Here is a 72,089-nt window from a genome sequence, read left to right as displayed (position 1 = left end):
AATCAGGTCCCGGCTAAAAAGTCGTGAAACAAACACCTCCTTTGAAGTACCACGTATATTTTTTTATAGAAAAAACGGACCCAAAAACCTAACATATTCGACTAATCAGGAAAAATCAAACGAAGACCCCCCAAAAAAACGAGAAAAAGATGAACTAAAACTTAGGGTAGCGACAAGACAATTTCGACATCACAGACATCGTCGGAACCAGACACCAGATCGCTTAGGTCCAAAACAGTTAAGCGAAGCTCAAGGGCAACCAAAGTGACCGCCACTTGTCGATGAGAAACCGTCAATCGAATGACGGTTCTGCCTCCGCCTCAAAGGATCATGTGTCAACAATCTCTTGGGAAACATCCTCGGAGGTTTCACTCTGATTTCAAGGGACATCATCGGAGCCAGACACCATAAAGGTTCCACTCCGACTACCATGCCACGACAGCACGCTCACGGTGCAGATGCTCCGTCGCATCCTCCACCGTCTTGCACCATATGTCTTTAATGGTGTCGGCGGATTGGATGAAGCTGGCACGCTCGGACTTCGCCAACCCCACTTTGAGGAGTTGGTTGCTAAGCCGGTGCCGGTGGCTATCGTCCAACTAGACGGTGGTCTTGGGTCGACGAGTCAAATCCCTATGAGCACCCAAGCTAGTGTGACCTGACTCTTTGCAAACGCATGAGAGAAGGCGACAATCGTCATGGTTTCACCTCTCCACTCAGTGCGATTTCTTGCGTTGCCTCTGAGTTGCTTTGTTGTAGTGATAGGATTTCTATTGTGGGTAGTAGCTAGTAACCATACTTTCTAGTGGCAACATGAGTAGGATTTTCATCATGATAGGCCTGAATGAATTGTGATGCATCTATTGATTCTGGAAGGAACTGGACCTCAATGTGCTTGTGCTGATCACTAGCAACTGAATGAATGCTTAGCTAGTGACAAGATACTATAGTACTAGTTTCTTCCATGCTAGAGTACCTTTGAAGATACAATCTTATTCTCTCATCTTTTTAATTACTCTGTGCGGGAGTTTCTGAAAATCCGACTAGGTTCTACTTACCCAACCTCAATATGTTCTTTCATAAGATATTTTCCTTTTTGGTCGGATTTTGCATCCAGGGCTAAGATTTAACCAAATCCACATGTTTGTAAAAGCAACTCTTAACTTATTCTTAATTAATGAATGAGGTAAAACTTTTGCCTCCGCTTTTGAAAAAAGATCGAAACCGGCTAATTTTTGTTTAGTACAGTTGAATTAAAAACACGGTCGAATCTTTGCCTTGGCTGCGATTTCAGATAATAAATCCAACTGAATTCCTACATAGCTGAATTATTCTTACAAAAGCCTAACTGAATTCACACACAGATAAAAAATAGACATGAGAAAGCTGAATTAGAAGAAGAAGAAAAAAACTATGCAATTTGTACATGAACGAAACCAGCAGTTTGACGACTTCCTTTCTTCGGCAGTTTGGCTCGGCCCGATCCGTTTTAGTTCTCGCCATCGTCACTCCCAACTCCCATGGTCGAAGCCCTCATCAAGGTTGTCTCCCCCAATGGCGGAGGCAGGATCGATCAATGCCCACGCAAGCCTTATGCTACAATTTTTCAAATACACATAGACTTTTTTCATACAAGTTGTACATTTTTGGCATACACACGAAACATTTTTCTGATACATGTTCAACATTTTTTAAATACATGATGAACATTTGTTCAAATACACGTTTGAGCATTTTTTGAATGCATGTTAATTTTTTTCCAAATGCAGGTTGACATTTTCTGGATACACATTGAACACCTTTTGCATACATGTGAAACATTTTTCATATACACATTGAATATTTTTTCAGTGCACGTTGAACATTTTACGAATAGATGGTATTTTTCTCATAAATGGCATATACTTGTTTTTCAAACGCACAAAACATTTGCTAAGTGCTAGAAAATGTTTTTTCAAATGTCATAAACATTTGTTGAACGGTAAGAAACAATTTTTTAAAATTACATGAAACTTTTTTTACATTGTATAATCATTTTTTTAAAATGTCAGAAACATATTTTTGAAAGCATGAACATTTTTTTCAAACATTTCGTTATTTTAAATTACATGATTATTTTATGCTACATAAAAAATGTTTAAAACATATTTTTGGAAAGTGTTATCATTGTATTAATGTCACGAACATTTTTTTAAATATGCACGAACTAATTTCTCACACTACATGATTTTTTTGTAAATGCGATGAACATTTATAAAGACTTAGATAAATCAATTTATTGAAATATATGTATTTAGATGATTTTAAAGCACTCCCTCCGTCCGGAAATGATTTTAAAGAACGAACGAATGAACGTCAGGAAAACCGAACGAACAAAGAAAGAATCAAACGGCGTAAACGAACGAAGGAAGCAAACTCCCCCAAACCCTGCTAGCCGGCAAACTCCGGCGATCCGTCGGCCGCCACGCCCCTCGCCGGCGGCGCCACCTACCACTCTTGGCCTCGAGACGGGAGCCCAGCCCCAAGGCAGGCTGCGTCAGTTCCCCAGCCCCTGCCCCTCCTTCCTCCCGACAGATTCAGCACCCCAATCGCTCGCTCCCCATCAATCAAGGAGCAGGGGGCAGAGATGGCGGCCATGGGCGACGACCTGCCGCTGGACTTCGACAAGCTCCCCATCAAGCGCCTCGAGGCCATCGACGAGGCCGGCAACGAGCACTACCCGCCGTAAGCCCCACCTCTCCTCCCCCCTCCCCTTCACTTCCTTCGATCCAAATCGCCCGCTCACCGGTGAGCACGCGGCCGGAGGGGCAACGGCAGCGAGGAGCAGCGGCTGGCGGCGATCCGCCGCGTCGACTTCTCCAGGGTCGTCGAGCGGGACGCCAAGAAGGCCAAGAAGGCGGCGGCCGAGGACGCCGCCCACAAGGCCTGGCAATGGCAGGGCCTCCACGAGAGCCTGCAGCTGGCGCATCAGGAGCTCACCGTCGTCCTCGACCTCATCTCCACGGTCTGCCCACATCTCCGTCCGTCCGCATCTTGGCCCCGACGACGCCCTCCGATGTTAAGGCGATGATGTCCCTGGTTATTATGGATGGATAACAATGCAGGTCGAGGCGAACGATACCGTGACCGTCGCGACCTTCTCCAAGCCCAAGAAGCGGCTGGACAAAGTCCTCGTCAACATGGCCGTCTCCGCCGCCACCAAGCTCCAGCGCCTTCGGGTATGCCCTTGTTAACCTGCAGTAGAAACTAATAGAGCATTTATATACAGTTAGCACTAGCACAAGGCAGACAAAATGGGAATAGAAGTAAGCTGCAAACACACCATAGACCCTAATTATCATGCTCCCTTCCGCAATCTCAGCATCTGGGACGGTACTTCAAGCAATCTGCCAAAACGATGGAGCAGCAGTTCCAGAAGGAGGCTAGGTTCTACGGCTCATTGATCAGGTTCATCTTGTTTCAGGAATTGTGAATTTCAGCTATCACCCAAGTAGTGATGTTTGTACCATAATCAGTGTTGTTGGAACTTGGAAGTGCAGGTTGCAGCAGAACTGGAAAGTTAACAGGCAGTGTGGGAATGCTCCAGGAAGCAACAGCTTCATGTTTGATGTAGTTGACACTTCTCACTTGGACACGGCAGTGATGCCCCGTTCGTCGTCATTGTCTTTGGTTCCAATCGATCAGGACTCGTCCGGTACTTTGTCTGTACATGTCCCACAAAAGTCGTGCCGTTTCTTGAGCCTTCAGTTTTGTGGGGACAGCACCAGCGGCACGGAAAGCTACGCTTGCAACACGAAAGGTGTCTCAAGCACCACTTCTTCTGCAGTGGAAGATGATGTGCCGGAGAATGATGATGTGAATAAGTCTGTCAAACAGGCGCATTCCATTCTTCGCAATATCCACAGGTCAATATTTGAGGAGCAGGTTGTCTAAATGCTTTTGAATTATTGGATACCTGTCTTTTTGACCAGCTAGAGTTCCATGAAATGTTATAGCTGTGGCAAATTTTGCCCTCTCTGTTCGTCATTCTTTATGTACTATACAACCTTATGCTTAGCTTAGTGTATTCCTTTGTAGGTATTTGATATGGTGACCTGTGAGACATTTGTCCAAACTAAAGGCGTAAACGTAACTGGAATGTGGGAGGACTTTCTCCAAATAGCCATTGACCAGGAGATTTTGTTGTGCCTTTCACTTGTGAATTCTGGACAGGATAGTGACTCAGAAATGGCGGGACATGAAGAGCACAATAATTCAGAGGCGAATCTTGTGTTAGCCACCACCAATGGGAAGCAGGAGCCTTTAAAAAGCGACGCCTCAGGGTTTCTTAACCCGAAAAGTCTGGAGATTTACCTGCTACATATGTTCCATGACAACATTCTTAGGAAAGTCAGGGAGAAATATCGTAATATTGTTCGCTACCAGAGTCCTGGTCAGACCGCAGAGCCTGCAGGTGATGAGTGTGGCTTGCTCGGTCATTTCTGCATGACAGTTGCTCATAAAATATTTTCAAATAAAGTGCAGCTGGAGCTGGAGAGTGTGGTATAACTTCTATTTTATCTGTCAATCAGTGCAGCACTATATATTCCATGAGTATAGATTGGGGTATCTAACTTCCATTTTACTGGTGCAGCTTAGCAGGGTTCCATATCTCCATCTGCAGTCCCTTCCTACGTGGCATTCTCGAACTTCTTCCTGGTCTCTCTGCCTAAGAATCCCGCCGCCTATTTTGGCTGCTGACAAGCCTTCGGACAATGGTGAGCCCAAGTACAAATCTTCCAGGACACAGTTCAACACGAAGATTGTCTTGAAGGACGTCCAGATAAGTTTGTTTGGCGAAGGTTCTCCGAGCATTGCTGGATCATTGACTAGGAAGCCCTCGGATGGGTATCTGATAAACAATTACAACTGTGACTTGGAGGACCTCCCAACGATGGTTCTGCAGCAGGTAAACTTGTGATGGAACCTTCTGAGTTATTATCCTTCTATCGCAGCTAGATTAGTTTATAAATGTTACTACTGTTGGTAGTATTTATGATTCAGAAGGGTGAAGCGCCATTTGTGCCTGGATAGCGCATGAACCACTCGACCATACCATGATCAAAATTTAGTAAATGCATGTGTTCTGTGATTGACTGCAATGTTCATAGTTCAGTCCCTGCACTCCATGTAAGTTTGTCTTACCAGTAGAAAGTGTTAAGTTCCAGTATGGTTTAATTTTAGGATATTTGCCATGCTTCCATTTTACAGTAGAGATGTTGCTTCAAGATCTACTTCATGATAGTGTGCTGAGCACATATATATGTATATACCTGCAGGTGGCAAGCCAGGTGATAAACTGGCTTCACGAGGAGACACAGGTCCTGGGGATGAGCGTGACGAGGGACTTTTTAGGCCTCTACTTTGACCTGGACCACGGCGACACGATGCTGGGCCTGGTGGCGCACGTGGACCCGGACGATGCGTATGGGTGCGTGTCATGGTACCTGACTGTGGACCACCCGGCGGAGGAGGACGGGATGACGCCGGCTGCGAACGGCCCTTGGGCGGAGGAAGAGAAGTGCAGATTCCTGGGGTACCTGTCCCTGGAGGTGCTCTACTCCACCCTCATGGACCTCATCAACCTGTGTGGCACCGGGCACCGGCCCACCCGCTGAGATGATGATGCAAGTATAGTAGTGCTGGATTCATTTCTTACTGTGTGCATTGACTGACTGATGCTGGATCTGGAGTTGTATCAAGGAAAGCACGTTCGACTAGTAGGTAGCGTCATTGAGATATTAGACAGAAGGTTCTGATATTTTTACCTTTTTTTTTGGCTTCTCCAACTCCAAGGGAAGTTTGTGCGCAAGTCAATCTGTTACAAAGTTGCAACTTACGCTAGAGTTGATCTTAGATTCAGAAAACACAAGCTAGCACTGTATTTCTCATACAGTTGATGTACATTGGCTTCAGGTTGGACTACAGATAACAGTTGAAGGCACCTTGCTTATAAGAAAAAATATTTCCGTTCGGCTTGCTGAAAACTTTGGACGTGTTCGATCAGGCGGGATAATTGCACAAGCTTCCTTTGCGCTGCGTTTGGATGTCTGAATTAGGGTGCTTGATTTGGATTTCGTACTCCATAGCAGCATTTCGTATTACCACTCTTTTTCCTCTAGCGGTACTGAAACCTCCCGTTGATTTCACCTGAATTGCTGTCCTACGGTAAAACGTAGAGGATAGCGCCTTCGCTCCCGTTATCCACCTCTGTTGTCCCCTTGCCCCCTAACAAGCTACGTGGTTTGCCTCGCATCCCAGCAATGATGAACCCGCCGAGTGAAATCGACCCGCAACCCCCTCCTGTCCCCATCTACCTCGGTCGGCCCTGCATCATGTTCCTATCCACCTTTGACACATTGTATTTTGTATACGCATCATCTTCATGAAATTAATAAATGACACTATGTTTCTCAAACTTAATATTGTGCTTGTTGTTTCTATCATGTACAAAATTTATTTCAATGAACTATAAAGAGGAGGAATTACTTAATGTGGGATGATGAGATGGATACTGCATTGCTTGAGAGCATCTCCAACAGCCGCGCTATACAAGCGCCGCGTCGTAAAAAATGCTGTATTTAGCGCGCGCGCGACGCGGGGGCAGCTCCAGCGGGCGCGCAAAAACGGCGCGCGCCATTTCCAATTGAGCGCGCTGGCCGAAACGCAATCCCGCGCCCATTATTTGCTGCGCCGGCCCGCGCTCGCTCCTTCTTTCTTCTGCGCTCTCTCTTGCTCTCTCCCGCGCTGGCTGTGCACTCTCTGCGCTCGCTCTGCACTCTCGCGACCGCCCCCATCCGACCGCGCCGCCACCGCCGCTCGCGCCACTGTTCGGCGCTGCCCCGGCCTATCCCCGAGCCGCCGTCGCCGCCCGCACCCGCCGGCGCTTCCCCGGCCTGTCTCCGCTGCGGCCGCCGCCCGCGCCCCCCGTTCAGGCGCTTCCCCGGCCTCCCCGCGCCGCCGCGCTTCCGCCCCACCCCTCCTAGTCCGTCCGGCCCTCACGCGCCTCCGACGTCCGAGGAACAACGCCCCACAGCTCGCTGCCGCGCCGCGCCCGCAAGGTGTTCGACAAAATGCCTACAAGGTATGTATTGCTTCAAGTTTATGAATTTGGTGCATGTTTTGAATTGTAGTTTTTTATAGTATAGTATTGAACATTGTAGATGAGTTCGTCGTATGATTCTTCCGAAGAAGAATTTGATATGGAAGAGGAGGAGGATCTTGCAATGATCATAGCTATGCATATCAATAAAAAACCGAAGCACGGTGGTTCGGTTATGGGTCGGGAATTTTTTTGGAGAGATAGGATTGATGCCCATAACAGATTGATGAATAACTATTCGTGGAGAATCCCACATACCCGGAGTCGTATTTTCGTCGCCGGTTTAGGATGAGCACAGACTTGTTCAAGCGCATTGCAGAGAAACTTGCGAGCCATGACCGGTTTTTCCAGCAAAGGAGGAATGCCGCCGGAGAGCTCGTGCATAGCACCTTTCTGAAGGTGACAACCGCTTTGCGTATGTTCGCATACGGTATCCCGGCTGATTTAGTTGATGATCACTTGGCTATGGGTGAGAGCCAAGCCATCATGTGTGTCAAGCGCTTTATAGTGGGAATTGTGCAAGTGTTTGGTGAGGAGTATTTGAGATCTCCCACTGCTGAAGACGCCGCAAGGCTATTGGCGATGAACAAATCTCGCGGCTTTCCTGGCATGCTTGGCTCAATAGATTGCATGCATTGGAGTTGGGAAAATTGTTAAAAGGCATGGCATGGGCAATTCCACGGCCAAAAAAAGGGTTCCACTATAATCCTTGAAGCGGTGGCCGATCATGAGACTTGGATTTGGCATGCATTCTTTGGAATGCCTGGATCTTTGAATGACATCAATGTTGTCAACCGGTCACCACTGATGAATAAGATTGCGAATGGTGAGTTGCCACCGGTGCAGTTTGTAGCAAATGGCCGTACGTACAACTATGGCTATTATCTAGCGGATGGCATCTATCCAAAGTGGCAAACCTTCGTGAAGCCGTTGAAAAAGCCAGAAGGTAAGAAAAATCTTGATTTTCACAATGCTCGGGCGGCTGCTAGAAAAGATGTGAAGAGAGCATTTGGGATTTTACAAGCCCAATTTGCTATTGTGAGAGGACCGGCTAGATTTTGGGATCAAAAAATGCTTTGGTACATCATGCACGCTTGTGTGATCATGCACAACATGATCATCGAGAATGAGCGTGGCCAAGATGTAGACTACTCACAGTATGAGCTCTTGGGACATCCCGTGCGAGTGCGACGGAGGGTTGAAAGGGTTGCCCGTTTTGTTGCCTCGTATCATGCCATTCGGCGTCCCGCAACACACAATGATCTTCAGAAGGATCTGATTGAAGAGTGGTGGGCATGACATGAACGGCAAAGAGCATGATTTGATTGCATTATTTGTATTGTATTGTTCATGAACTATTGGTTGTGTTTATTGCATTATTTGTTGTACTGAACGAGAAACTATTTGTTTGAGTTGTAATAACTATTTATTGTTGATTTATTTTGTTTGTTTGATTGTTTTTCTCACTATTTTTTGAAATGTATATGTGGTTTGTGCCTGCTGCGCGCGCTGCATTTTTGGGCACTGCTGGAGCGCCGCGCTGCATTATAGCACGGCTGTTGGAGCCAGCGCCTATCCCTGCGCTAAACCAGCCGGCGCGCGCGCTGTAAAAACATTTTTTGGACGCGGCGCGAAGCGCGGCTGTTGGAGATGCTCTGAAGCCCTTGTTGAGCATCACAACAATGGTGACCATGCCCAAAATGGATGGAAACCATATGTGTGCACTTCTGCCATAAAGCTTGTGAAGGACAATTGCAATAAGGATATCGCAAAGGAGAACATAAGTGGAAGGTTGAAGATTTTCGACAAGCACTATGAGGTCGTTCGGAGATCTTTTCTCGAAGTGGTTTTGGCTGGGATTGGATCAATAATAGGCTGTCCGTAGATAGTGATGATGTTTGGATTGAATATTTGGAGGTAACCATCATGAGTAAACGTTCTTTATATGATTTGCATGTGTAAAATAACAAGGCAATGACTTTACTATTGGTTTGTATTCATTGTGCAGGCTAACAAAGCATGCAAGGAGATAAATTCCGACAAGAACAAAATAATCAAGAACTAGGAGTCCATAGTTACCATATATTCAAAATATCATGATAATGGTGATGGTGCCAAGACATGTGTTGTGATTGCTGCAAAGCTATTATTAGAACAAATGGAAGTCTCCACACAACTGGCGTCAAACATGCAGTGAAGAGGTGATGCTATTCTTTGCATGCTTGGAGATATGAAGAAGGATTTAGTTGGTATATTTCCATTCCACTACCAAAGGTTACCACTCTAGCTAAAAGTACCCGGCGCATTTAAGTTGATACCTGATTTAGCTGAGCAAGACATATTGCGATGTTATGGGAAGTTGGCACTCAATGATCACATGTTTCAAGCTCTAATGGAATGCCCGTCACTATGAGGAATACATGCTACTAATGTGCAGTGGCGGAGCTACAGTACAACCGTTGGGTTCACTTGAACCCAACGAATTTTCCTACCACGTAGTAGTAAGCTAGTATTTTTGTGTATGAACCTAGTAAAATGGCAAGGCTGCACCCATCGAAGCTTCAATGCACACCTGTGAAGTCTTTTAGTCCATTTAATTCGCTATTTCAACGTGACTGGACAAATCCTCACAATGAGTTAATTAGTGAACCCGATGACCAATTTTTCTGGCTCCGCCCCTGCTAATGTGGCCTTGAAGAATGATGTTTTGCGATATATGTGTGTGTTCTTGTATGTCTTGTTAAACTTGGAACTATCTATGAACTAGTGTTTGGAACCATCATATTTGAGCATGTGTACTATTGGGAATTATCATATTTGAGTGGAATATCTATGAACTATCATAGATACATGTGTTGACTCTATCATAATTGTTGTATTTATGAATATTTAAGATAATTATTGTTTGGAACCATCATATTTGAGTCTATGTAGTTATTGTTTAGAATTTGTGTGATGTTATCGTAACAGAATATTGTTTTTGTGTGGTCATTTGTTTCCTTGTGATTCATTTCTAAAATACTTATTATTTTACTTCTATATATTTATTCCATTTTGGAGTCACATGTGAGCAGATTTCATTTTTGAGTCATATAGAACAAGGTATAATCTTCATGGTAGCTATGCAATTTTATAGTCTGTCATCCAAACACGATTTGGTATTGAAACCCCAGATACAATTCAAGGGCCAATTCAGCTGAGAAACAAATAGACGAATTTGTATTCGTGCCATTTTAGTTTCCTCACTGAATTGAGATTTCAATCCAATTCAATACAGAACTCTCCAATACGGACATCCAAACAAAGCGTTAGGGTAGTTAATCAAGAGAAAACTGATTGCATGTACATGATGTCAAGTTAGCATTACGAAATCAAAATTTGAATTACCAACTCTTATAATATGTATGCACGTCAGTATGTGAAAAATATCATCAATTAACCGTACTACATTTCTTTTAGAAGGGAAAATGTCTCTAATTGTTGCATTCATTGATTAACACTAGCAAAAGAGCTCGTGCGTTGGAAGATAAAATAACACACGCTCTGAACGTAATATATTTTCACATGACATCACATTTGTGTTGCCGACGATGGCCGTAGTGTTCACACAACGAAAACGCGTTTAAATGTACAGTCACTCGGAATAAGATGAGAAATATGTTGTTTCTCCCCATGAGGTTTTTCCAAAGGTGTGCATGTGTGGTTAACGATGTTTTCTTCTCTCTCAATTTGGTTTTAATTTAATGAATGTTTATTGCAATTTGTATCGTCGTCAGAAATAGAGAAAAAAAGGACCGTTCACTACAGATTAAGTTTGCACCAAAAATAATATTTAAGAAGTATTCAACAGTTAAAAATAACATCCTATTGAAATTCTACACATTTTTAATCAAATTTCATATATAACATATAAAAAAGCTATAGTATCCGATAGGAATGAACATCCCATATAATGCCAATAATTGCTATTGCGAGAGCATCAAATAATCATATTTACGACATTTAAATGAGTATGAAACATAAACAATAGACATTTTCAGAATACCACATATAAAGAAGGTATTAAAATATTAATTAAGGTTGCAACTAAAACATAATTATAAAAATATGTTAGATTTGAATTCCTGGTTTAAATGATATGAATATTTCAAAAAAACATTTTCAATTTGTTCCTACACCCACAAAAAATCAAAGAGAAAAGAGGGCAAAAATAAAAAAGCTAAAACATTTTGAATCTGCTCCTACGCCCATCAAAAAATCGAAGAGAAAAGAGGACAGAAATAAAAAAGCTAAAACATTTTGAATCTGCTCTTACACCCATCAAAAAATCGAAGAGAAAAGAGGGCAAAATAAAAAGCAATAATATTCAGGATTGCCTGCTCTTAACGAACCCAAACAGCCGGTGTGAACAAACAAACCGTTTTTCTCACTTGCGGGTGGCATGGCGGGTAATTATTCGCAACTTCAGGGGTATATATTATGACGTACGGCAGAAGCAATATCTCCTTTACTATTAGGGAAAGAATACTATGTTGTAGTTATTATTTGGACCAAGTTCTTTTTTGAAAAGGTGTGGCTGAAACAACACTCTCTTTTTTTGGCAGGAACAACGTCGAGCTTGCGATTAATTAAGTCACTTTAAAACTTAAAACTATTTAAATGTTTTTGGGATATATAACCTTTCATTTCTCTCCTTTTCTCTATCTATTTTGTTATTAATAAATACTAGGGGGTGTTTGGTTGGGCTTCCAGCCAGCTTCCGGCTTCCGGCTTCGAAGCCAAAAGCTCCTATTTAGGGGCTTCCGGCTGCAGCTGTGGCTTTCGGCTCCGGCTGTGACAAGGCCGAAAGCCACAGCTGCAGCCCGAAGCCCCTAAATAGGAGCTTTTGGCTTAGAAGCTGGTAGACGAAAGCTGGCTGGAAGCCCAACCAAACACCCTCTAGATGGATGTCTATATATATAGTTACTCCTAATCTATTTATCGTTGTGATGCACATGAGTGTACTTATTTTCGCATGTGTAGAATCAATATGCTAAAAATCACCAGTGACTTCACCATATAGACGACAATAGTTACCTTAAGCTTGTTCTCATCAGGTCCATCCATCCCTTGCTTAGACTTGGATTTCAGCAACTCCATGTAGTCATCAAACTGTATTGCCATCATGGCCACCCTTTGTTAACATAAATCAGTATTTCAGGGACGTTCCTGGTGCGGCCGGTGGCCACGGTTTCATTCGGTGCAGCTATGCAACCACATCAGTTCTGAAGTTTATAATAGGCCCGATAGCGATGCTTCTGACGTTGCTCGCCGTCAAGATGTACAACATCCTCATGCGCATTGTCGTTGTACTGGTGAGCACATCACCCTCACACACTATATTTTTTTATTTCCCTAATAAAGAGCAGTATATTGATATTGTTGAAATTTGGAGGTGGGCTTTAGACCCATTAGAGAATTTCAGAAAAATCTTCAAGGACTCATGTAGGTGGTGGCATGACAAGGTGGTGGGAGTTTAGTCACACCCCGCTAGTGGAGGAGAGTTTGGATCCCTTTATAAGGGTCTCTCTTCCACATGCTATTGGAGAGTGAGAAGAGAAGGTGCCCTCGCGCACTCCTCCGCCGCCCGCCTCGCCACGCCTCGTCACGACGCGCCGTGGGTTGCGGGAATGAGCCGAGCTCATACCTACGCGCTTATTTTTGCCGGTCAGGAACGAAGAATACGTAACGGACAAGGCACGATTCGAGACGTCGGATCGTGGCTGTTACCGACTCGGACGTGGCCCACGTCTCTCCACCCAGCTGCCTTTATAAGCACGCGATCGCCTACCCTAGCCGTCACGAGAATCAGATCACATCTGCCTCACGCGTTTCGTTCCTTGACTGCTGCTGCCGCCGGCGACTCCGTCCCGTTTACCGCGTACACGGTCGACGGGAGAGCAGGCCTCCGAAACCTCGCCTCTCCGGTTCCCGTACGGGAGAGGGGCGATTAGGTTTTTAGGGAGCGATCACGCGACTGCTCGGTTAGCTATTTACTCAACTATGTGCTAGGTTAGCTCAAGATCAGTATGTCATTAGTCTAGTCAATGCCATGCTAGTTATTATCTCGTGGATTAATATACTCGGAAAATTGCCTATTTACCCAACAATCCAAAAACCTAATGTCTGTAGGAATTTTTCGAGTAATGGTTTTGCTGCTGCACTGAAACCGGATAAGTTTACCGATACTTTTTTCAAGCGTTGGCAAACGAGAACCACCTTATGGCTCACGGCTATGAACGTGTTCTGGGTAGCCGGTGTCACTCCTACGGAAACTATCACTCCTGAACAGGAGAAGATGTTTAAGGAGGCCACCGTCCTATTCCTTGGAGCAGTCATTAGCGTGATCGGAGATAAGCTGGTTGATGCATATTTACATATGCATGTTGCCAAGGACCTGTGGGAGGCGCTCGAATCTAAATTCGGGGCCACCGATGCTGGGAGTGAGATGTATGTTATGGAGCAGTTCCACGATTACAAGATGGTTGACAACCGTTCTGTATTGGAACAAGCTCATGAGGTAATATGCATAGCTAAGGAACTTGAGGTTCTTAAGTGCAATTTGCCGGGCAAGTTTGTCGCGGGCTGTATAATTGCTAAGCTCCCTAATTCCTGGAGGAACTTTGCTACTACTCTGAAACATCAGAGGCGTGAGTTCTCAGTAGAGGACATCATCGGCCATCTGAGTGTTGAGCAGAACTCGAGAGCAAAGGACTCCAATGGAAAAGCGGTGGAAAGCTCTTCTGCTGCCAATATGGTACATCAGAGGAACTTCAATTCTCACAAGCCCAAGGGAAAGAATTCTGTCCAACAGAATACCGACTTCAAGAAGAAGGGAAAGAAGCCCTTCAAGAAGAATAAGAAGGGAGATGGCTGCTATACTTGTGGTTCAGAGGAACATTGGGCGAACAAATGCCCAAACAAGTACAAGAAGCCGGCGCAGGACTCCAAGTCTGCTAACATGATTGTGGGCAACAATGAAAGTGGTGCATCTGGGTACGGTAATTTACTTACTGTATTTACAGTTTGTCAGTCCACCGATTGGTGGGTGGACACGGGTTCAAATATTCATGTGTGTGCTGACTTATCATTGTTCTCTTCTTATCAGGCCACCGGTCGCGGGTCCGTATTGATGGGGAATGGCGCGAGTGCTTCTGTTCTTGGTGTTGGCACGGTCGATCTGAAGTTCACTTCGGGAAGGATCGTGCAGCTGAAGAACGTGCAGCATGTCCCCGCCATCAAGAAGAATCTCGTTAGTGGTTCCCTTCTGTGTAGAGAAGGGTTTAAGTTGGTATTCGAGTCTAATAAAGTAGTAGTTACGAAATATGGACTTTTCGTTGGAAAAGGTTATGAATGCGGAGGTCTGTTCCGCCTTTCTCTTGCAGATTTTTGTAATAAAGTCGTGAACAATATTCATTCGAGTGTTAATGAATCTGAAGTTTGGCATTCACGTCTTTGTCACATAAGTTTCGGTGTTATGTCGCGGCTAGCAAAACTGAATTTAATCCCAACTTTCACTTTAGCCAAAGGTTCTAAGTGCCATTCGTGTGTGCAAGCAAAGCAACCTCGCAAGCCTCACAAGGCTGTAGAGGAGAGACACTTGGCACCATTAGAACTCATACATTCTGATCTTTGTGAGATGAATGGTGTGTTGACTAAAGGTGGAAAGAAATACTTCATGACATTGATAGATGATTCCACTAGATTTTGCTATGTGTATCTGTTAAATACTAAAGATGAGGCTCTACACTACTTTAAAATCTATAAGGCAGAAGTTGAGAATCAACTTGAAAAGAAAATTAAACAAGTCCGGTCTGATCGTGGTGGAGAGTACTTCTCAAACGAATTTGATTCATTTTGTGCGGAACACGACATTATTCATGAGAGGACGCCTCCCTATTCACCCCAGTCAAACGGGGTTGCCGAGCGGAAAAACCGTACTCTAACTGATTTGGTTAACGCCATGTTAGATACATCGGGTTTATCCAAGGCATGGTGGGGGGAGGCTATATTGACCGCGTGTCATGTCCTGAATAAAGTTCCTACAAAAGATAATGAGGTCACTCCCTACGAGGAGTGGTCGAAGAGAAGGACGACGCTCTCGTACTTACGTACTTGGGGCTGCTTGGCGAAAGTCAATGTACCGATCCCCAAGAAGCGTAAGCTTGGACCAAAGACTGTGGACTGCGTTAATTTGGGATACGCTAAGAATAGCGTAGGCTATAGATTTCTAGTGGTGAAATCTGAGGTACCTGACGTGAAGGTCGGTACAATAATGGAGTCGAGGGATGCTACATTCTTTGAGGATATATTTCCCATGAGAGATATGCAAAGCACTTCTAGACAGGAATCTGAGATAACTCCTGAACCTGCCATTCCTATGGAATACTATGAACAAACACATGATGAAAATCCTGAGGAGGATGACGAGGAAGCCCGTGGTAGGGGCAAGAGACAAAGGACTGCAAAGACCTTTGGTGATGATTTCCTCGTATACCTCGTGGATGATAATCCCACTTCTATTTCAGAAGCGTATGCTTCTCCAGATGCTGATTACTGGAAAGCTGCGGTCCGTAGCGAGATGGATTCCATCATGGCTAACGGGACATGGGAAATCACTGATCGTCCCTATGGTTGCAAACCATTGGGATGCAAGTGGGTGTTCAAAAAGAAGCTTAGGCCCGATGGTACAATTGAAAAGTACAAGGCTAGGCTTGTGGCCAAGGGCTATGCCCAGAAAGAGGAAGAAGATTTCTTCGATACTTATTCACATGTGGCTAGACTGACCACCATTCGAGTACTACTCTCATTGGCGGCCTCTCATGGTCTTCTCGTTCATCAAATGGACGTTAAGACGGCTTTCCTGAATGGAGAGTTAAATGAGGAAATCTATATGCAACAGCCAGATGGCTTTGTGATAGAAGGTCAGGAAGGGAAGGTGTGTAAGTTGCTGAAATCTTTATATGGTCTGAGACAAGCACCTAAGCAATGGCATGAGAAGTTTAATACAACTCTGACATCTATTGGCTTCGTTGTTAATGAAGCTGACAAATGTGTATACTATCGCCATGGTGGGGGCGAAGGAGTTATATTGTGCTTGTATGTTGATGACATACTGATATTTGGAACCAACCTCAAAGTAATTGAGGAGGTTAAGTCTTTTCTGTCTCAAAACTTTGAGATGAAGGACCTTGGGGTGGCTGATGTTATCTTGAACATCAAGCTGTTGAGAGATGATGAGGGTGGGATTACACTTCTGCAATCCCACTATGTTGATAAGATTTTGAGTCGCTTTGGATATTCAGACTGCAAAATTTGTCAAACACCATATGGTCCTAGTGTGCTTATTCGAAAGTTTAAAGGCACAACTATAGATCAATTGAGATTCTCTCAAATTATCGGTTCACTTATGTACCTAGCTAGCGCAACGAGGCCTGACATCGCGTTTGCTGTGAGCAAACTTAGCTGGTTTGTTGCAAACCCGGGTGATGTTCATTGGCGCACTGTTGAAAGAATTATGCGCTACTTGAAAGGTACTGCCAATCACGGGCTTCACTATACGGGATTCCCATCCGTACTTGAAGGGTATAGTGATGCAAATTGGATCTCTGATGCTGTTGAGATGAAGGCTACCACTGGGTATATGTTTACTCTTGGGGGTGGTGTTGTTTCCTGGAAGTCTTGCAAGCAAACGATCTTAACGAGATCAACAATGGAAGCAGAATTAACAGCATTAGACACATCTGGTGTCGAAGCAGAATTTCTTCGAGATCTTTTGATGGACTTACGTGTGGTTGAAAAGCCGGTTCCGGCTATCCTTATGAACTGCGATAATCAGACGGTTATTGTTAAAGTGAAGAGTTCAAAGGACAATATGAAGTCCAACAAACATATAAGAATGAGATTGAAGTCTGTCAGACGTTTGAGAAACTCCGGAGTGATAGCGTTGGATTATATCCAAACGGCTAAGAATCTGGCAGATCCCTTTACTAAAGGGCTATCACGTGTTGTGATAGATAGTGCATCGAGGGAGATGGGTATGAGACCCACATGAGTTGCCATGGTAGTAACCCAACCTATATGATCAGAGATCCCGTGAAGTAGGACCTGGGAAAACAAGCCAGTGGTGAACTGAGGAGAGTAACTTTACTAACCCACTCCGTTGGAGATGCAATACTCTCGGATACTGTATGGTAGGATGACTACTGTCTTAATGTGTTCTAAAGCTTATATGTAAGCAAGATGCTGTCCTACAGAGCGATCTTTGGAGGAACACACCTATATGAGCTTGACTGCTGGTCACAGTCTATGAGGTTTGGGTTATCTCTAGTAAACTCATGAATAGGCCAGGAGTGTGATTAATATGCTCCACCCGAGGGGTCACCTTCGGCAGTCTAGTACTAGTAGGACTTGTGGTGAAGCTCCTTTACGCCAAACTGACAATTCAAGGCATAGCCCATTGTTCAGTTGTAAAGGGGTGTAGCTACTTGTTCTAGGTGAAGCTCAACCTTAACAGGTCTTCACTGAAATGCTGGTATATTAAAACAATGATTGGAATGAGGGAACACGATGTGCCCTTGAGATCTGGTGGGGGATTGTTGAAATTTGGAGGTGGGCTTTAGGCCCATTAGAGAATTTCAGAAAAATCTCCAAGGGCCCATGTAGGTGGTGGCATGACAAGGTGGTGGGAGTTTAGTCCCACCCCGCTAGTGGAGGAGAGTTTGGACCCCTTTATAAGGGTCTCTCTTCCACATGCTATTGGAGAGTGAGAAGAGAAGGTGGCCTCGCGCACTCCTCCTCCTCCGTCCGCCTCGCCTCGCCTCGTCACGACGCACCGCGCCGCGGGAATGAGCCGAGCCGAGCTCATACGTACGCGCTTATTTTTGCCGGTCAGGAACGGAGAATACGTAACGGACAAGGCACGATCCGAGACGTCGGATCGTGGCTGTTACCGACTCGGACGTGGCCCACGTCTCTCCACCCAGCCGCCTTTATAAGCACGCGATCGCCTACCCTAGCCGTCACGAGAATCATATCACATCCGCCTCACGCTTTCGTTCCTTGACTGCTGCTGCCGCCGGCGACTCCGTCCCGTTTACCGCGTACACGGTCGACGGGAGAGCAGGCCTCCGAAACCTCACCTCTCCGGTTCCTGTACGGGAGAGGGGCGATTAGGTTTTTGGGGAGCGATCACGCGACTGCTCGCCTCCGTCCGTCTGCTTCGTCTACGTCCGCGTCGCCCTCGTCATCGCCATGTCTTCACCAAGCAAAGCTGACCGTCTCCGCGAGGAAGCCAAGAAGAAGACAGCAGAGGATACTGCCGCCGCCGCCGCTGCTGCTACGGCCAACTGGCCGATTGGAGGGTATGACTCGTTTATCCTCATGTCCGTATTTATCCTAGCAGTACTGCTTGTCTGCATAGATGTATCCACTATATACGTACTATGTGCTAGGTTAGCTCAAGATCAGTATGTCATTAGTCTAGTCAATGCCATGCTAGTTATTATCTCGTGGATTAATATACTCGGAAAATTGCCTATTTACCCAACAATCCAAAAACCTAATGTCTGTAGGAATTTTTCGAGTAATGGTTTGCTGCTGCACTGAAACCGGATAAGTTTACCGATACTTTTTTCAAGCGTTGGCAAACGAGAACCACCTTATGGCTCACGGCTATGAACGTGTTCTGGGTAGCCGGTGTCACTCCTACGGAAACTATCACTCCTGAACAGGAGAAGATGTTTAAGGAGGCCACCGTCCTATTCCTTGGAGCAGTCATTAGCGTGATCGGAGATAAGCTGGTTGATGCATATTTACATATGCATGTTGCCAAGGATCTGTCGGAGGCGCTCGAATCTAAATTCGGGGCCACCGATGCTGGGAGTGAGATGTATGTTATGGAGCAGTTCCACGATTACAAGATGGTTGACAACCGTTCTGTATTGGAGCAAGCTCATGAGATAATATGCATAGCTAAGGAACTTGAGGTTCTTAAGTGCAATTTGCCGGGCAAGTTTGTCGCGGGCTGTATAATTGCTAAGCTCCCTAATTCCTGGAGGAACTTTGCTACTACTCTGAAACATCAGAGGCGTAAGTTCTCAGTAGAGGACTCATATTAATTAGTACTAGTACTACTCATGCGTGCGTCCTCCTAATTTGCTGCTCACACATTAGTACTAGTATTTTCTCAGTTGATTAGGCGCATTACCATCTACACCTGCTACATCTCACTACCAATCGGTGACTACCTTGGTCCGAGAGATTTTTTCTAAGCGTGCCTTCTAAACCGTGACGGAGGGAGTACTATAGACCAATCAAGGTGCTTGCTTGCGTCCTTGGTTAGAGGCTAGCTTTGTACATAAGGAAAAAAAAGGACGAACGACAGGGAACTCCTATATTTTTCTAGAAGAGGGAATAAATTTGAAAATTTTGAAATTTTTTTGGAAATCATTAAATTTTCTTGAAGAATGAACAAACATCGAATTTTTCAAACATATTTTGAATTTTGAACTAAATTTTGATTCCAATTTCTTTGAAAAACACAAAAAATTTAACCTTTTTAGTCTTTCTTAAAGTTTTAATTTCAAAAATTATATAGAAAATGTGAACAATTATTGAAATTCTGTTTTCTTAAAGACATTGAACATTTTTCAAAATATGTGACTTTCTAAAAAGAAAGAAAGAAAAAAAATATCAAATAGACGAGTTGCATGTTAATGGTGGACTTGCAATTATAACAAAAAGGGTTGGCCTAGTTGTGAGACAGTTGCGTATTTGCAACTTGGATAAAAAAAGGTCAAGCCTAGTAGTTAGTCGTTGGTGGATTTGCAGTCTTGTCAGTCGTTGGTGGATTTGCAGTCTTGTCAAAAAAAATCAGGGTCAGTTGTGAGTCAAGGATGGACTTGCAACTTAGGGAAAAACATAATCAAGGGTCCCGTTACATGTCAATGTGGAACTTGTAACTGGTTAAAAATGGTCGGACCTAGTTGTAACTCGATGGTTGACTTGCACCTACGATCGAAAATAATCAAAGGTCACAATTGTGTGTCGACGGTTGAATTGAAACCGGTATAAAAAAGGGATAGACCCAGTTGAGTCAATGGTTAACTGGCAACCGATCCCAAAAAATGGTGGACCCCCAGGGTGAGTTGAGCGTGGACGTGCAATTGGAAGAAAAATAAGGTCGTGTCCCAGTTACGAGTCGAGGTTGGGATTGTAGTTGTGAAAAAAATGTCGGACCCGGTTGCGAGTCAAGGATGAACTTGCAACTGGAAGAAAAAAATGGTCCCATCCCAGTTGCAGTCGAGGGTGGACTTGCAACCAAGATAAAAAAAGATCCGGCAACAATTGTGAGTCGAGGATGAACTTGCAATTGTGAGTCAAGTTGCTAGTCGAAGATGAACTTGGAACTAGGACACAAAAGGATGAGACCTGGTTGCGGGTCGAGGGTGAACTTGCAACGGAGACAAAAAAGGTATGTCCCAGTTGCGAGTCATGGATGGACTGGCAACTGGGACAAAAAAGGTTGCCCCCCAGTTGCGAGTCGAGGATGAACTTGCAACTCGAATAAAAACAAACTATGGGCCCAATTTTGTGTCGATGATGGACTTGCAACTAGAACTGCACAAGGGACTACATAAAATTACGATACCGGTTGCGAGTTGATGATGGACTTACAACCGAGACACTATAAATTATAAGCCTTAGTTACGAGTCGAGGGTGAAGTTGCGGCTGAGACGAAAAATAAATTATAGCCCTGGTTGAACTTCGATGACTTTTAACTCTGGTTTAAGGAAGGTTTTCAAGAAAAAAATTGGAGACAGAAAAACTACATAGAAACGGCCTAGATGGAAAGAAAAAATATAACAAAGAAACTGAAAGAAAAAACACTTGAATGTGCTATGCACAAAACAAAAAAATAAGACTAGTCAAAAAAAAGGAAAGGATTTTTTTTTAAAGTTGCACATGGTGGGGCACTGGGCCTCTCACACAACACCATGCCTTCGACGAGAAAAATGGGAATCACATTTGAAAAGTATGCTTAAAATGCAATCAAGAAACTAAAAGCAAAACTGCTGGTAAAAAGAATGGAAATGGGACTAGTAGTGAGTAGAGAGTGGCAAAAAAAAAGACATGATATAAAACGTGCCCGTTTTACCATTCAGTTCTCCTGGCAGCCCACTGGAAAAAACAAAAACATATCTCTCTCTGCATAGACTGGGCCCAAACAGACAGAGACTAGGCCCAAACGGAAACAAAAAGAGCAGCCCACGGAAACAGTGAAACAACTAGCAAAAATTTATCTAAAAAAGCTAGCGATCACAAAAAATGCACTAGCGTTCACATCTAGATCCAACGGTTCTGGACTTAGATGTGAGATAAGTTACAATTTCACACCTAAATGTGAGATAGCAAAACCGAAGTGGTATATATAGAATTCATTCCCTATAATCCAGGAACGGAATAAAATCAGGTTTGGCAACCCATACAAACTCCTGAACATGTTGAACTTGGTTTTCTTAAACCTGGAATTTTTCAGGTTTATGGAAAAACGACTATCACTCGGTTTTCCTAAAAACGCGAAATGCATATCACGAACTTATCCTAACAAGAACGTGGCCAATCACTGCGGGTGCACACATCAGCCCAAGAGAACCCGTGTGCGCCGTCATCAAGTTCGTCTTCCTCTAGCCACCGTCACCGCGCCGTCATCCGCGCGGCGGCCGCCGTGGTTGTCAGGCAACTCCTTGAGCGTCCGCTTTGGTAGAGCAGGCTCTCGCTCCATTCCATGTTTGTGGTTGTTTATGGCCCAGCTCACGGTTGTTTAATGACCTTCATCCATGTTTATGTACTCACTCCGTTTCTTTTTACTCCGCGTATAAGATTTGGTCAAGGTTAAACAACGCAAAATTTGATCAAATTTATATCAAAAAATATGGATATCTACTATATTAAAATTATATAGTATGAAAATACATCTCGTGGGGCATCTGATAATATTGATTTCATGTTGTGAATGTTGATATTTTTTAATATAAAGTTAGTCAAACTTTACAAAGCTTGACTTTGATCAAACCTTATATGCAGACTAAAAAGAAACGGAAGGAGTATGTTACAATGTGCCAACGGCTCAGGACACATCGGAGCTGCATTCTTGGCTCGGGGGTGTCATGATGACGCGCGTGTTGTCCTTTTAAAGCATCTACAACCGGATAAAAAGAAATATGACCTTTTAAATGTCTAGTGACGCGTTCGATCAGTGATCGAACGTATCCCTTATTTATTCGTCCGTGCTTTTTTTTAATATGTCCGGTCACTTATACGTGACTGGTGAATAAAAATAGAGAAAAAAAAGGAATAATGAAAACAAAAAGGTGGTCCGGGACAGGGTCGTGTCCTACGCGGCGGATTGACGGGCGCGTCCGTGAGCCCTCGTATCCTTCCTATATTTGAGATGGATATAAGGGTTCACGGACGGTCCTGACGTATAAAGATGATATTGGGGTTTTGGTTGGGTTATTTTTTTTCTCTCTGCTCTCCAGTTACTGATAAGGCATGTCCACAAGCATATGTAGGGACGTTTGAGGCGTCCTGTTATAGATGCTCTTAATATGAGTTATATTCGAGGAATTTAAGACTCTAGCTGACTGGATCTTTGGGAGCCTGTTGGGCATTCATTTGATATCCGAACATGACGGGACGTGTGAGTGAGAAATAAGATTTGACCTTAGAAATGACTTTTTTTCATTTATTTGATTCATTTATATGCATTCTAGTCTGTGGGAATAAACATGCATTTTACTAGTTTTAAAATAACGTGTCAGCTCAGTCAGTCGAATGGGAATGAATGTATATGTATTCTACTTCTGTATTGTGTTACAAACAAAACCTATTACACAAAGCTTTCAATTATCTATGTTTTCTTTCAGAATTTAATTACTAGCACGTGGGCCGCACGGTTGATGACCAGTACACTACTAGTACTAGTACTTACGGTTACGGATGCATCTGGTGGTCAGTTTGTGAAAAATCACGAGAGAAACAGAGATGGGATCCGTAACACACGCGTAACATATCCGTAGGTGTAGAATTATTCCTAGTAGCATCATGACTTTTGATACTAGCCATTTAGTGGTAGTCTTATTTTCTCAGAAAATATCTTGATTTATTCATCATGACAACACAATGAACATAAGAAACAATGAAAATCGAAATTATATCTATGTTCATAGACCATCCAGCGACGACTAAATGCACTGGAATGAGCTGAAAGTACCGTCGTCATCGCACCTCCATCAGAGTTAGACAAATCTTATTGTAATAGATAGTAGAAAAGTCATCGTGCAAAAGCCTCAAAGGATCAATGCATAAGAACAACAACCATCGCCAACGAAGAGAAACATATATTGGAAGGATCCAACCTATAGACAAACAAACGGAGACAAACAAAGACCGGATACAAGCAGATCCATCGAAGACAAACACTGACTGAATCCCGTAAAATCCGCCAAAGACACATCTCCACATGCTCTTCAATGATACTAGACGCACCGTAGGGACCGGGGCTAGGCGGGAAGAACATTATTCCATCTTCTCGAAGCCCACGCCGCCTCACCTTCTTGACGAGGAAAAAATCATTTTTAAAACTCAAAAAAATCTAAAAGTAAAAAAGCCCTCCCATCGCTAAAGGCCGAGGTCCATCATGCTTCCATCACCTTAAGGCCAAAAGAAACGAATCAGAACAGTGGCAGCACTAACGGGAGGGAGACATGGAAACCCTGGCCGCAAAGGGGATGTTTTGTGGAAGTAGAAAACATTTCTGTCTATATGTATATTTGGGCATCTTGAACAGTCAACACTGACCTGTAAATGTCTTCGCTATGTGTCCGTTTATGTCTGGTTATAGTCCACAGACATGATACAGGAGTAAACCGTCGAATGCTAATTACAAAGTATTCGATTGGAAGAAAAAAGATAGATGATAATCATGCATGTGGTGGGACATTTATGATTTAGTGCCCGGCTAGAAAGAGTGAGAGAATGAGGAGACTATGCATGTGAGGGTGGGAGCAGAGACAATAGAGAAACATGCATGTGATTGATCAAGTGCATGTCATACTTGGATAAAACTCTTATGTTTGCTTTTTGTGTACCGGCATCCGTATGTTCGAAGCACTAAGCGGACATATACATGCTCGGATGCTCCCCATAGGATAGGATGGCAAAAGTCGTTCAAAAACTATAGTTGGGATATACATTGAAGGTTTGAGTGTATGCCTTGAAGATGCCGTCAATAGACTATCCTTGTAGTACAGTAAGGTACGTAACCATCGTGTTGTCAGCATCGGCGTCAACCCTCGACGTGCCACGGCCGGCGACAAACGTTGCCCGGCCAGGCGCGCCGGCCACTGTATATATAGTTACACGCAAGCCCTTCAAGCCCCAAACTCTCATGCCAAAACACACAAAAGAGCAGGCTACGTATCAGTAGAGCGTTCAAAACTTGTACAGCACTGTCATCGGTCGGTCGACCTATAAGCCAGCATAGGGCAACGATCATGATCACGGGCTCGGGCGTTTACCACGTGGTGGAGGCGATGGCGCCGCTGTACACGGCGGCGGCGCTGGGCTACGCGTCGGTGCGGTGGCTCAAGGCCTTCTCCGAGGAGCAGTGCGCGGGGATCAACCGCTTCGTCGCCACCTTCGCCATGCCGGCGCTCATCTTCGACCTGGTCTCCACCAACGACCCCTACGCCATGAACGGCCGCCTCGTGGCCGCCGACACGCTGCAGAAAGGGGTCATGCTGTTCGTCCTCGTCGCGTGGGCGGCGTGGTCATCCGCCCGCCGCCGCCAGACATCTGCCGGCAAGGTCGCGGCCTCTCCGCTGCGGTGGGTGGTGACCGCCTTCTCCGTGGCGCAGCTGCCCAGCACCATCATCATGGGCGTGCCGCTCCTCGGCGGCCTGTACGGGCCCACCTCCAAGGACCTCCTGAAACAGATCGTCGTGATGCAGCTCTGCGTCTGGTACAACGTCGTCGTCGTCATGTACGAGTACATGGCGGCGATGGATGGCAGCAGCATGGTCGGACCCGCCCCAGTGTCGCCGGAGAACGTTGAAAACACGGTGGTCGCGCCGGCACAGCAAGGCATGGCCGTGGGCAGCCAGACAACGTCGACGGCGGTCGTGGGAGAGGTGAGTCCGATTCATGCTGCAGATGTCGAGGACGCGGTGGCAGTGGATGATGTCCCGTTGCCGGCACCTCCATCGATGAGCCATGTCGTTTTTGTGGCCGGGAAAAAGGTTCTCAAGATCCCAAACACATATGCTACCTTCCTTGGGCTCGTCTGGGCTCTAATCGCATTCAAGTAAGTCCCTTCCTTTGAGAGTTCATACTTCGTTTTAGAGCATCTGCAGACTTTTTAAATTTGATCCCTCAAACATCCGTGAACGTGCTTGTGTGTGCGTCCGTAAATATTGACCGGTCAAATTTTAAATTTACCTTGTCATAACCAGACATCATATATATCACTCAAATATCATATACTCTCAAATCTGTAATAAAAACTCATGCAACTACGTCGATGCATTAAACACATCGTTTGATTACTCCACCACTACTAACATGTCATCGAATTATCAAAATTTAATATGTTTGGCTATGTCGGACATCATCCATGGCTGTCCTTGTCCTTCCCGACGCCCTTGTCGTTCTACTCGCGGAAGCGCCGGTTGAAGACGCGGTAGGGATCAAGCCGGATTTGTTCATCGGCGGAGTTGTCCTCGTCGTCGATGTCCTTCTTCTCTTCTATCGGTGGCAGTCCGGCCATTTCACGGACCTCCCGATTATGCTCTTGGGCGAGGACGAGAGTATTCATTCGCTCGTGTTTCTTCATAATGCGGGCGCAGATGGTTTTCTCCTCTACAACCTCTCACGCCGCCGCATCAGCCACCTTCACAGCCGCCATTTCCGCCATGATACGGGCCTCATCAACCCTTATCATCTCCTTCCCACGGTGGGCCACTCGTTCCTGATGGGACTCATAGTTGTCCCGACCGATGATGGAGAAGAAGAGATTTTTAAGCTGCCGGATCGGCGATTTTTCAGCTCGTTCCCGATAGAGAACATACAAAACTGGCATATAAGAGCAAGTATAATAAGGTACAGTCAACAGACTGTAAGATTAAAATATTATATTTTTACTGAGTTGGATGAAAAAAAAGATGAGAGAAAAGAAAAGCGGGCTGTAGATTAACGGTCGACTGTAGCACGAGTTTTAAGAAACATTATGGGGATGTAAAATGTGTCATGTATTAATGAAATAGTACTTCTTGACAATTTGTTACTATATATGTTAACTATTAGATCGATTATATATGGCATGGCTATACTATTAAGCATGCTCTAATACTGCATGGATTGTGCGGAAAGTGTGGTCGCTAGTGGTGTGATGGTAACGTGTGGCCTGGTAATCAGAGCCAACCAAGATAACCAGGGGAGGACATATCTTTGCCAATCCAAGGGTGTCTCGTGTACTCTACCGGAGTAGATTATCCAGTCGCCCGCCGGAGTAGAGTATTGTATGTTATCCCAATGAAATAATGATTTCAAGTGCAGTTCACGCAAACGTGCATGCCGTACCCGCGCGCCGCCGATCCACATTCCAAACCTCCGCTCTGTATAGGGATGGACTAATTACAACTTCCTCCGTTTTAAAAATATAAATTATTTTAAAAGTTTTACTAAAAAAGTATGGATGTATATGACATGTTTTAAAATATAAATTTATTTATTTTACATCGTATGTAGACCTCTAATAAAATTTCTAGAAAGTTATGTTTAAAAACGAAAGGAGTACTATATAGTGGTAGCAATACAACCCATCAATCCATCCGCCATATGAACGATTGCCTCTCGTACAAGCTGATTATGTACTCCCTCCGTTCCTAAATATAAGTCTTTCTACAGATTTTACTAATGGACTACATACGGATGTATATAAACATATTTTAGAGTATAGATTTACTTATTTTACACCGCATGTAGACACCTAGTGAAATATCTTAAAAGACTTATATTTAGGTACGGAGGGAGTACTTGACATGGTGGTTATGACTACCTGACCATAGTAGCCCGTACATCTTGTTTCCCCGAAAAGGAGATTAAACATCCCGTACCCGTATCCACGAAAGCACAAGAACAAATGAGCAATCCTACTCATTGTACGAGATTAATGTACTCCCTTCATCCCTGTAATGTATTTGCAATCTAGCAAAAACATCTTACATTATGAGATGAAGGAAGCAAAATTTCATTTTTAAACCCTATGGCTTTTATCGGTTATCGTATGCATCGACATGCAAGTTGATAATAACTATTATAAAATATGATCATCTCATACATCAAATATATTTTATCATGTCTTTGATCATATCATATCATAACATATTATAAAAAAATAAGTTAGACGTCCTTTAATTTGTTATTGCATGTTTTACATATCTGTTATGGGCATCTACCAAGATCAATTCTTACCTACGCAAAGCCACAATGATAATGTGCAAGTTGCTATTTAATCTTCTACAAGGACCGTCTTTGTCGAATCCGATTCAACTAAGATGGGAGATAGAGACACCCGCCAGCCATCTTATGCAACAAAGTTACATGTCAGTCGATGGAACCGGTGTCTCATACAGGGACGAGAAAGTTGGTCCGGGCCGCTTCATCCCACAATACCGTTGAATCAAGAAAAGAGCAAGGAATGAAGCAATCTGAATATCAACACCCAAAAACTTTTTTGTGTTCTACTCGTGATGTCATCTACGCATAGACCTAGCTCATGATGTCACTGATGGAGAACGTTGCATGAGAAACAAAAAAATTCCTACGCTTCACCAAGATCAATCTAGGAAATGACCATCTACGAGAGGAGAGATTACATCTACATACCCTTGTAGATCGCTAAACAAAAGCGTTAAAGAACACATTTGATGTAGTGGAACGTCTTTGCGATCCAATCACGATCCGTCCCACGAACTCCCGATAAAGTGCCGAGCAGACGGCGCATCCACGTTCAGCACACGTACACTTCGATGACGCCCCTCGATCCAGCGAACGATGGTGAAGTAGAGACTTAGTATTCCGGCAGCATGACGGCGTGGTGCTGGTGGTGGTGCAATTTCAGCACGGCTTCGCCAAGCGCTGCCGCGATCGCTATGGTGGAGAATTACTACGAGAGAGAGAGGTAGGGCGCCGCCAAGCAATTGTGTGTTGGATGCCTCCCTAGCCCTCTCTGTTTATAGGAGGTAGGGGTAGGTACGGCTGAGCCTTGGCCCCTCCTTCAATGAGGGTGGGTCGACTGAACTAGGGAGGGTTCCACCTCCCACAATGGAGGTGGACACCCTAGGGACGACTCCTCCTCCATCAAGGCACCTCCTCCCACCTACCCTTGGGCGCATGGCCCCTCTTGGGATCGGCTGCCTAGCCCAGCAGGGGCTGGTGCGTCACCTCTTAGGCCCATGTGGCCCCACGGGGTGGGTGGGGCCCTCCCGGTGGACCTCGAGAACCCTTTCCGCACTCCCGGTACAATACCGAAAAAAACCCAAACTATTATGGAACCCGAATACCACTTACCTATATATAAATATTTATCTCCGGACCATTCCGAAGCTCCTCGCGACGTCTAGGATCTCATCGGGACTCCAAACAACCTTTGGTCACAAACCCAATAACTCAACTATATCTATATCGCCACCGAACGTTGTGTGTGCACACTGTGCGGGTTCGAGAACTATGCAGACATGACCGAGACACCTCTACAGTCAATAACCAATAGCGGGACCTGGATGTCCATATTGATTTCCACATATTCTACGATGAAATTTATCGGTCGAACCTCGATGTCAAGTATTAATTTAATCTCGTACGTAGTTCCCTTTGTTCATCGATATGTTACTTGCCCGAGATTCGATCGTTGGTATGTCCATACCTAGTTCAATCTCGTTACCGGCAAGTCTCTTTACTCGTTCCATAATACAAGATCTCGTGGCTAAATCTTTAGTCACATTGCTTGCAAGCTCATTGTGATGTTGTATTACCGAGTGGGCCCTGGCATACCACTTCCTCACACGGAGTAAGAAATCCCAGTCTTGATCCATGCTAACTCAACAAGCACCCTTGGAGATACCTATAGAGCATCTTTATAGTCACCCAGTTAAGTTGTGACATTTGATACACACAAGGTACTCCTCCGGTGTTCGTGAGTTGCATGATCTCATGGTCATAGGAACAAATACTTGACTTGTAGAAAACAATAGCAATAAACTGCCACGATAATATGCTACGTTCATAGTTTGGGTCTTGTACATCACATCATTATCCTAATGATGTGATCCCATAATCAAATGACAACTCATGTCTATGACTAAGAAATCTTGACCATATTTGATCAACGAGCTAGTCCATTAGAGGCTCACTAGGGACACAGTTTTGTCTATGTACCCACACATGTATTTGAGTTTCCAATTAATAAAATTCTAGCATGGATAATAAACAATTATCATGAACAAGGAAATATAATAATAAACACTTTATTATTGCATCTATGGCATATTGCCAACAGTTTCTCACTTGCACTAGAGTCAATAATCACTATGTGATGTACATTATAATGTATCTAACACCCATACAGTTCTCGTGTTGATCATGTTTTGCTCGTGGAAGAGGCTTAGTCAACTTGTGTGCAACATTCAGATTCGCGTACACTTTGCAAATATTTATGCCCCCCTCCTTGATGTAGTTGCGGATGGAATTTAAGCGTCGCTTTATGTGTCTAGTCCTCCTGGGAAACCTTGGTTCCTTGTCTAGAGCAATGGCACCAGTGTTGTCACAGAACAGAGTCACTGGATCCAATGCATTGGGCACAACTCCAAGATCTGTCATGAGCTCCTTCATCTAGACACCTTCTTTAGCCGCCTCTGAGGCAGATATGTACTCCGGTTCGCATGTAGAATCAGCTACCATGTTTTGCTTGAAACTGCACCACCTTACCGCTCCCCCATTGAGAATATATATGTATCCGGTTTGAGACTTAGAGTCATCTGGATCAGTGTAAAAGCTTGCATCAACGTAACCCTTTACGACAAGTTCTTGATCATCACCATAAACGAGAAACATTCCCTTAGTCCTATTCGGGTACTTAAGGATATTCTTGACCGCTATCCAGTGTTCCGTTCCTGGATCACTTTGAAACCTTCCGGTCATACTTATGGCAAGGCTGACATATGTTCTTGTGCACAACATTGCATACATGATAGAGCCTATGCCAGAAGCATAGGAGACGACACTCATCTTTTCTCTATCCTCCGCAGTCATTGGGCATTTAGTCTTACTCAACTTCACACCTTGCAATACAGTCAAGAACCCTTTCTTGGACTGATCCATTTTGAACTTCTTCAAAACTTTGTCAAGGTATGTGCTCTGTGAAAGTCCTATTAAGCGTCTCGATCTATCTCTATAGATCTTGATGCCTAGTATGAAAGCAGCTTCTCCTAGGTCCTTCATTGAAAAACTCTTGTTCAAATATTCCTTTATGCTTTTGAAAAATTCTATATTGTTTCCAATCAGAAATATGTCATCCACATATAATATTAGAAATGCTATAGAGCTCCCACTCACTTTCTTGTAAATACAAGCTTCTCCATAAACATGTATAAACACAAATGCTTTGATCACCTCATCAAAACGTTGATTCCAAGTCCGAGATGCTTGCACCAGTCCATAAGTGGATCGCTAGAGCTTGCATACTTTTTCAACATTCTCTGGATCGACAAAACCTTCTGGTTGCATCATATACAAATCTTCCTTATGGAAACCGTTAAGGAACGCTGTTTTGACATCCATGTGTCAAATTTCATAATCTAAAAATGCAGCTATTGCTAACATCATCCCGACGGACTTAAGCATCGCTACGGGTGAGAAAGTCTCATCGTAGTCAACTCCTTTAACTTGTGTAAAACCTTTTCCCACAAGTTGAGCTTTATAGACGATGACATTACCGTCCGAGTCCATCTTCTTCTTAAAGATCCATTTATTCTGAATGGCTTTTCGCCCTTCAGGTAATACTTCCAAAGTCAATACTTTGTTTTCATACATGTATCTTATCTCAGATTTCATGGCCTCTAACCACGTGTTGGAATCAAGGCCCACCATCGCTTCTCCATAGCTCGTAGGCTCCTTGTTGTCCAACAACTTGACCGTTAAGATAGGATTATCGTACCACCGCTTGTCGACCTACGAGGTTCGATAGTAACTTGATCTGAAGCTTCATGATCATCATCATTAGCTTCCTCTTCAAGCAATGTAGGCTCCACAGAAACATCTTTAAGCATTGTGCTACTCTCCAGTTGAAGTAAAGGTTTAACAACCTCACCAAGTTCTATCTTCCTCCCAGTCAATTCTTCCGACAGAAACTCTTTCTCTAGAAATGACCCGTTTTTAGCGACAAACGCTTTGCCTTCGGATCTGAGATAGAAGGTATATCCAACCATCTCGTTTGGGTATCCTATGAAGATGCATTTATCCGCTTTGGGTTCAAGCTTTTCTGCATGGAGCTTTTTGATATAAGCATCGCATACCCAAACTTTAAGAAACAAAAACTTTGGTTTCTTGCCAAACCATAATTCATACGGCGTCGTCTCAACGGATTTAGATGGTGCCCTATTTAAAGTGAATGCATCTGTCTCTATTGCATAAACCCAAATTGATAATGGTAAATTGGCAAGAGACATCATAGAATGCACCATATCCAATAAGGTTCAATTACGAAGTTCGGACACATCATTACCCTGTGGTGTTCCACGTGGCGTCAGCTATGAAACAATTCGACATTTTCTTAGGTGATTTCCAAACTCATAACTCAGATATTATCCTCCCCGATCAGATCGTAGGAATTTAATCTTCTTGTTACAATGATTCTCAACTTCACTCTGAAACTGCTTGAACTTTTCAACTCTTTAGACTTGTGTTTCATTAAGTAAATATACCCATATCTACTTAAGTCATCGGTGAAGGTGAGAAAATAACGATATCCACCGCGTGCCTCAATGCTCATCGGACCACACACACTAGTATGTATGATTTCCAATAAGTCACTTGCCCGCTCCATCGTTCAAGAGAACGGAGTCTTAGCCATCTTGCCCATGAGGCATGGTTCACATGTGTCAAGTGATTCAAAATCAAGTGACTCCAAAAGTTCATCAACATGGAGTTTCTTCATGCGTTTTACACCAATATGACCTAAACGGGAGTGCCACAAGAAAGTGGTACTATCATTATCAATTCAACATCTTTAGGCATCAATGCTATGAACATGTGTGTCATCACTATCGAGATCCAATAAGAATAAACCCCTCATGTCGGGTGCATGACCATAAAAGATATTACTCATATAAATAGAAGAACCATTATTCTCTGATTTAAATGAGTAATCGTCTCGCATCAAACAAGATCTAGATATAATGTTCATGCTCAACACAGGCACTAAATAACAATTATTCAGGTTCATCACTAATCCTGATGGTAATCGAAAAACGAATATGCCGACGGCGATCACATCAACCTTGGAACCATTTCCCTCGCGCATCGTCACTTCGTCCTTCGCGAGCCTCCGTCTATTCCGTAGTACCATCTTTAAGTTGCAAATGTGAGCAACCGCGCCGGTATCAAATACCCATGCGCTACCACGAGAGTTGGTAAGGTAGACATCGGTAACATGTATAAAATATATATCTTGTTTGGTGTTGGCCGCCTTCTTCTCGGTCAGATACTTAGGGCACTTCTGCCTCAAGTCGCCATCCCCTTGCAATGAAAGCACTTAGTTTATGGCTTGGGTCCAACCATGGGTTTCTTCACGGGAGGGGCAACTGCTTTTCCACTCTTCTTAGAGTTACCCTTCTTGCCCTTGCCATTCTTCTTGAAACTAGTGGTTTTATGGACCATCAACACTTGATGTCCTTGTTAATTTCTGACTCACCGACTTTCATCATCACAAACAGCTCGGTGACTGATTTGTTCATCCCTTGCATGTTATAGTTCATCACAAAGCTTTTGTAGCTAGGTGGCAGTGATTGAAGAACTTTGTCAGTGATCCCTCTATCGGGAAAGCAATTCCCAATTCAGCGCAACGGTTGGAATACCCACGCATTTTGATCATGTGCTCACTGATAGACACATTCTCCTGCATCTTCCAAGCAAAGAATTTATCGGAGGTCTCATACCTCTCGATCCGGGCATTCTTTTCAAAAATAAACTTCAACTCCTGGAACATCTCATATGCTCCATGACGTTCAAAACGTCTTTGAAGTCCCGGTTCTAAGCCATACAAGCTAGCACATTGGAGTATTGAGTAGTCATCACAAGCACTTGCTAGACGTTCGCAACGTCTTCGGGCGACTATGGAGGGGGTGCCGCACCGAGCGCTGCACCAATGACATAAGCCTTTTCGGAAACCTTGAGGACAATCCTCAGATTACAGTCCCACTCTACAAAGTTACTTCCATCATCTTCAGCTTGGCTTTCTCTAGGAACACATTGAAATTCAGGGGTGCTACTGCGCGAGCCATTGATCTACAACATAATTTTGCAAATATTACTTAGACTATTGTTCAAGATAATGAGTTTAGTTAATCATATTACTTAAAAACCCCACTCATATTGACATCCCTTCGGTTATCCGAGTGCTACATGATCCAAATTCACCAACCCAAGTCTGATCATCACGTGAGATAAGGTGGTTTCAATGTTGAACATCTCCATGTTGATCATATCTACTATATGACTCATGTTCGACCTTTTGGTCTCTTATATTCCGAGTTTAACCTGAGTGTTCTGCATGTGCAAAACTGGCTTGCACCCGTTGTTTGCGAACGTAGAGTCTATCACACCCGATCATCACGTGGTGTTTCGAAATGACGAACTTCTGCAACGGTGGCGAAATCGAGGAGAACACAATTTTATCTTGAAATTTTAGTGAGGGGTCACTTTATAATGCTACCATCATCCTAAACAAAATAAGAGGCATAAAAGGATTAACATCACATGCAAATCATAAGTGACATGATATGGCCATGAACTTGTGCTTTTGATCTCCATCTCCAAAGCACCGACATGATCTCCATCGTCACTGGCATAACACCATGATCTCCATCATCATGATCACCATCATCGTGTTGCCTTGAGGGTTGTCGCGTCAACCATGCTTGTACCATTATTGCTACTGTTTAGTGATAAAGTAAAGCATTATATAGGGTTTAATGATTGACACGCAGGTCATACAATAATTAAATACAACCCTATGGCTCCTGCCGATTGTCGTATGCATCGACATGCAAGTCGGTAGTACCTATTATAAAACATGATCATCTCATACATCAAATATATTTCATCATATCTTTGGCCATATCATATCACAACATACCCTGCAAAAACAAGTTAGGTGTCCTCTAATTTGTTGTTGCATGTTTTACGTGGCTCCAATGGGTATCTAGCAAGAACGATTCTTGCCTACGCAAAGCCACAATGGTGATATACAAGTTGCTATTTAACCTTCTAGGAGAACCGACTTTGTCGAATCCGATTCAACTAAGGTGAGAGAGATAGACATCCGCCAACCATCTTATGCAACAAAGTTACATGTCAGTCGATGGGACCGGTCTCTCGTACGTGGATGAGTAAAGTTGGTCCGGGGAGCTTCATCCCACAATACCGCTGAATCAAGAAAAGACTAAGGAACGAAGCAATCTGAATATCAACGCCGACAAACTCCTTTGTGTTCTACTCGTGATGTCATCTACGCATGAACCTACCTCATGATGCCACTGATGGGGAACGTTGCATGGGAAACAAAAAAATTCCTACGCTTCACCAAGATCAATCTAGGAGATGACCATCTATGAGAGGAGATATTGCATCTACATACCCTGCTAGATCGCCAAGCAGACGCGCTAAAGAATGCGGTTGATGTAGTGGAACGTCTTCGCGATCCAATCACAACCGTCCCGCGAACTCAAGATCAAGCACCGAATGGACGTCGTCTCCACGTTCAACACACGTACAACTCGATGACGCCTTCACCTCCTCGATCCAGCGAGCGATGGTGAAGTAGAGGCTGAGTACTCCGGCAACATGGCGGCGGTGGTGGTGGTTCAATTTCAGCACGGCTTCGCCAAGCGGTGTCGCGATTGCTATGGTACCACGTCGCCAAGAAATTTTGTGTTGGATGCCGCCCTCTCCCTCTCTATTTATAGAAGGAAGGGGTAGGTAGGGCTCAGCCTTGGCCCCTCCTCCAAGGAGGGTGGGTCGGACAAACTAGGGAGGAGTCCACCTCCCACAAGGGAGGTGGACACCCTAGAAAGGATTGCTCCTTCACCAAGGCACCTCCTCCCACCTACCGTTGGGTGCATGGGCCCTCTTGGGGTCGGCTGCCCAACCCACGAGGGGCTGGTGCATCACCTCATAGGCCCATGTGCCCCCGGGGAGGGTGGGCCCCTCCGGGTGGACCCCGGGAATCCTTTCGACGCTCCCGGCATTTTACCCGAAAACCCTGAAACTATTCCGAAACCCGAATACCACTTTCCTATATATAAATATTTACCTCCGGACCATTCCGGAGATCCTCGTGACGTCTGGGATCTCATCCGGGACTACGAACAACCTTTGGTCACCAACCCAATAACTCAACTATATCTATATCGTCACCGAACGTTAAGTGTGTAGACCGTGCGGGTTCAAGAACTATGCAGACATGACAGAGACACCTCTACGGTCAATAACCAATAGCGGGACGTGGATGCCCATATTGATTCCCACATATTCTATGAAGATCTTTATCGGTCGAACCTCGATGTCAAGGATTCAGTAAATCCCTTATGTTGTTCCCTTTGTTCATCGGTATGTTACTTGCCCGAGATTCGATCGTTGGTATATCCATACCTAATTCAATCTCATTACCGGGAAGTCTCTTTACTCATTCCGTAATACAAGATCTCGTTGCTAACTCTTTAGTCACATTGCTTGCAAGCTCATTGTGATGTTGTATTACCGAGTGGGCCCTGAGATACCTCTTTGTCACACGGAGTAACAAATCCCAGTCTTGATCCATGCCATCTCAACACACACCCTCGGAGATACATGTAGAGCATCTTTATAGTCTCCCAGTTACGTTGCGACATTTGATACACACAAGGTACTCATCTGATGTTAGTGAGTTGCATGATCTCATGGTCATAGGAACAAATACTTGACATGCAGGAAACAATAGCAATAAACTATCACGATCATATGCTACGTGCATAGTTTGGGTCTTGTCCATCGCATCATTCTCCTAATGATGTGATCCCGTTATCAAATGACAACCCATGTCTATGGTGAGGAAACCTTGACCATCTTTGATCTACGAGCTAGTCCATTAGAGGCTCAATAGAGACATTGTTGTCTATGTACCCACACATGTATTTGAGTTTCAATCAATAAAATTCTAGCACGGATAATAAATGATTATCATGAATGAGTAAATATAATAATAACTAGTTTATTATTGCCTCTAGGGCATATTTCCAACAGTCGGAGTCAGAACCGCTGTCTGACATGCTGGAGATAGTCGGAAATCGCCGGAGGTGAGCTTGGTTGATGAAGGAAGTGGAGGGGAGTGGAGTACTAAGTGGCTAGGGTTTGGTCCGGTGAAAGGATGAGAACGAATATATGTGGGATCATTGCGGGCCAGTACGATGTGACGGACGTGTCGGACTAGGTATGAGGGACGCCGATCAGCCCGGACGTTTGAGGCTCATTTGAGTCATCGACGTGTGTCAGGTTTTTGTGACCAGTCAGGCCGCGTGGGTGTTTGAAGCCGGTTTGGGATGCTAGGGTGTCAATGCTCTTACTCTATGGAATAAACAGTTTCGCATACATTGCCTCATCATCATTAGACAATTAAGCACATGGGACAAAGAGTAAGAATGTAGAAGGATGACATTTCGAGATGGAGACCATGGGAACAAAAATTTGGGGATGCAAGAAGCCAACCAAGAGAGAGGGAAGGAGAAGGAAGATGCCTATTCTTTTCTTACATTTGCTATTTCACATGCAATTGATTTTTTTCTTTCCCTTTGGCCGATTATCGTGTGTTCCCAAGTCCGAAGATGGTGGAGCCGTGTCGAGTGCCATCATAGCCTCGACCATGAGCAACCCAGAGTCGACGATGATGCGACAATAACTTTGCATGTAGAAGGGACTCCGAGGGATCGATTAGTTTGGCGAGTGAAGAGGGCAGGCTTGCCGTAAAAAATCTCATTCCCTGGGAGGTTACAATTTGTAGGAAGGGCATCCCTATTCTTCACGCGGTGCAATGCCCGACCAAGAAAGCGTTGTCCTGTCCAATTTCTTGCGTACAAATATAATCAAGTAACGCTAGCTACTATACCGTTGGCATTATCTGAGCCAACTTTTTTTTAGAAAAGTGTGGCCGAGCATCAATTATTTTGGACCCCGATAATCACCATACGTGCGTGAGGAGCAACATTGGACCACATGTCCCATGACCACAGATTATGCCATGTCATCTCATGCATGCACAAGTGATGAAATTATTGATGCGAGCATGAATCTTATTTTTTCAGTTTTTTAAATGTTTATCTCTTAAATAAGAAATATGACTAAAAACCGTATTCATCACTAATTACGCCGCGACGAGACCTACAAAACTAGATCTCATGTCAATATGTTTCGACGACTTTTTTGGGTTAAAAATTGTCATGTCTATTGCACACAAATTATCATCATAATTACACTAAAGTTGCCATGATATATTTCAATTACTTTTTCTTCTACATTTAAAGCAAATTTTGACATGTTATAAAAGGAATTAAGAAACTTAAATTTCCATGTTGAATAACTAAAATTTACCATGATCCATGAAATAATTTTGGCATGGTACATAAGTAAAAAGAAATATGTCGTCAATTACTTTAAAAATGCATGATCAATGGATCAAATTTATCCATGAATCATAAACTAAAATTACATGACAAATTACTTAAATTTGCCATGATACATGCACTAAAATTTGCCATGGTTCATAAAAAATATATTTTCCAAGTTCAAAATATTAGAGTTGTCGTGGTCAAAATTCTAAAACTGCCATGACCTATAAACTCAATATGCAATGATGAATTACTAAAAATTGCCATGATCCATCAATTAAATTTATCATGGTTATTTACTAAAATTTTCCATGGTCAATTAATAAGAACTGCCGTGAAAAGTAGTTGAAATAAAGTGATAGCTTTAAATTTAGAAGAAAAAACTAGATGAAACATGTCGTGTCAACTTTTTTGTAATCACTATGGCAATTTTATTGTAAGCATTATGACAACTTTTTACAAAAAAAAATTGTCGAAACATATCAATATGCTATTTAGTTTTGAAGATCTCGTCGAGACATATTTAATGATGAAAAATAAATATTTTAACTCTTAAATAAATAAATCGGTTTGAAAAATCGTTTTCACCATTAAATCAATCGCGACAAGATATTCAAAACAAGATCTCATATTGATATGTTTTGGTGACCTTTTTGAATTAAACATTGTCATGTCTATTGCACATAAATTGTCACGGTGTTTATACTAATTACCATGACATGTTTCAACTATTTTTTATTCTACATTTATATTAAATTTTGACATGTTATAAAAAGGGATTTAAAAAACTAGGTTTGCCATGGTGAATTACTAAAATTTACCACGATCCATGAAATAGTTTTGGCATGGTTCTAATTTAAAAAATCCATTTTGAATTACTTTAAAAATGCATAGTTAATGATTCAAATTTTTCATGAACCATAAACTAAAATTGTCATGATGAATTACTTTAAAACATTCATGGTACATGCACTAAAATTTACCATGGTTCATACAAAACATAATTTCCATGGTTAAAATACTAGGCTTGCCATGGTTAAATAAGTAAAATTAGCATGATCGATAAATTAAAATTGTCGTGATCCATGAAAATTTTCCGTGATTAATTACTAAAAATTGTCTTGGGAAATTAATAAAATTTGCCGTGAAAAGTAGTTGAGATACAATGATAGCTTTAAAAATATAAAAGAAAATACTAGGCGAAACGACACCTTCAGTTTAAACACTTTGGCAATTTTAGTGTAAACATCACGGCAACTTTTGGCTCCAAAAAAGTTGTCGAAATATATCAATATGAGATCTAGTTTTAAAGATCTCATGGAGACGTATATAATGGTGAAAATGAATTTTTAAACATATTTTTTATTTAATAGATAAAACATTTTTAAGTCCAAAAACCAAAAAAATATTTCGTTGATGTCATATGCTTGATGTGTCAAGATGAATGATAATGGGGCGTTTGAACCATGTTACTTTGTGCCACACAGAATGACGTTAACTTTAGGCTTCTGATTGGTTAACTCACTTTCAATCTAAAATTTAAACTATTTAAATGCTTTGAGATGTTTAACCTTTCATTTGTCTCCGTTTCTTTGATATTTCTTTTTGAAAATATAGATATATGAAAATATATGCAGTATCTCCTCACCTGTTAATTGTCGCAATGTGTATGCCACTACTTATTTTTGCAGGTGTAAAATCCAGATGCCAAAAATCATCGTTGATTCTTTGTTCATCATACATACAACAACAGTGGGTTTAAGCATGTTCTCATCAGGTTCGTCCATCTATTGCTTAGATATGCATTTCAAGGACCGATGTAGTCACCCCGCCAAAAAAATACCGATGTAGTCATCAAACTATATTTAGCATCCCGAATACCCTTTTAACACAAATCCGTCTTTCAGGGACATTCATGGCACGACAACAACAGTTTGTTCCGTGTGGCTATGCGATCGCTGCGGTTTCAATGATTCTCAAGTTTCTGATAGGCCCAATGGCGATGCTGCTCGCGTCGTTCGCGGTCGGCATACACGGTATCCTATTGCGGATTGCTGTCATACAGGTGAGAACATCGCCCTCACATCCATTTATTTCTTCCATTTTTCCTTGAAAAAATTATATTAATACCTAGATTAAGTCAATCCATCTTTTATGTAACGATGAGGATATGACCTCCAGTTTTCACCTTTTACAATAGTGCCTTCAATAAGGATCATCATGTGAGCACCGTTGTTGCTAGGTATAAAGCTAAACATAATTTTTTCATAAACACCTATAATTTTATTCATACTACCTTGATTTGGATTTAAAGATCTAAGAAAATACAATTAACCCTATGACTAATACTTATAATGAAATCTCTTGGGAGCATCTTATTGGTGATATCAAACTCTGCTAGGGGATCATCCCCAGCCCACATTTGTTCATCGAGCCAGGCTTAGTTTGACACAGTAAAATAAACTCATTAGATCTAAAAAAATCGAATCAGCGAGGACAGGGAACACCCTAATCCTCATGACACCGCTAAAAAAAGACAGTGAATTTATTCTCACAAAATACAGTGACCACTAGATGAAGACGAATAACATAAAACTCTTACAGGTGCGGGTCATCCCATCTCTCAGCACCAAGATGATAGCCGGAGGCGAGGGGACCAAAAATTCTCTTGCAGCAGCAATCCTAAACCAAACCCTCTCAAAACCCCACCTGAAGCTAGTGAACCTTAGCTAAACACATAATTTTCACATGAAGCTCGATACATTTTACTTAGAGAATACCGTCAGGCTGAAGTCATCATGTGTCATCGTCCTAACTTGTCAAGCCAATATTGACATATTACACAACCTTTTCTACGAAAAGGCATAAGTCAGTATATTAAATAACACGGGTCCTTATAAAATCACTTATATAAAAAAGTACATTACATTTCAATCCTCGGAAGAGCCGAGGTCTTCTCCCCCGCATCAACATACCCACAACCTTAAAAAGACCTAACATGGAGAATGTTTATATAGTTACTTAGAGAATCTACATTCATAATTTGCAAATTTGGCCTTTCACTTATTCGCCGACACGTCCCGTCAATGTCTGTTCGGACATGTCCGTCTCTTCCCCATATGCCTTGGTACACAGTGGCACTCCCCAAAATTGCCTCCCCCTCCATTTCAGACATTTCAAAAAACGCTTTGTGCACACCGGCCGGCAGACTAAAACGCAGTGGATACACCGGAGTGCATGCACAAGTAGGGAGGCCCTACTCCAGCAACGGGTACAATGTGCAACAAACACGTGACTAGAGCACACACAATATCAAACACGCGATCGGAGCATGCAATGCCATGGAAAGTGGCCAACGCTTCCTCCAGTATGACACTGTACGTGGACGCGGTTGAGATGCGCCCATGGCCAATGTTCCCTCCCGCGTGACACCTGGACGTGGTTGGCGCTTCTATTGTGCGACGTTGGCGTCCTTGCACACGCGCGCACGCACACACATCATCGTGTTGAACTACGCGAATGGCCTAACTCGGGAAGGGTGTGTGCTCGCCGAGGAGCGAACGTGACATGCTCTCGCTAGCACCTCGTTGTTCTGTTGGCCTAGGTGAAAGCGAGCTCAAGGGGCGCCATCCGGATGGCTTGGCGCCATCTTCAGTGACAGTCTTGGGCAAAGTCGGGCGCAATAGGGAGCAGGAAAGGGATAAACGAAAGAAAGGAGAGAGTGGGAGAATATGAAAGGGTGATTACGGGTGGGGCCTAGGTGGGTTAGGTAGGATTTGGGCTGACATGTTGGATGTGTCGAGAGAACCCAAAATCCACCCCACATATGGGTTGGGCCTGGAGGCTATCGGACAGTCCGAACATATGGGTGGAGTATCGGTGTCTTCTTTGGAGAGGCATTTTTTTTGTCTCGGCATTTTTCAAGCTGTCCACCGGACATACAGGAATGATTTGGAGACCTCGATGGAAAATGCTCTTATGTACCATATCATGGACTACTCAGTGAGCATCCGAGGTTGCAATCTGCTCAAACCAAGGTTGGAAAAAACAACAAACATAAGAGAGGCGGTTAGCCTTCACCTAGTGCCTAGGCGTAGCTTAATTAAGCGCCCTAGGCGCGGGCTATCCGGTAATATAATTTTTACTATCATGATGTATTTGTAATTATTATATGTGTGTTGATATATAGGACATATAAATAAGTTAAGTATATGTTACATCCATTGAAATATGGCGTGTTTAGCATATGAGTCCAATATGACATGATTTCTTCCTTGGATAGACAATTCCTTACTTGGCCTGTCTAGACTTCCATTTATTCACTAGGTGAGGTGTTTGACCATCGCCTAGCATCTAAGAGCATGGTTAATAGTATAGCCAACTACTGGCTATAAGTCATCTTATAGCCCATCTTATAGCTAGCTTGTACAATAGTTAGTTATAAAATATTACTACTTTTATTATATATGACCCATATTTCATTCTTACAAAGCACCTAAGAGCACGTCCTAGAGCTAGCTCTTCACGAAGAGCCCGCTTTCCTTCTCTTTCTTCTTCTCTCTCATCCAACTCAGTAAAAGTATATTATTCTAATTCTTACAGCCTGCTGAATATACCTTATTGTACTTGCTCTAAGTGTGCTTAAGCACCTTCTAGGCACTGCCTTTTCCAATAAAGGCTGGAACCAATATTTTCATCTTATCACTGCTGCAATCTGTTGGAACACATTTTTCTGTAACTTGTTATCGGTGTAAGTACATGGCAGAAGGAGCGAATATGATAGCCAATCAAGATATTAGACAGTTGTAACAGAAGATCAACACGGATTGCATTTGACTAGCAAAGGGGATTAGTTGTGTACATGCAAAAGATTTATCCTTGTTTAATTATGTTGTGCATGATATACACGGGAAAAAGTAGTTTTCTAACCACGGTTTTCTCACATGCGTGCACACAGGCGGCACTCCCTTTGAACGTGATTTCATTTGTGTACGCTGAAAAGTACAAGGTCCATGCAGAAATCATGAGCACAGGGTATGTTTCTTTACCCATATATCCTTTCTCGTTTATATGATTTTCATCTGAGCAACAACATTTGGTTTTGTGAATTCTAGGGTAATTCTTGGGATATTTATCGGGTTTCCTATCACCGTTGTGTACTACATTCTATTGGAGCTGTGATTGAGGTATCAAGATCGATGTAACCAAATCATGAAACTCCATGTGATAAATAGAAGGCCTGACATACATACACCACAATTGAAGATATCAAATGGATTAATTTCATGACATGATAAACCAGAGGGATGCAACAACAGACTATGATGTTCTCTGCCTATGATTAGTGAGAAGAAAGTTCACTGTAACTAAATAATGCGATTGTGATGTCTGTTATATCTTCACAGCGTACAAAAAGTAGTAGACATACAAAGCCGAAATTATAGCTGACCATGGTGTATTGAATTTATAGAATTTTTTTCAAAACTGTTACGTATTTTATAATAAATTCGAAAAGCATATGTGCTTTTCTAAAAATGTCAAAACTAGCACCTGTCAGCCTCTGGTGGGCCGACAGGGGACCTGTCGGCCTGTGGGAGGCCGAAGTGGGTTTGTCGGCCTGCGGGTAGCCGAAGAGCCACCATTCGGTCCGCGGTTGGTCGAAGAGGACCCGTTGGCCTTCAGGAGGTCGAAAACTGTCAGGGGCACAAAACGTGATTAAGATGACCTCAAATAAAAAAGTTATCAACATGAAAAATCTTCGCCTCGTCGAAACGGTTGATTTTGATATAAAAATCGTCTTAATCCAAGGTCGTATGCGACCTGTAAAGCCAAAACAAGATCAGGGACAGAAGTTGTAGAGTTACTTCGGACAGACCGAATGGATGTTAGAAAATTTATCATGGGACACCCGATGCACTCGTATAGACCGTGTGGAATACAGAAGTGTACACAAGTTTGGTCACGTATACTCGATGAGACCGAGTGAACGTGACCGAACTCTCCGAGTGACTGCATAAATCTTATTAACCCCATTTTAAAATATGTGTCCACCATACAGAAATTATGTTGAGATTACATAAATATGATGCATCCAATTTTCATGATTCATTTGTATCATAATTTTGCTTTTTTACTGTGCACAACTTGCTTCATGCGCATCATAGTTATGCTTCTTCATTTTATATGGTTTACTTTAAGTGCTTCACACTGGTGCTTCTACATTGTGTTCAGTTTGCTTCATTGCATGCTTCATATTGTTTCTTAGGCATCATCCTTGTATCCAAATCAAACTAATTATGCTTCCTAAACTTCTGCAAGGCTAGCAAGAGTGGAAGATCATGCTTTCCTGACGGTGGGCATGTCATGGTCATCGATGGTGGGCATGGAGTGTAACATGAGATCGAGCATCTCGAGTGTCCAATGTTTTGTCATCATTTTGGAAGCAAACTAGCAACACAAACACTAGGTTGTTCAAGTTCAAGGGCGTCGTTCCCTCGTTGGTGACAGTGTTGCTGCTCTCCACAGGACTTTTGGGGCTCACAATGTAGACACCAACAGACATGTAACTATATATTATTGTTTCTCACATACTAGTAAGCATGCACGTGCAACGCACGAATAACCGTACACCAAAAATTCCCTGCTCATAATTAGCAAAAATCACACATCCAAGGCAATCAACATGGTGAATTTCTCCGTAAAGAACATATGGGATATTTATTGTCTCTATACTCCCTCCGTGCCTAAATATATGTCTTTTTGAAAAATTCTATGCACTACATAGGGATGCATATAGACATTTTTAGAGTGTAGATTTACTCATTTTGATATCCATATGTGATTTATATTCAAAAATTGAAAAAGATTTATAATTAGGAATGGAGGGAGTAGTCAAAATAGAATCAAATATTCCATAATGTTTCTTTTCTCTAATGCAAACTTCATAGGACTTATGATATGACTAAGTATTGTACAAATAAACATGGTAGACACAGAAAAGGTACAAAAAAGAAAAAGAAAAACATACTCCCGTTATAAAAAAAAGACCTCACCCACTCCCGTTATAAAAAATAACCTCACAATTCCCTAAAAAAACCTCACAATCTCACCCACTCCCCCTCTCCCCACCCGATCCTTATCCTCTCCTCTCAGTGCACTGCGACCACAACCCTCTCCCCACCCGAACCTTATCCTCTCCTCTCAGTGCACTGCGACCACTCCGGTGTGCTCCGCGCGAAACCCTAGCCAGCCCCACCGGCCGCCGCCGCTCCCCTACCGTCTGCGCTCCTCTCTCGAGACCACCCCGGACACCGAAGCTCAGGGCGCAGAGGGCCGCGGGCGCGCTTCTCCGGCGGTCCCTGGGGCTCGCGCCGCCCACAACCCCGAGGGCCCTGAGCACCAGCGCCGCAACCGCGGAGGGAGAGGCGGCGGTGGCGGCGAAGGGGAAGAACCTGTTCGACGTGGTGCAGTTCCTGCCGGACTGCGCTTCTCCGGCGGTCCCTGGGGCTCGCGCCGCCCACAGCCCCGAGGGCCCTGAGCACCAGCGCCGCAGCCGCGGAGGGAGAGGCGGCAGAGTGCATACACCGCGGTGCGCCCCGAGTGGATGTGGTGGGAGGAGGTGAGGAGAAGGGAACGCGGGGAGCTGCCCGCGCGGCGCTTCCAGGCCCTTGCCCGCTCGCGCCGCGCCGCCTCGCTCGCGCTCTCCAACCGCAAGGAGATCGCCACCCCGCACCTCGGCGCCGTCAACTCCCTCCAGGTCCCCTTCTCCTCCCCTCGTTCCTCCAATCGCACCCCTATCACTGCCTCCCCAACCTTACGCCTCCGCATCAGCTGTGCGTAGCGCACAGATCGGCAGCAGTATTGATTTTGCGTGTTAATCCGTCCAGCAAATAGTGGAGTGTTGTCTCATTAGTTGTTTGTTTTGGCATATATAGTAGTCAACTCCAGTAGTTGTTTGTTTTGGCACTATAGTAAGGTCTGCTTGTTCTTGCCATATATTGCATGTGCTAGATAGCTCCTATCCAAACTTGTAGAAGTCTGCGTCAGTAGGACTTATACTTAATTTTTAAATTCTCTATTTTGTTATGTGGGTTGATGACATCAGTTAATCATGCGCTCTCTCTCTCTGTGTGTGTGTGTGTGTGTGTGTGTGTGTGCCCAGGAAGTGACTTATGATGCATTGACTCAAGAAATAGAAGAGATCTTTCTATTTTCTGAAGAGACATGTGCACAATATAGCTGGGTACTATTATACCTGAAGGTGACTATGAGTTCTTGTTATCATATAATTCATATCTGGAAAAGGTAACAAGACTCATGTTGCTTGCAAACTGTTACAAGGTTACCATTCCTTGCAGTCCTATAGGATAGCTCATTAATTATGGAATCAAGGGCGTAAGGTTCTGGCGTTGGCGCTGCAAAGCCATATCAGCCAGGTGAACCTTGATTTCTTAAGAAGCAGTTTTTTAGCATACATTTATGTGGACTAACATATGATGTCCTTCTCCTTTCAGGTTTTTGCAGTGGATATACACCCAGGTATATTGTTGGTGTATCATAATATCTGTACAAAATTGTCTTATATTTCCTGCTGCTGTGTTTAATACCGGGGTTGCTCTTTAGCTATTATGCACATACAGGATATCCAAAGAAAACAACTATCTAACGAATCTAACTGATTTCATACCAACTTGCATAAGTGTCTGTCATCTGCTTATCGTTCTTACCATCTAGATGAATTGAATAGTGTGATGTGATGTTTTCCTTTTTATCCCAAGCATTGCTTTGTTCCTGGCTTGCAGATTTCTTTTCTTATTGCACGTTGTTCTGTGATCATATAAATGTTTGTTAATAATATCGTATTTGAATCCAATAAATTGCAGGTTGAAGATCTATCTAAGGAGCCTCAGGTTGAAAGAGAGCTCATGCTTATAAAACTCAATGTTGAACCAGATCAACGTGCTGATGTAAGATATGTTGTTGACTTGTATCTCCAATCACTGAATTAGTATACTGGTACTTCCATACACAGTTGCAACAATACTCTTAATGTGTTGTTTCTTCTCAACCTGCAATTTGTAGCTACTATTTTCAGAGCGAAAGTTGTTGATATTTCTGAGAACAGCCTAACTCTGGAGGTAAAAACTCTTGATCTCCAACAGTTGTGCATCCTAATGGTATATGTGTTCCTTGCTTTATGCTGGAAGAAGCCCTTTGATGCTTATTTGATCAATGCTGTAGGTAACTGGAGATCCTGGCAAAATTGTTGCGGCACAAAGGAACTTAAGCAAATTTGGGATCAAAGAAATTTGTCGGACGGGAAAAGTATTTTCTGAATCATTTGCTGCTTACATGCATGGGCATATTTTCTGAATCATTTGCTGCCTACATCCACATGCATATTTTCTTCATTAGCTAATTCTTATCTCCCAACGTTCTTAGATTGCTTTGAGGCGTGAAAAGATCGGAGCAACTGCTCGTTTCTGGGGATTTTCTGCTGCTTCTTACCCAGACCTTGTAGAAGCATTGCGCAAAAATCCTCTTACCTTTGTGAATAAGACGGTTAATGGCAGTTTTGATCAACCATCCAATGCTGGGGTATGTTTCTGTGTTTATAAGACTAACTCCATGTTTGTTGCCCATTTCCTCTTGTTCTTCTTTCCTATTATATCCGTTTTAAAAGGTGGCGTGTAGCTTTAGGAGTACCTTTTAGGACACTATTGTATGCAGATTAAATGTACTTCGTAAGCTATGCTTGAGAGATGCCCCTTGTGTGGATAATGCAAGAAAGATTTTGAGGTGAAAGAAAAGAAAGAACTTGTGAACTGGTGTATCTTTAATAGTTATTTAATGGAAAGAAATGAAACTAAACTTCTTGCCACTGTAGAAATCCCAGTGTAGCCATCGCTCCATAAGTGGTTCTTTTTAGAGGAAAATTAATTTGTATACCCGGTTATAGGAAATCAAAAATAGAAAGAAAAATAGAGTTCATACAGCGAAACTGGGGAGACCTCCATTCATATAAAACTGAAGACTACACTTAGGAATCACCACAAGACTTTTAAATGTGCAACCGAAGCAATATAACTGAGAAAAACATTTCCAGATTCCCAGTAAACATATTAGATACATTATTACATTATGTATGTCTATTGCTACTGATTCTTATAACATGTGGTTGTTTTGACTTTGAACTGTGTATGCAGGGTGATGTTTATCCCGTGGAACCTTATGAGAGCTTGTCCATGAACCAAGTACTTGATGCCCATTGGGGTGTTCTTGATGATGAAGATGTAAGTTCAAAGAATTCCAGTTTTGCAAAATAAACATCGTTTGTTTTTCAATTAAAATGACCTATAGACTGTATGCACTGTTTATTTCAAAGCTGGATCTAATTCTCTCTCTCCGCCCAGGTTGTGGTGTGGTTCAGCACCGGCTACAGCACCATAAAGGACATGGTGGTCACCGGCATGCCCATCAAGATCGTCGGCGTTGCCGCTCTCACGGTCCTGCTGCCAACGCTAGGTAAGTTTACCTGCTTACAACTTAGTACTAATTACTATTGATTGACCCAAATCAAATTAATAAATCCTTCATTAACTTGTACTAATTACTGTTGATTTATAGAAGATGACCCCTAAAATAATTTCTGATTTTTTTCACACGGGTACAAAATGTTATTATGTCATCAAATTGTATTTTCAAAATTGTGACATATTTGTGATCAACACACCTATCATAATCTATAGTAAAACATATTTGAGCTTTTTTATCGAGCAATTTATCGGTGTCTTATATAAAACAATTTGACTTTTATTTAAAACAATATGAGAATGTGCGTAACATACGATCCAGAAACATGTCTCCGCACAAAATTCACGACCACACAATAATTGTTACAGAAATATGTTTTAAAAACCAGGACTAAGCACGTCCTGATGGTCCATCTTTTGAAGCAATGAAAGTCCATCTATAGATGCGATCTATGATGCTTCCTTCAATGTATGGGATATTGTTTTGAGATTCATTTTCTTCATACTTTAAAATATGCACCAAAAATCGCTTCCTCAGTTCAAAATAGTCCTACATATGCAGTAGACAACATTGTTATAACAAGTTTGTATGTGCAATGTGTATACAAATAAGCATGGTGTAAATACTCACCTGGGGTACAAGAAAATATAGCTTTCCATCGCACAATGAGTGCATGTAGTTAAAAACCAAATACCTCGACAAGGCACTGCATGTATGAAATAAACACATAATGTGCGTTGAATGAATGAATTATTTAATATTATAATGCATTAAAAAGATTCATACCAGTGTGAGTTTGTTGGAACAACCGGAACTATACATTCCCATTTAGAGATATCGTCCTTGAATGCAGGGTTTGCAACTTGGAGTGCGAGGTTTAGGTTACTAACCACGGTTTTAAGTATATTCTTTCCCAAAGTAGGTATTGGTATCGGATCAAAAATTGAGATAACTTTTTTATCTTGATACAAGACAAACAATAGAAACAGCCCAAAAATATCCCAAGGCAATAAAATCTGCAATGATGCATACATTTATAAATACATTAAATATTTTAATTTAAACCAAATAAACCACTGTTATAAATGAAAAATTAAAATCTTACCATATCACACTGTGAGATATGATACTCATTGCTGTCAGCCAGCTATGAAACAATCGTTTAAACATAGCACTGTCCATATTTTCATGATGACTTGGGTCTCGTGCATAGTGAAACATGGACTAAAATAAAAATAAGAAAACAATAGTTCTATGAGAAAAAAAATGTAAAACGCAATTATAGTAACTTACACAAAAGTTTAGATCCATGTAGTGAGATGGAATGTCTCTGAGAAGTTGGACTTTGTGGCGCGCTAGTATCCGCACAACCATGTTAAAGCAATAAATATCCATATATTCATCATTGTTTAGTATGTTTTTTATTTGTCTCAACTTTAAGCTGATAGGGTAAGGATCAGAGCTTTTCACCCATTCGCTCCTGTAAAATTAAAATTTTGTCAATTATAATGACATCAGAGTAATTTATTAGAATACAAAATAAACTAAAAGAACATGGCTTACTCTAGTAAAGCGTCATCATCAACCATACTGATGAATAAGCACAGTTCGTCTATTAAGTCATCGTTTGTTGGGTTGACAGACGGTGAAAGGATATATGACTGTGAGATGAGCTCAACATCTGATGATGTATTCGATGTTTTGAGATTTTGAGGGGGTCCATCCAGAATCATACAATCTGTGGGATCTATATTGTTTTCGTCATCTTCCATGTCTCGATTTCTTATATTATCATCATTCAATTCCGAGTCCACTAAAATGTCAGCTAGTTTTGTTCTAAAATCTGTCACATGATCCTATTAAAATAGAAATAAGAGTTAAGTAATGATACAACATAGAATAAGTATTAGGATAAAATTTACCTGCGTAGGAGTGTCAGACAAATCATTTCCAGTGAAGTACTCCATAAAATTTATCATCGAGAGACCACAAGATGACCTATATATGATTATAGAAATTAAATATATCCATTATTGTTTTATCAATTTTATAAGTGTTATATATATAAATGAATTTATAGAAATTAAATTAAATTATAGATATTTAATAGTTGCGGTTATCGTGCGGCTAGATTTTGTTAGAGTGTGGTACTTATCAATCTGTTTTTCTCCATGAACGTTGTGCCGTGCATTGCACTGAAGTTGACCCACCACAATGATAGCAAATGTCGTATGCTGCTGAGGTGCTTTCCTCTATGAGATGTTTGTTTGTTTGCAGGACATGCTTCCCTGTACCTAATAATAGTGTAAGTGTAGACTATTTATATAATGTCTGTGTCCTACGAATGTCTACTCTTTTTAACAAAAACAATGTTTCCTCTGCTCAATGATCATCAGATTTTCCAATGCATACTCTATCTGGCTCTGAGAATGAGTTCAACCAAGATGAGCTACCATTTGCACTGGTAATGGTGATTCTCCAAAACTGTCTTTTTATATGCTGTATTTAGAAATAGAGTTTAAGATATTCCGCATATATGTAAACATAGAATTCTCACTTCTACTAATTGTGGTTATTCTAGAACCTGAGACGACAAAGGATGACATTCTTACAACATATGTCTTAATATTAATGATTTAGATATCGTGAAGGAGAAGGAGGTGCCGAAAGGGGATGGGAGCAACAAGTTTGATTCGAAAGAGGTATACCCATCTGACTGCAGACTGCTCTTAATACATTCTTCCCTTGGCCATGCTGTAATGTTTACGTCTTTCCACTTATCAAATTTTAGTTCAATTTGAAGTGATCATATTGGAATACATTTTCCAGTCCTTCGAGTTGTTGCATGAATAAATGACAACGTATTAGCATCACAACCGAAGAATAACAGAAATCGTCTTATCAAAAGATGGTGCACTGGGACTAATAACTAACCATAGCAGTGAGGTCTTTGCGGTTCATTCCTGGGCCTAGCGAGTCGAGCACCTGGATACGTCGCACCCCGCTATTTATAACTCCTAGGTACCAATGAAAGTCTTTAATGTTTACTGGAACATATATCTGTAAATAGAGTTTTTGTTAGTTTAGGTCCCATCTGTAGAAACATTCATCCATGATTGAATTCATAGTAATATGTAAAGAACCGAGACTCACCATATCATGTTCCAAATAAGTTTTAGCTCTGTCTAACACCCATCTTAGTGTGTCATCCCGTATAAACTTAAATTCCTTTATCAGCTTAGAGATGCATGCATTCTCTAAGAACACACTTCCACCCGTCCTCATCTTTAGATGCTCTTTAGCACTTATGCAATGTATGTATGCGTCTATGATCTGTAATATGAAGTGCACACCTTGGTCATAGGACAAAATAGTAACTCATGTTCAAATAGCATCGTCTCGTCATAAAGCTACATATACTTACTTCTCGCCAAGAAATTCTCCAGGGAATAAAAGACGTTCCAACTGTCTTCTTTGGAGATTTGAGTCGTCAATGCTCACTAAAGTTCTTTTATCATTTGGTTCAGACATGATATTTTCAATCACGGACCAATCATCGCCGGTGTAGGCGTAATCTATCATGATGGAAGTAATAACGTTTATTAATAACGAGGAAAACAAATGTAGCAAAACCAGGGCATAGAAAGATTTGTCTGTGCCTTCTGGAGCCACCACGTAGTCTTGTGCCTTCTTAGGTTTGTTATGCAGTCGGATAGGCTTCCATGTTTGCCCGGGCATTGGCAGCTTGTCCCCTATAATTTCTGCCCCTTCCCTGCCGGACGTTTGTTCTAATTCTTCGTCCCCACATGCCTCCATTTTTTTACTTGTTTCGTTGTTTGTTAATTCCTGAGAGCAACATATTAAAGAATCATCTGTATGCAAGATATAATAGAATTAGAATTAGAACTATTTGGGACATAGTTGGAATTGAAAAGATACCTCTGTCACTTCGGAGAGTCCAGAATCAGTGGACTGCGTGCTCTTATTTTCCTCCAATTCATCTTTGCCGGCTATTGCATTTGAATCTGCCAGATTATCCCCTATAGTTTCTGCCCCTTCGGTGCCCCATGTCTGTTCTAATTCCTCGTCCTGAACTTGATGCATTTGTTCACTTGTTTCCTTGAAGGTTATTTCCTCAGAAAAGTTGACTTTCGCATTAGAACTATTTATTTAGCAGATAGTTGAAAAAGAAAAGATGACTTTGCCACCTCGGAATGAGTGGACTGTGTGCTCTTCTTTTTCTCCTCTTCATCTTTGTCGGCTCGTACATTTGAATCTGCCAAGTTGTCCCCTATAGTTTCCTCCCTTCGGTGTCGAACATTTGTGCTAATTCAATGTCTTGAGTAGGCTGCATTTGTTCACTTGTTCTCTGCCTTGTTAATTCCTGAGAGCAACATTACAAAGAGTAATCCCTATGCAGAATATAATTTAATTAGATTATAACTATTTGGGATACTTTGAAAAGAAAGCATGCATGTGTCACTTCGCAATCAGTGGCCCGCGTGCTATTCTTTTTTTCTACTTCATCTTTGTCATTTATTCCACTTGATTCTTCCTTGATTAGTAAATGAAAGACACAATAATATAATATTATACAGTATGTAGTCCATATAAAAGAGAGAATATTATGAAGGTGAGTAAACAGTTTTATATTTGATATCATAGCACAAATTACATATTGTTTTGTCCCGCCAGAATAACAATAATAATGACATGTGAAAATATAATAATGACCTCAGTAATATGTATGTTTTCTATATCATCCATGATGGCTTGTTGTTCTATTGTCTTTGATGACTCGGGGTTCACATCCTCGTCTTTCGTTATCATGCCTTCAGTCTGCATATTTTCCGCATGCTTGTCCTTGCCTTCCTCGTCCATGTTTTCCTGAAAACCAAAGCATATATTAGTATTAGTTTCTCGTCCATGCTTTGTTTAGAAATGAATCGTCCGTGCTCACTAAACGTCTTTGTTTGCTTGGTTCGGTTTTGATATTTTCTACCACGGACCAACCATTGCCAGTGCAGGAATAATCTGTCACAATGCCCATAATAACATTTAATAAAAATAAAAACAATAAAATTTAGCAATAGGACATTGAAGGTTTTGTTCTGTGCCTTGGGGATAAACCACATAGTCTTGTGCCTTATTAGGCTTGTTATGCTGTCTAATATGTTTCTTTATCTGCATAGGCATTGTTATCTCGTCCTCTATAATTATTTTTTCTATGATTTTAACCTAACACGACATTTTAAATAATAGAAACATCTGTACCAGCTGAAATATATGGATCTTCTATAATGGTATCATACAGTATTTTCGAAGACAAGGATTTGTATTAAACATGCTGTCATTTGGCACCAATTTTGCAGTGCATAAAGCCATTGGTAAGAATCCTAATGTGCAGTGTCTACTAATATATAAAAAAAGGTTTAATATTGTACACTCCATACTAATTGGAAAGGGAAATACTCCATACTTTTTTGAAAATATATACACTGTACTCTCTAAAAAATGGCGTCACATCCGTTTTATGGCCATACTACGTCTCTTTTTTCGTATATTATGTGCCACTGTTTGAATATACTCTTTTTTGGATGAATATACTACTCACTTGGATCCAAAGAAAAAAGGTTATATGATTTTTTGGAACTAATAAAATTCTATACTCCAGTTTCAAAAGGAAATACACATATACTCCATACTAAATTTTATAATATACTCCATACAGTACAAATAAGAGCACTATGTACTCTTCCTTACCTGTGTACTTGAGACGGTGCGGCCACCAGGGCGAGGACGGTGTGGACACTGGAGCTAGGGCAGCGCACGGGGATGGGACGAGGTGTCCTCGTGAAGCCGCCACCGGTGCGACGACGACGTGGACAGCAGATTTAGGGCAGCTCGCCGGGAGGGGCCGAGGTTTCCTCGAGACAGCACGGGCAGCGGGGGAAAGGACCAGGAGAGTGGAAGAGAGGTGGAGGAGAGATGAGGGTGAAGAGGGAAGGTCCATGAGGGGATCAGGGAATGAGATCGTGGACTGCCGCGTCGTGGGAAGGAGATCGTGGACTGCGGGATTCTAGGGAGGGAGATCCGAAATTGTTGGGATCGTGGACCTTTATCTTTTTTTATACCCCATGCTTTTCCTTTTTCTTTTTTATTATACCCCACACATATAGAATTCATGGAATTTTTTCGTAATACATTTTAACATACTAATATTTGTTTCGGCTCATCGGATAATTTTATGGAATTTTTATGTGCTCATTGTTATACATTTTTATATAGAAAAAAATTATCTTTTTCTGTACCGTAATATAATTCTTGTATCATTTTGTCTTGGCAGATAGTTAATGGACATGAGTTTTCAGGGAAGTAATTTCGGTTGTTCGAGCAAAACGGAAACCATCAAGGTGAGTTTCGTTGCTATGTATTATTATTGTTGTTGCTGATCGTGCCTAAAATCGGTGCTACAGCTGCATCAAAGTAAGTGTTGCCATGTAAAAAATTTGAGAAGAGAATCATAATATATAGTAGCGAATACATCTTCAGCATGTACCTAGATAACAAGATTGGAGTATTTCACATCAACTAATGGTAGTACTACCACAATTAGGTCCTGAAACAATACACTACACGAAAATAGCAAAAGCCTGTAAGTATGATAGATACATCATACCCAAATTGGAGCCTGATCATCATAACAGGAAAATATGATGGCCCAAAATCGTAGCCGAAATCAGTTACACTAAAACGAGCGCAATCGCTTGATCATCACAGCAGGAAAATGCGATGGCCCAAATATAGATAATGAGCGAGTGAATAGCAAAAGACAATAATTATGATAGATACATCATCTTATTAAGACCACAACATATTAACTTTGTGAGCCCCGTCTTCATGTGATGTGTTGTTTCTTTCTCCTCTTTCTCACTTAATATGCACCTCGACACTCAATCTGTCGTGTGCCTCTTCCAGTATTTTGGGACGGAGGGAGTACCTTTGCAAAATATAAATGCAAGCACATGAGATGATTGGATAACGTTCCCGAATCTATATCGAGTACTCCTTGCATTAAAAATATCTGACATTTTCAAATTCAACATTAATCTGATATTTGCAAGACTGGACATCATTAGAGAAAAATATTAGAACCCCGACAATAGCAGTGAGATTCATAGCATCAGCTAATCTCACAAATGTTGGTGATAAGTAACTATTTTGCTCATGTTTAGCTTCTCGAACTAATCATTCTGCCTTGATTCATTTATTGCTTAATTTTCATGATCAAAAGAAAGGAAATATCATGAAAGTAACACATCAACCTGCACGGCAGAAATTAAACAGATTCTAGGCAAACTAAACATTTCATTTATTACAAAGATGTTGTAAAAGAAGAGAAAGAGGTAAACCCACTACACTTTCAAAAAGGTAGGCACCATTATTTAGCTGCCACTACACCGTTAGCTGGCCAAGACAAAGATCAACCCAGTCGTTGCTACGGCTATGTTTATCTTTCTTGTTAGTTAGGTACAAGACGAAAAGACGGAAGTGTATGCACTATAAAGAATACAGAATGCATCTGTGTCAACTACTCAACCTACCTGTAGCACATATGCTTCCCATGAACAGTTGATTCCAGTTTTTCCATTCAGACATCCAGTTACTTGCCAATCAAATGCGAAACAAATTGTATTATATGTTTGGCATCAGAATTTTTTTTAACATTTAGCATTTAGCTCATATTATCTAAAAAAGATTTACCCTACGTTTGCCAGCAAGTTTTTTTTTTAAGTTCTCAGAGCGTACTGCGTTATTTTTAAATATTTAGGCTCATAATATACTTGTTGAACCAATATGTTTGGCAACAGATTTTTTTTTAACATTTAGGCTCATAATATACTCGTTGAACCAATCTGTTTGGCAGCAAGGTTTTTTTAAAGTTTTCAGAGCATACTGCTAAAAACAAATTCACTGGTCAAAACTTTAAAGTTTTCAGCAAGTTTTTTAAACACATGTCCGTCCATGAAAAAACCATATTAGCAGGAGAACATATTAGCATACCCTTAGCTCATTTAGCACAAAAAGTTGCACAACAGTTCAAAACAGTAGCACAAGAACACAGTAGCATACATTTATATCAAAGGGGGATCACATGCAGAAGCAGAGAAAGGCTCTTACCTTTTGCTGGATGGAAGAAGATATTCCTGTGTTACCCCCTCATCCGCTACTTCTTCTCATTTGTTAAGCTTGTAAATGAAAAACAATTAACGTTAAATGCAGGAGTAGTTTCAGATAAATTAACATATTCATGTGTGCAAATAAATAATGGAATAACGCACCTCCCTCATCTCTCAAAACATCTCTATAGACAATGTTCTTGGTGATTTTCCCAGATTTATCAACCTCCTTGTTTGGCTTGTCCAAAATCCGTGTCGTCTCCCTCGACACCCCCCTTGACAATGCAACATATAGCTGACCATGTGACAATACTGGCTCGGGAAGGTAAATACCGACGTTCGGGATCGTTTGACCTTGCGCCTTGTTAATTGTCATTGCAAAACTCAGGCGGATGGGGAACTGTTTTCTTTTAAGTTTGAAAGGAAGTGAGATGTCCTCCGAGGGCGACATAGGGATCCTAGGTATGAACACCCTCTTTCCAGCATGCTGACCACCAACAATCTCTGCGTCGATTGCATTATCCTGGAAGGCTCTAATCATAAGCCGTGTTCATTGCATAGGCCATTATATGGGTCGAGTTTCCGTAGCAGAATGACCGGACAATTGACCTTTAATCTCAATACATGCGGGGGCAAGCCATTTGGTGCGATCGAGTTTAGAAAATCAATCGTGTAATTATTCTGCATGTCATCCTCGATTGAGTCGAAACTATGGTATAGCTTTTCTTCGCCTGGAAACCTTGAGATCATCTTGTCATTCAGGTCATCGACATGATCGTTCTTGGTCGAAAGAATAGCACGTATGCTCATGTACTCTCTCGATTTAGCATTGGCATGCAAAGATGGGAAGACATCTTCGATGAGCTTGTTCATAGCTTTCTCATCCTCGGTATAGGCAATCACAATGTCGTTAGGGAGACGCACATAGTCGTCACCAATTGTCTCTTCTATACCATTGCCGATCCTCAGGAGGTATTCGGAGAACCAAGGATCAGCATGTGCCCGCATATTGCGCGTGAGGCGTATCTTGCGGATCTTCTCCCACGGATAGGATCTTAGAAGTGTAGCATCTGTGATTTGTGCTCTTGTCCCACGTGTCACAACAGGAAGGACCTGCCTGAAATCCCCACCAAAGACTACAACCTTTCCCCCAAATGGCAAAGGACATCCCATTATATCCTGAAGCGATCTATCAAGCGTCTCAACTGCTTGACGTTTTGTCATAGCAACCTCGTCCCAAATAATCAATGACGCCTGCTTAAGCAACTCCGTTGTACCACTCTGCTTAGTGAAACTACACATGGTGTTGTCGATGAGCTTGATTGGAATTTTGAACCTGGAGTGCGCAGTCCGTCCTCCGGGCATTATTGACGCCGCTATCCCTGATGTAGAAGTTGCGATCGCTATCTGGCCCATCGAACGCACCTTCGCAAGCAATGCCTTGTATAAGTATGTCTTTCCAGTGCCTCCTGGACCGTCAACAAAGAATATCTGGCTTTTTTTTTTCATCACATGATCCATTATGTCATTGTAACCAGCAAGCTGCTCATTGTTCAAACTGCTAAATAAATCTAGGTGTTCTTTGTCCACGCTGATTTCCCTCTCCTCTGTTACCCCTTTGTACTCACCGTCATCAGAACCATCGGTGTCAAGCAAATCCGGAAGTCCATAGCCTGCAATATCCTTCCCCATGGATTGCAACATATCCCTAATATCGCTGAGGACCATCTGCTCAAGTGCTGCATCATTGGATTGATTACGACGGTAATCATCAGACATCGATGCTAGATGTTTGTCCCATAGATGTCGGATTTCTGTTACCTCACAAAACACCAGTATAGTCGCAAATAACCGTCTCAGGGCAGAAGGCATCTGAAATGTGGTTGCCTTCGTCATGCAATCATCGAGAGTTCTATCGTGCTCAATCAGGCCTAAGTGCTCACATGCCTCCCTGAAGGAACTGCATGGATTGCCATTTACAGTTTTTAAAGCATCGAATGAAGTGGCACCTCGGGCATGACTTAGGAGCACACGCAAGTAGTATCTTTCTCCTTCAGCACGGTGTGCATACACAAGTCTTCCAATCTGTAATCTCTTAGTTTTTCTGTTCTGCCACTTTTTTTCCAGGTATCCATCTGTAATGTTCTGGAAACTCTCTGTACAATAAGTTCCGTGCTACTGGAAACTTCCGGTTCATCTCAAAGTATTCTGTAAGCATGGACTTGGAAGAAGACGGTCGTGCTACAACATCTTCCAGATTTTCACAAGCTTTAAATGCAACTGTATGCATATTTGGCAAATGAAGGTGGAGTTGTAGCACAGATGGACTGACACCAAACAGTTTAAAATGAAAATTCCTGTATATAGCCTCTGGAGGAGATACATAGCATGCATCCCTATATTGCCGGATTTCATTGATGATTCCACCATCATTGATGATATCTTGCTCGCATGCAAAGGATGTACGATCATGCCCTTTATAGATGTACGTGAACAAGTACTTGACTGCCTTGATGCTGGAGCATGCTTCTACATTAATGTGGCAGTTGTATCGCATAAGCAGAGAAGGGTTGTAAGGGACCACCCACCTATTTTCCAAATCTGCTCCTCGGATCCTAATCCGCTGCCCATCGTCCCTCCTCGTGTAGATGGGATATGAGTCTTTCCCTTGCTATGTGGCATCGCAAAAATCTCGGGGGTAATGGAACCGACACTGTCCATCAATCATGCATGGGCAACTTTTTTTCAACTCACCACATGGTCCGTGCAACATGTGTTTGACGACCAGATCATGTAGAATGGGGTGTTTCTGTTTGTCAGGTATCTCTGCACATATCACCCGATCATAGTCATCTGGAGTCGCTAACTTGCTTTTTGCTTTCATGATTAGAAGTACATGGTCATGCGGGAGACCTCGCTTTTGAAACTCGGTGACATGTACATAGGCTGTGACTTCTCCGAAATGCTTCCCCTTAGTTAGTAAGTCCATCATATCTCGCTGTTTAGCACTATATACTCTTGCAACTAGGTCTGGACGGTCCTGCGGCATTTGTCCAGGCAACAGTTCCTCGGTTATCTCCTCCCAATATGGATTGCAAGTCATCGTGATAAAATAATCGGTTTACCCGACCGCTGCACTATTGCCATAGCATCCAAGAACCTCCGTTGCATGTCACGATCACCACCAGGAAATGTCCGTGGAAGCACGATTCTTTTGCCAATTCGATCACCACGTGACTCACCGGCAACGACGGTGTCAACAAGACCCTGTAATAGCATACCAGGTTATACTCAAAGCATGGAACATCCACCACATAGTTGTATTATGATGATTTACAATAAACACAAGCACATTACCTGGTACCGGTCAGCGCGGATGACCTTCTAATTTTCCGGCTTTGAGTACCAGTCAAGCCGCATAGTCTCGATCTTAATATACATGTCAACAACCCATTGTTGGAAAAGGCGCCCCCCGAAGAAGACTATGTTAAAAAGCTCCCCCCTAACTTGTAGCTTGAAGCAATAGTATTCCCTTGCAGTAACAAATTTCCTGGATTGTGTTACATCTCCTTCATTGTCAGCAAAATCCTCATCTGGGTTATCTTCATTGTCATCTTAAGATACCGAACATAAATATCAGTATGGTGGTTTTACCTATAATGGTCGACAACATACAAATTGGATATTTAGCAATGATGAATGATACCTGAAGGTAAATCATGGGTCGTGGCCTCATGGGTCGCGTCATCCTGTTGCGAAATATATGGAATGCAACGATTCCAACCAGTCTCTCCACGTGGGAAGAATAGTGGATATGACAATGGGTCGTAGCACCCATAGTATGCTCTAATATATAGTGGCCGGTTTCCTTTTTTCGCATGGACGACAACACTCCTGTCGAAGCAATTTTGTGGGTCACTGCCTTCAAACCATATGGCTGCCACTTGGGAGGTCGTTGGGGCATTGTACCTTCGCTAATCCAACTTGATATCCGTGTTTAGTGAGATTTTGTACTCATCTAGATTTGGAACCGACCCAAGCCTTCTGAAAGTTTGTGCATACGGGTTATGCTCTAATATTCTCAGAATCTTTTGTATGAGGTCTATATTAAGATCTGGAGACCTATTAGCCCTGTGAACCAAGTTTTGATCTGTATCATAAATATAGAGCTGCAAATGTCGAGGGCCATTATCACCCGGCACCAGATCGTCAAGAGCGTGGTACAACCCACCACACGCACGGAATGTATATACGCCAGTTCCTGCCGCAGTGCTTACTCGACGATCAAGGGTGACTCCTAGACTTGTGAATGAGAAGTGCGAGTTGAAATATCGTATATGCTCTCTGAAATATTTAGCGTCCTCATCATCTTGACTTGTGAACAACCGTCTCAATTCTTCTGGAACATCTGGAGTAAATAATCCGACTTTTCCTTTTCTGCAACAAAATGCTGGGCCCTCGAATGGAAACCGCAATGCCCCACAGTGGCGACAATCCGCAACCTTTCTTAGGACGTGATGCTTTGTAGGTAGGTTTCGATATATTAATTCATCTGTACTTGCTACGGGTACTGCTCGTGTAGTATGACATCCATCTTGGAACGATTCAAAAGCAACATCTACAACGGTAGACACAAGCATCATATCATCAGTAAACACTTATAAAATTTGCACTTGAGGGTGATAAACAATAAAAATGAAATACACAATGGACACACCTTGACCCATATAAATTCTAGCTTCTTCATCATGCTCATGGTATGCACGTTCTCCACTATGCAATGGTTCCAAGCAGTCTAGCAGGGAATATATTGGTCAGACAGAAGTATCTAACTTATGGTTGATGACCTTTATACGTGAAAGCAAGTATGTGTTTTACCTTGTAAACTGGTATGTTCAACAACGGGCTCAAAAATTCCATATGGATCATCATCCTCGTCCTCGCATGGTAGAAAATCACAAGATCATTAGACCATATGAATGTCGCAATATCCCATTACAGGTAATTAGTGTTTTGAGTACCATGCGAAGCCGGTTCAGCAGGTCTTCTCGTATCATTACACGGCCTATTTACAGGTTGATTGGATCCGTTTGAAGGTTGTATACCTGAACATACACTAGAGAACCCAGATTCACGCCAAAACAAATCATGTTGGCCACATGCAAAATGATTATATCTCTGAACTAACCTGCATATTCGATTGTGGAATCTTTACCATGTAGTATGCTCAATTGGGGTACATGAACAACTGAATTTTGGGTGAGATGCCATGCATGCACAATAAATTTTCATCCAGGAATGATTACAGCCACGATCTAATCGAAACCCAAAATATCATGACCAACATAACAAAGTCAGTTAAATATACCTTGTGCAATATCTCTGATGATGCTCCTAGTTGGTTGAATTAGCCGGCCTAGAGGCACATCAACAACTATTTCTGAGCTTCCATGTCGTTGCCGCCTCTGATACGCATCATTCCTATGCAACCAATTGGAATCTTCCTCGTTTGTTAAATTAATCTCTTGGTTAACCGGGACGCGTGCATGAGATGAATTTTGCATACTTGATAAGTCTGCGAGAAAATTTCAGCACCAGTGCAGTAAACATTGGTTTGGTCATGTTAGATGAGCCAACAACACACAATCAATATTACATGGTAACCCACAAATCTGTAACATCACATGTCAGCCTTTGTAGTTCGGTGACACCGGTTTGACCTGTAGTTGGTGTGTGTGACACAGTGGTATCATCGTTCAGGAGTCGACTTGCAGTCTTTCTCCTTTCACGGGATATGCGTTGTCGTTTTAATATATCATCCATGTTTCGTGCATATCGCTCCCTGTCCCTTTGCCTCCTCAACTCCTTAGGGTCTGCATACAAAGGTAATTAGTATGAACACATAGGGTTGTATCTACTGTTTTGAGCATCATTACCAATGGGCATGGACAACTGGGTTTGTGTTTCATTTTCTTGTTGAGCTCGAAGTTGTCCACTGAATGCATCATCCACATTGTGCGAATAATGTTCGCCAACCATTTGCCCCTGCAACTCAATCGTGTCCACATCTATGGCACCTTAGTGTTAGTTTGGTGCATGACATCTCATCAGTTGTATGAACAACACATAGTCATGCAATATGAGCTCTTTTTTACCTCGGGACATAGGCACGGGCGTATTTGTTTCATTTTGCTGGTCAGTAAGCACTGGTGTTGAAGCAGCTTTCTTATCACGGGCCTCACGACGTCTCTTAAGAATGTCATCTTTATTGCGTCCATAATACTCTCTGTTTCTCTGCCTCTTTAATTCTTTAGGGTCTGCATAAATACACACAGCAAGTTGGGACATAAACAAAAATAACATTATTAGAATTTAGGAAAGGTTGATGATAGTTACCGGAATTTTGGTTGTTACTTATGTCCTGAAATGGAGTGCGCGCCCCCGCACCGTTGGAATCAGACATATCTTAGCCTTCAAATGAATATTGATGTCATCTAATTTTGAGAAGCACGATTAAAGATGTTACATAATAAAAGTAGCCAAAACAGTTGCCATAAACAACATGCAATTAATCATGCCACAAAATTTCTTGCATCACATGTTAATTATCAACCTGCTTTTAGATCCATACCTATCATGTTTGATTTACAACTTTCTTCTAACATGTTGATTTACAAAATAATAACAGTTTGGTGATTCTAACAGGTTTTCTCAAGATAAGCTATGGTACTTAGACCAGATGTTCAAGGTTTTAACGCTCGTGTTGGAATTATGCCCTAGAGGCAATAATAAATATAGTTATTATTATAATTGTTGTATCAAGATAATAGTTTATTATCCATGCTATAATTGTATTGAATGAAGACTCATTTACATGTGTGGATACATAGACAAAACACCGTCCCTAGCATGCCTCTAGTCGGCTAGCCAGTTGATCGATGATAGTCACTGTCTTCTGATTATGAACAAGGTGTTGTTGCTTGATAACTGGATCACGTCATTGGGAGAATCACGTGATGGACTAGACCCAAACTAATAGACGTAGCATGTTGATCGTGTCATTTTGTTGCTACTGTTTTCTGCGTGTCCAGTATTTATTCCTATGACCATGAGATCATATAACTCACTGACACCGGAGGAATGCTTTGTGTGTATCAAACGTCGCAACGTAACTGGGTGACTATAAAGATGCTCTACAGGTATCTCCGAAGGTGTTAGTTGAGTTAGTATGGATCAAGACTGGGATTTGTCACTCCGTGTGACGGAGAGGTATCTCGGGGCCCACTCGGTAATACAACATCACACACAAGCCTTGCAAGCAATGTAACTTAGTGTAAGTTGCGGGATCTTGTATTACGGAACGAGTAAAGAGACTTGCCGGTAAACGAGATTGAAATAGGTATGCGGATACTGACGATCGAATCTCGGGCAAGTAACATACCGAAGGACAAAGGGAATGGCATACGGGATTATACGAATCCTTGGCACTGAGGTTCAAACGATAAGATCTTCGTAGAATATGTAGGATCCAATATGGGCATCCAGGTCCCGCTATTGGATATTGACCGAGGAGTCTCTCGGGTCATGTCTACATAGTTCTCGAACCCACAGGGTCTGCACACTTAAGGTTCGACGTTGTTTTATGCGTATTTGAGTTATATGGTTGGTTACCGAATGTTGTTCGGAGTCCCGGATGAGATCACGGACGTCACGAGGGTTTACGGAATGGTCCGGAAACGAAGATTGATATATAGGATGACCTCATTTGATTACCGGAAGGTTTTCGGAGTTACCGGGAATGTACCGGGAATGACGAATGGGTTCCGGGAGTTCACCGGGGGGGGAAACCCACCCCGGGGAAGCCCATAGGCCTTGGGGGAGACACACCAGCCCTTAGTGGGCTGGTGGGACAGCCCACAAGTGCCCTATGCGCCAAGGAGAAGAAAATCAAGAGAGAAAGAAAAAAAAAGGAGGAGGTGGGAAGGAAGGGGGACTCCCTCCCACCAAACCTAGTCCAACTCGGTTTGGGGGGGAGAGTCCTCCCCCTTGGACTCAGCCGACCCCCTTGGGGATCCTTGAGCCCCAAGGCAAGGCCCCCTCCCTCCCACCTATATATACGGAGGTTTTAGGGCTGATTTGAGACGACTTTTCCACGGCAGCCCGACCACATACCTCCACGGTTTTTCCTCTAGATCGCGTTTCTGCGGAGCTCGGGCGGAGCCCTGCTGAGACAAGGTCATCACCAACCTCCGGAGCGCCGTCACGCTGCCGGAGAACTCTTCTACCTCTCCGTCTCTCTTGCTGGATCAAGAAGGCCGAGATCATCGTCGAGCTGTACGTGTGCTGAACGCGGAGGTGCCGTCCGTTCAGTACTAGATCGTGGGACTGATCGCGGGATTGTTCGCGGGGCGGATCGAGGGACGTGAGGACGTTCCACTACATCAACCGCGTTCTCTAACGCTTCTGCTGTACGGTCTACAAGGGTACGTAGATCACTCATCCCCTCTCGTAGATGGACATCACCATGATAGGTCTTCGTGCGTGTAGGAAATTTTTTGTTTCCCATGCGATGTTCCCCAACAGTGGCATCATGAGCTAGGTTCATGCGTAGATGTCTTCTTGAGTAGAACAGAAAAGTTTTTGTGGGCGGTGATGTGCGTTTTGCTGCCCTCCTTAGTCTTTTCTTGATTCCGCGGTATTGTTGGATTGAAGCGGCTTGGACCGACATTACTCGTACGCTTACGAGAGACTGGTTTCATCGTTACGAGTAACCCCCTTTGCTCAAAGATGACTGGCAAGTGACGGTTTCTCCAACTTTAGTTGAATCGGATTTGACCGAGGAGGTCCTTGGATGAGGTTAAATAGCAACTCATATATCTCCATTGTGGTGTTTGCGTAAGTAAGATGCGATCCTACTAGATGCCCTTGGTCACCACGTAAAACTTGCAACAACAAAATTAGAGGACGTCTAACTTGTTTTTGCAGGGTATGCTTGTTATGTGATATGGCCAACGATGTGATGTGATATATTGGATGTATGAGATGATCATGTTGTAATAGAAATATCGACTTGCACGTCGATGGTACGGCAACCGGCAGGAGCCATAGGGTTGTCTTTATACTAACGTTTGTGCTTGCAGATGCGTTTACTATTTTGCTAGGATGTAGCTTTGGTAGTAATAGCATGAGTAGCACGACAACCCCGATGGCAACATGTTGATGGATGATCATGGTGTGGCGCCGGTGACAAGAAGATCGTGCCGGTGCTTTGGTGATGGAGATCAAGAAGCACGTGATGATGGCCATATCATGTCACTTATGAATTGCATGTGATGTTAATCCTTTTATGCACCTTATTTTGCTTAGAACGACGGTAGCATTATGAGTTGATCTCTCACTAAAATTTCAAGACGAAACTGTGTTCTCCCCGACTGTGCACCGTTGCTACAGTTCGTCGTTTCGAGACACCACGTGATGATCGGGTGTGATAGACTCAACGTTCACATACAACGGGTGCAAAACAGTTGCGCACGCGGAACACTCGGGTTAAGCTTGACGAGCCTAGCATGTGCAGACATGGCCTCGGAACACATGAGACCGAAAGGTCGATCATGAATCATATAGTTGATATGATTAGCATAGGGATGCTTACCACTGAAACTATACTCAACTCACGTGATGATCGGACTTGGGATAGTGTAAGTGGATCATGAACCACTCAAATGACCAGAGAGATGTACTTTTTGAGTGGGAGTTTAGCATATAATTTGATTAAGTTGAACTCTAATTATCTTGAACATAGTCTAAGTCCACTTTGAATATATTTGTGTTGTAGATCATGGCTCACGCGACAGTCATCCTGAATTTTAATACGTTCCTAGAGAAAGCTAAGTTGAAAGATGATGGAAGCAACTTTGTAGACTGGGCTCGTAATCTTAAGCTAATCTTACAAGCTGGGAAGAAGGATTATGTCCTTAATGCTGCGCTAGGAGATGAACCACCCGCTACGGCTGATCAGGATGTTAAGAACGCTTGGTTAGCACGTAAGGAGGACTACTCAATAGTTCAATGTGCAGTCTTGTATGGCTTAGAACCGGGACTTCAACGTCGCTTTGAGCGTCATGGAGCATTTGAGATGTTCCAGGAGTTGGAGTTTATCTTTCAGAAGAACGCCCAGATCGAGAGGTATGAGACCTCCGATAAATTTTATGCTTGCAAGATGGAGGAAAACTCGTCTGTCAGTGAACATGTGCTCAAAATGTCTGGGTACTCAAACCGTCTAGCTGAGCTGGGGATTGGACTCCCGCAAGAAGCTATCACTGACAGAATCCTTCAATCACTGCCGCCAAGCTACAAAGGCTTTGTGTTGAACTACAACATGCAAGGGATGAACAAGTCTCCCGGCGAGTTGTTTGCGATGTTGAAAGTCGCAGAGTCTGAACTTCGTAAAGAGCATCAAGTGTTGATGGTGAATAAGACCACTAGTTTCAAGAGAAACGGCACCAGCGTCTAATATATATTACCTCTATGCATCAGATACGCATCTAGGGAAAGTAACACGATTCAGAAAGTTGCTTACAAGGAAACAGATCCCGTCGGCCATGGCAGGGGTCTGGAGCACGAATTCCGGCGGGGAATGACAGAGAAGGCTCGGGCAGCGGTGGCTCTCATCGGATCCGGCCGGGGTGGCTCCATTCCCATCGGATGTGACGCGTTCGTGAGGAGCTTGCCTCCATGGTGCTGCAGACCTGCAGGGAAGAGAGGGGAGAGAGGTGAACGAGGGGAGAGAGAGGAGAACTCGAGCAGGAAAAGGAAGAGGGGCGAAGCGGGGCTCCGTTCTGAGGTTCAGCGACGGCGAGGGCTGACGGCATGGGGCGAAAGACGGCAAGCTCCGGGCTGCAAGTGCTGCTGCAGCCTGTAGAAAGAAAAAGACAAGGGGAGAGAGAACGTGAGACGAGAGATAGATGGGAGGAAGGAGAGGGAAGGGACCTGGCCACGACGAGGCCCTTGGGGTGACGCGACGAAGCAGATCGGCGGAGCGCTGGGCTGGCGATGCGACGCGGGAGGAGCCCCTCCTCCTCCTCGCCCGGGCAGGAGGACCTGGCTGCGGCGGGGCTGCTGCAGAGGGAAGGAAGGGAGGCACACAGGGGCTCATCAGGCGCTGCAGGCTTGGCTGCACATGAACGAGGGAGAGGTGGAGGCCTGCCTGGTTGACTCGGTTTTGCATCTAGGAAACCCGAGGTGGGAGACAGCAGGTGGTGGCGGCTGTTGGGACAATGCTCCTAGGAGTTAGGGTTTGTCCCTAGTAGGTAGGGGTGTTGTACATATAGCTAGTGGATTAGGCTTTAGGGGCATCTGGACCCTCCGATTTAGATCGGGTGGTCTATATGATTAGGTTAGGGGGTCCAATGGACAAACCGAAGATGGTTTAGGGTAAAACGGGGTTGATCCGGACCCAACGGTCACGACCAACCGGTTCAGGCTTCGGGAGATTTTCGGACTGGGCTGCGCGTAGGGTCGGTGCACTGTGCAGAGGGGCTAGGCGGAGACGAGAGGGAAAACGGGCTACCCGGCATCATGTTATAAAACACCGAAAACGCTTGCGATTAGACCGGCTATATTGCTGCTATATATTTAATGGTACGGGTACCAAACGAACTCTGATTGCGATGAAATTTGACAGGCGGCCTACCTACGCTATATTAAGACCGCACGCCAAGTTCCAGCTCAATCGGAGAAAGTTTTATACATGATATAAAAACAAGGTCTTGACGATGTCGCGGGCGCGGGCGAGTGAGGTCGGGCTCAGAACGGACAACGACGAGAACCGGCAACTAACAACGGATGAAAGTTTTGAAAACTGGCGGCAACGGGGTGCCGATGCATTGCTGATGATGCGAATGATGCGACAAAAGAAAATAGACACATGACGAAAATGGAATAAAGGGGGGATCTTCTGGAATGTCGGCATCGGGCTGTCACAACTCTCGTACACTACAAGAGGATCTCTCCCCGAGATCCAAGAATGAAAGGGGGGAGAGGATGAGAAAGCAAGAGTTAAAACTTAGTCGCTTCTTTGACAAACGAGTGAAACCAACGATCCTTGAAGGTTGCAAAGAGATGAGGAATGATATGGGAAAGAAGCAAGAATTCACAGAAAATTTCGGCAGCACTTCGGCAGGAAAATGGGACAAAAAATTCGATAAGATGGAAGACATAGACAATATTCACAACAAACAAGTAAATAGAACAAGGGGACATCATGATCTTGATAGAACAACATAATAGACCCCAAAAGAGCAACATCACAATGCCTCCGAAACAATAGAATAGGAACAAGCTCATACGGAAGAAGAGAATGAAGAGAGAATGACAACTACTAACTCCAATGAACTTGGCAAGCATCCTTGCAAGAAGAATTGGACGGAGTTGTTGGACAAACAACAACTAAAAGAAGAAGATAGAAGTGGGCTTATGGAAACCTTTTCAAACTAACGAAGTGACAACCAGCCACTAACAGAACAAGGATTGTTTGGGAGAAACAAGATATGAACAATTTCTTACACCAAGAGGATACATTGAGAACTTGGATTAATGACAAGCACCATGATAGAAACAATCCATAGGAAAAGCTTTAGGTGAAATCCAAACCAAGATAGCTCAATGAAGAAATCATGGGTTGCAAATATCTCATGATCATAGAATTGGTGGGTTTAATTATCTCATTCCTGAAAGAAAATCTCTTCGAGACTCCTACACTAACAAGAATGCTATAATACCACCTCAAAGGATAAAGGAAGAACAATTGCACATATAAATGCAAGAGAAAGGATACTTGAGGTTCTCCAACAAGAATCTTGAAGACACTTGGGAACGAATTGAAACCTTGATGAACCACCGTATACAAATGAATGATGCAACGATATGAAGGTAGAAAGAATAAGATTATGACCTTGCCAAGATTTAGATGAAGCAACACGAAGAGATACTTGAGAAAACTTGGAACTCCGGAAAAGAGAGATAAGAACACTAGAGAAAAGGAATTGATATCAAGAGCCACTCCGGAAGAAGAATTGAAACCATTTGATGAAACAAGAATAAGAATTATGTTATGTTTATCCTTCATCAAATTAAATTGATGACAAGCAACGGATTAGCATACAACTTATTATTCTTGAAGGAATCTTAAAGAGAGAGATAGATATGCACCACATGAAGCATAACTGAAGGAAGCATCGGTAAGAATACACACTTGAATGGGAAAAGCAAGAATTAATGGAGATACATAAGAATGAAGATATCATAATCCACCTAACAGAAAACTTGAATAAGGCACCGGAATAACCGAGAGACGAACGAAGAGACACAATTGAGAAGAATTAAGGACGAAAGCTGAAAGCTGAGAACGAAGATTCTTCTGAAATGATGTCCTTCGGATGATCGAGAATGAAAACAATTCAGAAAAGCATCGGATCGCACGAAAGGAATTACTCATGATTGACAACAAATGAGAGGATACACAAAGCTGAGATGATAGTCTTCACAAGAATGGAACAAGACTAAGAAAAACACTCCTTCGAATTGCAAGCTGAGAATGATGACGAGAAACAACACCAAGAATACTGAGACACTCCGGAATAATGAAGAATGAAAGGTTGAGCCAATATGAGAATTAATTCAAATAGATCTTGAAGAAGTAATATGACTGACGGAAATCATACTTACGTCATAGTAGAAAAGAATTAAAGATCTCCGGAAAAATAGAAGAGACATATAAGATCCTGGGAAAAACATGTGGGTTATGGGCCCACTCAAAGAAACCACCATTGAAAAGATTGCTAGAAAGAGAGATATTGCACCGGTAGAAATGAAAACTTGATGAGGTTGAGCACCTCAAAATGATTAAAGAATTAAAAACAAGAAACTCTGAGACATCTTCAACGCTCTGGATAGAATAGAGATAACTGAATAAACAAGATAGAATGATAAGAATCTCCAACATAGGAAAGAATTACAAGGATGAATAGAATATAATGAACACAGATAATTAAATTGAATTCACCGGAAAAGATAACAAGATTGAATAAATATGAACACGAAGCTCCTGAGAACCTTCACAATGAATCACCAGATAGGACACGAAAGAAAAGATAACGGAAGCATCACTAAAATGGAATGCACTTGGATGAAATCCAAACAGTGAAAAGGGCGGGAGGGGGGAAACAAAAACAACTTGGGACAGAAGAGATGAACTCTGGAATAAAATGAGAGAATGATCTGGAAGAAATTGGAGAGGATTGCATTCACTTGGAGAGAAACACACCGGTTGGAAAAGAATTGATATGACAACTCCGGTTGACAAAATTGATAAGACAATTGATTGAGCAAAAGGATTAGCATTCTCACATAAAAATATGAGAACACAGATTAGGAAAGATCTGAAATCACCATTGACATCGAAGCAACTTAAATTACCATATTCCAACAAAACAAGGGGTGAGGCTTGGAAATAGCCCGAACAAACTCATGAGAAAGATTTCGTCCGATATTTGCGTGGACAGGATCGCACGGGCTCGATTTTACAGTAGCCATCAAGTGCAAGGCAGTGCACCCGACATACGAAGCGCCCTCGAGTCGTAGCAAGCTACAAGGACTCTTTAAGACACAACGTGTACCGCTGTAAGTCGACCGTGAACAAACGAATCCACTAGATGTCGAACCCCAACCTAACATCATGCATTTGTTAGAAGATTGTCCTATAAGCAACTACTAGAATTCCCACCTATGAATTCCCAAAATATCTGGTCATGCAATCTGGTACACGGATACAAGGAGTAATAATCACACAACTGCTATACTAACCCATCACCTGTATCACATCCGTCAACACACAGCCAGAATCTCGGACCTTCATCTACTACAGACCCTCGTGAACACAACGATACAAAGTATGGCAGTACTCCCGAACAATATGCACCAGTACTGGGGACATCGGGGTTATCTCGCCACTACTAGTATTGAAGCAATTACGAACATCCTTCGTTCTGAGATACTAAGAAATCTGCATGATAACGATGTGCTCAAGAATCCCGTGGAGCTCAACTCCCATGAAACTCAAAGCAGATAGGAGGCACCAAGACAGAACTCCGTCACATCGGCATCATATAGATTCCAAGAATATCCGCGTGATCCTAAATTTTTTTTGAGTGAGAAGAGGA

At 42.6% G+C, this 72,089-nt stretch overlaps 2 protein-coding genes across 3 annotated transcripts; both read left to right on the top strand.

Annotated features, from left to right (window-relative positions):
* Positions 1 to 2,334: 2,334 nt before the first annotated feature.
* On the top strand, positions 2,335 to 6,026 carry LOC123411255 (mediator of RNA polymerase II transcription subunit 17-like). 2 transcript variants are annotated; one of them, XM_045104190.1, is made up of 8 exons: positions 2,335 to 2,724; positions 2,818 to 3,004; positions 3,105 to 3,218; positions 3,362 to 3,447; positions 3,540 to 3,924; positions 4,078 to 4,542; positions 4,634 to 4,948; positions 5,030 to 5,123. In XM_045104190.1, exons 1-8 carry the CDS (start codon positions 2,627 to 2,629, stop codon positions 5,036 to 5,038), a joined length of 1,659 nt encoding a protein of 552 aa, XP_044960125.1. In that variant the 5' UTR covers positions 2,335 to 2,626; the 3' UTR covers positions 5,039 to 5,123. The 2 variants fall into 2 exon arrangements, with proteins under 2 accessions (XP_044960125.1, XP_044960124.1); XM_045104189.1 differs by lacking the exon at positions 5,030 to 5,123 and adding an exon at positions 5,319 to 6,026 and having other exon boundaries at positions 2,355 to 2,724.
* Positions 6,027 to 24,739: 18,713 nt separating this feature from the next.
* Positions 24,740 to 43,585, top strand: LOC123413594 (probable auxin efflux carrier component 9). Its single transcript, XM_045106531.1, has 5 exons — positions 24,740 to 25,548; positions 39,850 to 39,935; positions 40,066 to 40,223; positions 43,116 to 43,192; positions 43,273 to 43,585. Exons 1-5 carry the CDS (start codon positions 24,740 to 24,742, stop codon positions 43,337 to 43,339), a joined length of 1,197 nt encoding a protein of 398 aa, XP_044962466.1. The 3' UTR covers positions 43,340 to 43,585.
* Positions 43,586 to 72,089: the final 28,504 nt, after the last annotated feature.

Source organism: Hordeum vulgare, chromosome 7H (genome assembly GCF_904849725.1).
Source record: "Hordeum vulgare subsp. vulgare chromosome 7H, MorexV3_pseudomolecules_assembly, whole genome shotgun sequence".
Classification (NCBI taxonomy): domain Eukaryota; kingdom Viridiplantae; phylum Streptophyta; class Magnoliopsida; order Poales; family Poaceae; genus Hordeum; species Hordeum vulgare.
The sequence above is the reverse complement of the archived record's forward strand: the minus strand, read 5'-3'. Positions and strand labels throughout refer to the sequence as shown.

Coding starts and splice junctions, on each gene's coding strand:
- LOC123411255 (XM_045104189.1), top strand. CDS start 2,627: ATGGCGGCCATGGGCGACGACCTGCCGCTGGACTTCGACAAGCTCCCC. Junction 3,925..4,077: donor GGTCAATATTTGAGGAGCAG/GTTGTCTAAATG, acceptor ATTCCTTTGTAG/GTATTTGATATGGTGACCTG. Junction 4,543..4,633: donor AGCTGGAGCTGGAGAGTGTG/GTATAACTTCTA, acceptor TTACTGGTGCAG/CTTAGCAGGGTTCCATATCT.
- LOC123413594 (XM_045106531.1), top strand. CDS start 24,740: ATGATCACGGGCTCGGGCGTTTACCACGTGGTGGAGGCGATGGCGCCG. Junction 39,936..40,065: donor TTTAAGCATGTTCTCATCAG/GTTCGTCCATCT, acceptor TCCGTCTTTCAG/GGACATTCATGGCACGACAA. Junction 43,193..43,272: donor GCAGAAATCATGAGCACAGG/GTATGTTTCTTT, acceptor TGTGAATTCTAG/GGTAATTCTTGGGATATTTA.